The sequence below is a fragment of the Papaver somniferum genome, chromosome 8, assembly GCF_003573695.1.
Source record: "Papaver somniferum cultivar HN1 chromosome 8, ASM357369v1, whole genome shotgun sequence".
NCBI lineage: Eukaryota > Viridiplantae > Streptophyta > Magnoliopsida > Ranunculales > Papaveraceae > Papaver > Papaver somniferum.
Window position 1 is genome coordinate 110346433 of NC_039365.1, and position 68484 is coordinate 110414916.

General features: G+C 38.9%; 4 protein-coding genes across 5 annotated transcripts; 2 read left to right on the plus strand and 2 right to left on the minus strand.

The window, feature by feature from the left end:
• Positions 1 to 498: 498 nt before the first annotated feature.
• LOC113305912 lies at positions 499 to 5729 on the plus strand. The gene is made up of 13 exons (XM_026554901.1): positions 499 to 570; positions 1395 to 1575; positions 1956 to 2077; positions 2401 to 2553; positions 2846 to 2947; positions 3786 to 3891; positions 4092 to 4136; positions 4228 to 4398; positions 4497 to 4557; positions 4753 to 4811; positions 4913 to 4994; positions 5322 to 5376; positions 5480 to 5729. Exons 1-8 carry the CDS (start codon positions 499 to 501, stop codon positions 4275 to 4277), a joined length of 831 nt encoding a protein of 276 aa, XP_026410686.1. The 3' UTR covers positions 4278 to 4398; positions 4497 to 4557; positions 4753 to 4811; positions 4913 to 4994; positions 5322 to 5376; positions 5480 to 5729.
• Positions 5730 to 41290: 35561 nt separating this feature from the next.
• LOC113304791 lies at positions 41291 to 44802 on the plus strand. Of its 2 annotated transcripts, XR_003338406.1 has the most exons (3): positions 41291 to 41417; positions 42849 to 43923; positions 44286 to 44802. XR_003338406.1 is itself a non-coding variant. In XM_026553934.1 (2 exons), exon 2 carries the CDS (start codon positions 42854 to 42856, stop codon positions 43715 to 43717), a length of 864 nt encoding a protein of 287 aa, XP_026409719.1. In that variant the 5' UTR covers positions 41291 to 41417; positions 42849 to 42853; the 3' UTR covers positions 43718 to 44244. The 2 variants fall into 2 exon arrangements, 1 of the variants encoding a protein (XP_026409719.1); XM_026553934.1 differs by lacking the exon at positions 44286 to 44802 and having other exon boundaries at positions 42849 to 44244.
• A 4650-nt stretch (positions 44803 to 49452) lies between these two features.
• On the minus strand, positions 49453 to 50028 carry LOC113305914. Its single transcript, XM_026554902.1, has one exon. It carries the CDS (start codon positions 50026 to 50028, stop codon positions 49453 to 49455), a length of 576 nt encoding a protein of 191 aa, XP_026410687.1.
• An 883-nt stretch (positions 50029 to 50911) lies between these two features.
• LOC113302039 (putative glycine-rich cell wall structural protein 1) lies at positions 50912 to 51553 on the minus strand. The gene is made up of 2 exons (XM_026550876.1): positions 51247 to 51553; positions 50912 to 51183 (listed from the first exon to the last, which is right to left on the minus strand). Exons 1-2 carry the CDS (start codon positions 51518 to 51520, stop codon positions 51098 to 51100), a joined length of 360 nt encoding a protein of 119 aa, XP_026406661.1. The 5' UTR covers positions 51521 to 51553; the 3' UTR covers positions 50912 to 51097.
• Positions 51554 to 68484: the final 16931 nt, after the last annotated feature.

The window sequence follows — 68484 nt, forward strand, 5'->3', positions numbered from 1 at the left end:
GAAGTGTTACAAGATATTGATAGTGCACTAAATTATAGATTGGGGGTCTACAATTTTAGCATAATTGTACAAGGCCCTCGATGCATCATCCATAACACTACACCAAATTCTGGATTTAGCAACCTAGATTAGCAACATCGCTAAAGCTGTTGCTAATTCGCGACTAAGAATAGCAGTTGCGAAACTTTGGCAACAGTTAATTTCTGTTGCGAAACTCGCAACTGCTCCTTTTCTGTTGCTACTAGCAACTGCGGAAAATTCACGCATGTCACTCGTCTGTGTGCCAAGTAACACTTACTGTTATTTTTCTACCCTCACTTAAACCATTTTGAATCAGATAGATGATTCCACCCTAAGACCCATAATTTCTCTAACCCAAGACTTTTAGAAAACTGATCCCTTCCTTATCCCTTCTCTATTTTCTCATTCATTCTCTCATTTTCTAAATTCATTCTCTCTATTCGGCCGTAAGAAGAAGAAAAACAAGAGGAAGAAGAGATGGGAGCAGTAGCTGGTGGTGAAGAAAAAGATATTGGTGCACAGATCGCACCTATCATTAAACTTGAAAAAGTTTACAACTGGTGAAGAAGCTCTTATCTAAATCTCGGTGATTTAGTTTTCTAATTCAAATTTGATTTGATTTTTTTTTGTTTATTGGTTTGATTTTTCGTTGTTGATTTTCTGTAGAAAAGAGAAATTGTACCGATTTGATAAAAATAAAAATCAATAGAAAGAGGAGTTGGAACTTTGAAGCTTCTTAAACATAAACAGACTGGGAAAGTTGGGTTGGTTATGAGACAATCTAAGCCATTCAAGATCTGTGCTAATCATCTAGGTTTATTTTTCTTTTTTGTTTCTGAATTGATTTTGGTTCTATTTGAGGTGTTGATTTGATTTGTGAGATTTGATTTCAAGTTCAGAAGAAGAAGAAGAAGAAGGAAAGGATTGCGTGAAATCTGAACCCTAAATTCCCAATTTTAGGGTTCTTTTTCTATATGAAGCCCCAAATGATTATATCTTGATATCTTCATCTGAAGGTGTCTGAGTTTCAATTTTGATTCATTCACGAGTATTGGAATGGATTTTTGGGGCCAAATTTAATTATTAAAGAAGTTGAAACCTGAGTTTATATTAGGGTTTGTTTTATTTATGGATGAAATGAAGGTTTTGAGATAGATAGATTTTAAAATTCATTTATTTTGATGATTCATTTTGTGCACTGAGGAAGATTTTGGAAAGATGCTTTTGAGCTTATTTTTTTTTTAACTTAAGAGCGAAGTTAAAATCAGATTTGTGATTGATTGGTTGGTTTTTGAGATTTTGGGGGTTTTCAAAATGCCGCTGCTTAGTAGAAGTGGCTGTGTATAATTGATCTTTGGAGTGTAATAGCGTAGAATCCTTCCTCTTACTTTCGCAGTTTCTTTTTCTTCTTTAATCAAGTTGACCACATTCACAATCTACCGCCATTTTTTTTGTCTTTGCAGCCTAATTTGGTCTTCCATGATGTATTTACTCCACTTCAGGCATCCATCCGTACCGAGTCTTGGAAATGTGCAGAGCATTTAATTACTGAAGGTAAAAAGATTTCCTTGCATTCTATTCGACTTTATTAACTTCTATTTGGACTAGTTTGAATTATCCACTGTCACTTTTCAATACACTTTATGTAAACTTTCTCCTTTTCCCTATTCAAGTAATGTTTCTTTTCCTTGATTTCCAATCTATATTAGGAAACTTTCCATGTTTCTTTTGGTTCCATTTCTTCTGAGTGTCTCATAAAGGACTTTGTACAACAGTACAAGTGACGATTTTGTTCTCATCATATACATGGATATCGAGGGATCGTTTTGAGTCTGCTTGTCATTGTGGCATGGGGTGCCTCAATCGATTGTTAAGTTTATATATATACCCAACATAACTTTTACTTTTATATCTTTTGATATCTCTGTAGGCAGGTGCTGACCAAAATTTTGGACCAGAGGGAGTTAAAGATTTGCTACTTGCAGCACCTGAAGGGATAACACAAATCGTCAAGCTACTGGTTGAAGCTGGTGGAGATCCAAATGTGACAAATATCGTAAGCTAATTATAGTTTGGGTCTGCTAATTTAGTGGATATGATCTCTTATAACTAACCTAAATTGTACTTGAAAGTTAAGTGTGGTACTAAATGAGCATTCATTCTACCTTATAACGCTCCATTGGTTATTCTCAGAAGAATGATCAAAGGGGTTATCTTGTTGACTGCGTCCTTGAACTAGAGAGGCGCAACTATCTTTAACCTGTGTTTAGATTTTTATCGACTTCTCTTAATAATAAAAAAGGCAATGGTATACTGTGAAATGATTCGTTCTGTCATATGGTTGTATGGCTTATGAATTTCAACTTTTTCATGTCGCAGCATGGACTAAAACCAATAGAGGCTGTAGCTGTTCACAATCATCGCCGTACTATTGAGATTCTTTTACCTGTGACTTCTCCTATTCCATCATATGTGGACTGGATCATAAATGGAATAATAAAGCATGTAAATTCTAAGGAGTTCGAAAAAAAGGTATATACAATTTGTCTTTCTTTGAGGTTTTTGATAGTGACTCGACATTTTAGACCAAATGACTTTACTACCTTCTCATTGGCATACTGTTAATCAAATGTTACTAGCTCCTACGCTCTAGATTAATATTAGGTTTGCAGTATGTATGGCATACAAGTGCCGTTCCTATCTTCAAATTTCTTGTTTTTGTTGGCATTCAGAAGTTTCATACTCAGAAATGGAAGCTCATACTTGTAGAGTTCATAATAACTTTTCAAGCAAATATATTGTATTAAATCTTTGTTGTTGATAGATGACTCGAAAAGCAAATGAGACTTTTCTTGAGGAAAAATCAAGAGGCGCCAGCGCATTACAAAGAAAGGAGTACTGGCTGGCAGTATATTGGTACTCAGAGGTACATTTTCTTTAACCCGAAACGATAAGATTAAGCGCGTAAATGAATTTTAATTCAAACAACACATTAATTGATAGGTAAAATACAATTCCGTGTTGAGATATCAACACGGACTTCATTAGTGAATCCCAAGACCAGTTTGGTAATTCTCTACAATTATCTAGAGTATATGGTCAGTAGATAGATAGCTAGAATTATCTAGAATATGTAAACAAATAAAGTTAGTACCTAGAATTATCTAGGCTGAGCTAGTGGGTTCCTAGAGAACTATTCTAGATACTGTTGTTGGATGTGTTGTTGCAATACTTCATGGAGAGAACTTGAATGACCAATGTAGCTGGTGCCATTATGTTAACTGCATTCCTTCCAGATGGTGTGGCTGTAATGTGAAAGCTTTGCTGTCGTGCAAGGTAAGCATTTAGGACTTTTAACTTTCAACTGTTGACGATGCGGCGCAGTATGCCCATACTGTGCAACAAGACAATAACAGAACTTGTGCACCTCAGATCTTGTTTAGTGACACTAGAAACTGCTGACGTAAGATTTATACTTATAAAGCATTGCTGAGAAAGTGAATTTATTATAAATTCATATCAACACCAAGCACCAGCATTAAGAAATTTGGTACACATTAGCTACTTCTTATCCCTCTGCACCAAAATATATGATTAGTTTGCGAAGTGTCACATTGTGGGAAGTTGTACCATACTTTACCTTGAGACAACCTTTATTGGGTTATAAATGACGAAATACACGTATGTTGTTATTTCTCATATAACTTCTGTTGATTCAATCTCATTTTCTATAGCCCATACTAATTCTGGTCGCACTTGTGCAGGTTAGTAAAACTGCGAACCAATCGATTCTAACATGTAAAAGTAACAGGAAGTCTAGGGTGCACACTTTCACAAACTTATCAAAAGCGGGGATAAGGAACCTGTGTAGTGAGATATGCTACTAAGCCTGCTGAACATTTTATGATATTTGTAGTCATGACAATGTTGTGCTTTAGAAATTAAAAAAACGGGTGGCATTTCTTTCTTTCTTTTTTGAAGGGAAAGTGTCACAGTTTGCACTATCATTTGTCATAAAACAATATAAGAAATCCATGCAGGGATATTCAGCCTGATTATAAACCTTTCAGGTGTTATCTTCATAAGCATACAATTAGAACAAGAGTTTGGATCCTGTAAGATCATTTCTGCATTCTCTTTATCTCATAGTGACAAGTTTGATACTGTCTAAGCGTAACATAACCTGCTTTTGTTTTTCTCTTCTAGTTTGCAGTGAGGACCGGGATAATCTACTTATGAGAAGGTTTTACTGGTAGTTTGATGTCTCCGCTTTTCGTTCAAGATATCCCGGAAGTTGGGTCTTCTGGTGCTTTATTCGGTTTACTTGGTGAGATGCTCTCAGGACTTATCAGGAATTGGAAAATTTATAGCGACAAGGTCTTTTCTTTATTCTTAAACTTACTTTTTTGTGTGTAATCTCTTTCCTCACTGTCTTCTCACTTTCACTCTTTCATTCCTTGTATGCGAAAATGCAGTTCACATCATCGGTAGTACTATGTGGTGTGATTGGAATATTAATGGTTGGTGGAGATAAAGGTGAGCACAAGATCACTTTTTCTTTTGAATAGTTTTCTTGCTAATAAACAAGCCGCCATAAGTCTCCCTGTAAGAAAGTAGCAATTGCGTTGTTAACTTAGTAAGCAAATAAACATGCAATTTTCTATTTTATTTTGTTTAATTCTCTTAAACATATTTTTTTCATATCTTCTATTCCCGTCGTTATATTTGCAGGAAACTATATAGCTGTAAGCATATTAGATCCAGCTATTGAAATATGGGATCTCAACCTTGTACGTAGAAATCTTATTTCTTCATGATTGTTTTTAATGGAATTCAATGTTTGAGTTCGCAAGTGGTGTCATGTTAGTAAATTGAACAAGAGCTTTTACAGGGCCCATTGAGCATGCCAGAAGTGTACATCATCATCAAAGGTACCATTGGATCTAATGCAGAATGGGTACATCATATTCCTAGTAAGTTCTCTTTTCAACCTGTGGTTCTCCATCTTCTACATTTTATCATATTCCATGTTGTAGATTGTAACTGTAGTGATTAAATGCAAACACTTAAGTTGTTCCAAGGGTTTATACTCGGTTTCCTTACAAATATCACCATTAGCCACAAGTTTGACAATTGTAGTGAATCATAGTCATCGTTAGCAAACAATACCAGAGTGATCTGTAAGCGAGCACTGATTTGGTGGGATCTAGTGAATATCTAATGTTATCTCTCTTTATGATTCTCCAGTGATATGGGTTAAAGGACTAATTCAAGGGTTTCAATGTGTTATCATTTTGCAGGCTCTAACTGAAGGTGAGCAAAAAACCTGACCAAATGTGCATCATCAATCTGAAGGTTGATTCTCTTTTAGCTCTTATTTGTGTCTAAATTCTTATTATCATGTCCATGGTATTACCATTGTCTTAGGCTAATGTCATTACAAACCAAACTACCTCAGAAACCCAATCCAAAAATCGTCGCGAAGGAAGAGATGGGATGGAAGAAAGTAAATTTGATTGGAGCAGCATGGGAAGCTACTTCTTGTATTTGTATTTCTATGACACTTTTTTGCCTTAGAGACATCCGACAATGTAGAGATCATTTTCCTTCTAAAACATTTTGTAAGACTTTTTTTTCTTGAAAGCATTGTAAGATTCTCAGAATGTGATTTTAATATATATACTCAAATGACAACTCTTGTTCTGTCATGAATTTTGTGTTGTGTTTCATAGTTCAATTATGATTTCATGTTGAATCTGAGGGTTATTTGATTGAATTATCAGAATAGATAGAATCAGGGTAATGCGAACTGAGTGTTCCAGGATAAATTGATGGGGGTGGGGGTATCGATTCTGACTAGGTCAACTAAGACTTGACCTTTTTTTCTGCTTGTTACGAAAATTTAGCAATGGCCGTAATATGTTGCTAAATCTGAACCAGAACAAGCATATCCTGTTCTAATAAAATATATCCCGGAATAACTCTATAATTAGCAACAGAGTAGCAACAATTTATTTCGGTTTCTATATTTTAATTTCGCAACAGGTTGTTTCTGTTACTACTGCCGTCGCTGACCGAAATTAGCAACAAAGCTAAAGCTGTTGCGAAAAACTGCGACATGGTGTTTAGCAGCGACAAAAATCTGTTCAAGCCCAGTCAGCGACAGATTTAAGCTGTTGCTAAACGTTAAATTTGGTGTAGTGTAAGTGTTCAGAACTTCACTGGTTTCTGGGCATCATAGAGGTAACTATCTAAGTTATACTTTAGAAATTGATTATTTTTTTATGAGCAAAACAATCATGTACTAAATTATAGGTTAATTTGCAGTATTGGTGGCATACCTATTTTCGTGTTGGTAAGTCAATTCTTAGAGACAATAGCTATAGAGTTCCAATAATGGACATGTACCACAGGAATAACTTGGAAAGAGATACTGGTAGCGAAGGGGCGCTTTCCAGTTTTGTTAATAAGTATCAACAAATGACACGGAGTCATGAAAATGTCGTTATTCATTCTTACAACGATTTTCCTGAGTTCGCAGATCCGAAAGTACAAATTATTCTTGATTATTCACCCCGAATAGTTGTTTTTAATACCCCGGAAATGAACAGAGGTGTTTGGTATTTCGGAGAAATACTACTTTTCCAGTAAAAATATATTTTTTCAATTGCGATCAACCCCCCAAGACGGATGCAAGTATCTACATCAGATTATGATAGGTTGTGACAACGTCCATGTGAGAGGTTTGATTAAATGCTCAATATCATATTAATGAAGCACAATATATGGGATGGTACCAGACGATTGTGAAGCATACCATTGGTGTTCAAACATGCACATCTATGGGTTTGATTTCCCGGCGGTAGGTTGAGTAGGTTGTAATAGGAAATTCATTCCTAGCTAGCCGCCTCTAGAAGAACCATGCTTTACGACTTAACTCACTATTAATAGAGTTCTTCATCATCTTTATCAAATATGCCTGATATACATTGGGACTTGCCATGCATAACTTCATAAGGTGAGCCAATCATAAACCTGAATGTTTCTCAAGATATGGAACGTGCCTATCCATATTACAATGTGGAGGCCAGTGAAGATCAATTGAAGCAAGAGCTTAAAATTTTGTATTGTTTAAATCAACAAATGGCGAGATTGCACATGGAGTCAGTTCATATATGGCAGATGGCTACCATGTTTAGATTCAACCCATCTGTAAATCCCGATGGTCGTGATCATTCTGGTTATACTTCCAGGGCAATTATTCATGGTCCGAGCCTGGCAATACATAAGTGGGAGGAACAAAAGTGTCGGATACATAAAATTCAGCTGTGCATGTTACCAACATCATGTGATTCAACCAGATCCGAGACGCCTTTCAACACATTCTTTCCCTGGAATTAGAATCAAGGTTATTATACCATTGCACTACCACAAGCAACCTCTTTTACGTTTGTAGGAACTTCTGGTTTTCAACCACCCTCTTCTGCCTTCTCAAATTACAGAGATATATGTCCTTTATCAAATTTGTTAGCAAGTGGGAGTATTCCGGGTCTTGGAAAATAGAATCAAGGAGAAGAAGGCGATGATATCGACATAGTTGTAACTTTTGTTTCTGTAACTAATGTAATTTTAATTTTAATTAGTGAAAAGTAGTGCTTTATGTTGAATTCAAATTACATATGTATAAACCAAGCATTACAATTGCTTCTAGTTAGAAACCACCATTTAATTTACTAAATCAATTAACCAATCGAAAGAATTGTAATTGACCATCTTCACTAAGATATACTCGGTGGACAACAACTAACAAGAAGGGGTTGAACGTATTCAACTGCCTAAGGATTTCGAAACAATCTTGGAAATGGAAATCCAAATTTTTCCATCTGCACCAATCCTTTTTGGAACTTGTTAACAACTCAGCATCAATTTCTACCCGTTGTCTAAATCGGTTGACTTGCATGGTTAAATCTACAAATTCGTTTACTTTTGTCTTAATTGTCTCAAAATGATTTTGTATGTCGCATGTAGCACGACGACTCGGGTCACTAGTGTCGCTATAGAACTTCTCGTAAATAAGCGCCCAGAAATTTGCACCCAGATAGTGTGTTTGAGCAAGCTGAGTTTGTAACAACACATAGTTTCTTCAAATACTTAAATCTTATTCTCGTGTATATTGAGCTCGCCGAATTAACAAGGGTCAAGACATATTTCTACAAATTATAGTGAGTGGAGAGGAAAAAACTGGTGTAAATTTCAGTTGCAATGAGCTGAATCTATAAGGAAAATAGTTAGAGTTGTTGGAAAATGAAAATAAAATTTATCCATTGAGGGGCGGACGACGGCCGCGTGTTGATACGTGAAAAATAACTCCCTTTAACCAGGCTAGGGTGCCCCAAAGAAGGGAAACGCTATACATGGAACATGGGGACTAGGGCCTAAGTCCACCAATAAAGTATCCATGAGATGAAAGGGACAATGAGGGAATTAACAAGGAAGAAGGAGGTCATATTAGAAAAAGTATGACATTAATAGTAATTAAGGAGGTTTAGGACACATGGAAAGATGTCACAAAAAGAAGGGGCTTTTGGAAAGTCTATATAAGGGAGGACAAGGTACAATGGAAAGGGGGTCTCTCTCATACTATTCTAAGAAAAGTGAGGTCATGTTGGTGCACTAGGACGGGTAGAACCCAACGAGAATTCCGGTATTAACATTTGGCGACCACACCCGGAGGCTCGTACCTAGTCCACCATGATGCAACAGAATAACATTAATCCTGACGCGGTAGGAAATCAATCAGCTAACCGCCCTGTCGACCTCGACGAAGTCATCATAGAGGAAGAGGATAGCGAGGAGGAAACACCACATCAGAGCGCAAACAAGCGATCTGAAGACGCTCACCAACACACCATGCGCAAGGAAGATGCACAAATGATTCGACAGTCAAAACCTATGACCCCGGGCATGCAAATTATTCAAAAGGAATTAGAAGAGCGACTGCAAAAGAGGTAGGCATTGGAAGAATGGATAGCACAAGCTGTGATTTGCAGGCCAAAGCCCCCCTAGGGAAGCAACCGAAGCGGAAAAACACCAGAATACCAAGGCTGCAGTAATCACACAAGAGGAAATGACGGAGTACCTGGAGCATAAGTATCATATCACAAAACAAGATAACCACCACCAAACAAACAACCCATATCCTTTAAGAATCCGGGAATATCAGTACCCCGAGGGCTATGTTTCTCCCAAGTTTAAGACTTACGATGGACAGGGAAATGCGCGAGAACATATCGGTCGTTCTCTCTCGGCCATGAACGATAGAATCTCCGACGAGAAACTTTGTTTGAGGGAATTCCCCAAGGAACAACCTTTACTTGGTATGATAACTTGAAGGAAGAAAGCATAGATTCTTTACCCATTATGTACTCGATGTTTATGGGCAAATTCTATTCAGCCAAGCGGAAATTTACGTCCATAGACCTGAGCAGAAGTGGACGAAGGACATGCGAAGAAATAGGGATATGTATAGCAAGGTTCCGACGGATGACACTAGACTATCATGAAGACATTAATGAAGAAGCACTCGTAGAAATATGTATACGAGGAATGATTCAGTCCTTCAAAGGGAGTCTGATCAACTTTAGATTTCAAACCTTCGTCGAACTGGAGGAAGCTGCTGAAATAATCGCTGACTGCGTAGGAGAGTCACACGCAGATGTTAGATGGTCTCATATTGTAAGTACCACATCCGTAATACCCTACAAGTCTAATAACAGAGAGGGAAGCGGAAGACGACAACAAGGAGGGGACCTCACCCAAAGGAAAAAATAGATGGATTATAAGGGATTCAAGATCATCCCTCCTCTATTACGATATGGAAGAGAACAAACGGTTCGGCTCCTTAACCAATGGGTAGTCGAGGGTGAGATTCAGTTGCCGCCGATGGTGGTGGATGTCAATAAAATAAACAAGGACGCTGCAAGATATTGCCACTATCATAGGAGAATGGGACATCCGAAAGTGGAATGTCTCGCGATAAGAAGCATATTTAAAAGAAAACAAGAATCTGGAGGGCTCAAGGCCGCAAGACAAATGATCGAGCGAGACCCTTTCCCGCATCACTAAGAAGGGAGGAAACTGAAAAGCTAAATGTAAAAGTGCGATAGCAAACAACGGGTAAAAAATAATAATAATAATAATTTTTTATGTCTTTACCTTATAAACATTTGCAAAAAAAAAAAAGGGTCGCGGAACGTTAATGATGTCCGATCGGCTGATAAAAGGTCGCGGAACGTTAATGATGTCCGATCGACTGACAAAAGGTTGCGGAACGTTAATGACGTCTGATCGACAAACAAAAGGTTACGGAACGTTAATGACGTACGATCGACTGACAAAAGGTTGTGGAACGTTAATGACGTCCGATCGACTGAAAAAAGGTTGCGGAACGTTAATGATGTCCGATCGATTGACAAAAGGTTGCGGAACGTTAATGACGTCCGATCGACTGACAAAAGGTTGCGAAACGTTAATGACGTCCGATCGACTGACAAAAGGTCGCGGAACGTTAATGAAGTCCGAACGACTGGCAAAGATTTATAAAAGATTGTGGAATGTCAATGACGTTTGATCGATTTATTACAATTGTGGGAACGCCAATGGCACCCGATCGACTGAAAAATTTACTAAAACACGAGGCAGATAACACCCAATTGACTGAAAACTTGCAGGAACGCTAACCGCGTTCGATTGACTGATGAAAGATAGTAGGGACGCCAATCATGCCTGCTCAACTGACCAATAACGACGCGACCGACAAAGGGGGAGAAAAAATAGTAAGCACTCACATCGTGCCCCGCCCACCCGCACCACAAGTTGATCCATAAACTCAGGGGGGGAGTAGGTGCGTTCAACACATACACCTCACTCTCTCAGTCCCCTTTTGAGGAAAAACAAAGGGGGGAATAGACGCGTCTAAAACACACACACCGCCCTTCCAGTTCCTTGTTGAGAAAATAGGAGGGGGGGGGGGGGGAAGAAGGCGCGTTCAAACACATACACCGCTGCCTCCCAGTGCCCTGTTGACGAAAAATAGAGGGAGTAGGTGCGTTCTACACATACACCTCGCTCAAAGAAAAATAGAGGGAGGGAATAGGCGCATTTAACACACACACAACCCTCCCAGCTACCATCGAAGTGAAATACACCCCATATAATAGTGTAGATGGGGGGAAAACGAGTCGCTCTTTTTTTGGGGAAGTGAACAGACAAGCGTGTTGTCGAGACTCCTCAACCGAGAAAACAGTTCAACCTCACACAGATGCACTGCAACGGGAGTGCTTAGATTCGAGAGATCAATCTTAGGACTCCGGCTTAAACCAAGTCAATGGCCGTTCCAGAGTCAATTCGGTCGCAAAGAGGAATATGGATTGATCTGTAGGAGGAAAGCTGAGAATTGTGTGGGATCAGTGATGATCAAGGATTGTGGATGTGTTAAAGGTTTCTATAATTTTTGGTGAACTGATGAGTTCGAATAAGTTCTGATGGATTGATGAATTCTTGAGAGTAGTTACTCGATAAATCCTGGACGATTGTTGATAGCTAGTGATCTTTCGTTGTCCTCAATCATGGATTCAAAAACTTATTTATATTGTCAGAGTCATGAACACCTTGATCCCTGTAATTGTGACGGTTTCTTGAGTGAAAGAGTGGGAAAGTGGGAGATCGTGGTGAAACCAGTTCCAGGTTGTGCGGAGACTTGGTTGATCATTCACCCACTACTTTGCTAACTCCTTCAACTGTTGGCACGACTTACTCACATTTCTAGTTGTAGATGAACCCACGTGTTGCAGGCCACCAGACCAAAACCCTAGTTGTTATCCCCCAATTTGACGTGATTGATGTCTCACGAATCGTGGAGTCTGCATGACATACGTGTATTAGTGAGTCAGTTGTTGACTGATTAGACAATGAGTCTAGGTTTTGTTTAATCGAGCATAAGTGGTGAATGCTCAGCGATTCATGGATCGAACATGTAGTTCTATGATGGGATGTCAGTATTGTTGAATTACTGACTAGTATTTGAGCGAGAGCAAGTATTGCTCGATTCGACGAATTACTGAATATTAAGAATTTGGTGAGCAACTGAACAAGTATTGCTCAATTCGACAAATTAATGATTATTGATGATTTGACGTGCAACTGAGCAAGTATTGCTCAATTCGACAAAAATAGTGAATGTTGATAATTTTTTCTTGCAATGCTCAATTCGACAAATTACTGATAAATTACCAAATATTGATAGCTGGATCAATATTTGAGCAACTGAGCAAGTATGATCAATTCGACGAATTATTTATTGGTGACGTGACCCAATAAAATTTTAAAATATTGGTGGATTACCAAATATCATATGATTAATTCAGATGTTGGTTGTTGAATCAACATAAATTCATTAGTGATTGAATCTTGCTCAGAATGATGATTCGTAGAGCATTTATTCAAAACCGTAATTTCAGATTATAATTGATGAATCGCTGAAAATAGGTCATGAGTGATAGAGGGACCGACCACATGGGATGATGGGCGTCCATGTGGTGCCCAGTGATCGAGTGAGCATGCACCAGGGTTCTCAGTTTGAGGATTGGTGAAAGAATGATGATGAAATGCCGGTTTCATCATTTACCGAAATATTGCTGGGTTCAACATTAGGTGATAAAACCTAGGTATGAAGGATGGGGGACCGACCATCAGATCATGGGACCGGCTCTTGGTGGTCACGGGACCAGTTGTTGGCCGTTTGAGCAATCCCCAGGTTGGTTGGAGAGAGTTTGGGCCCAATATGAGCAATTGAACAAATTAGGTCAGAATTATGAAAACGTGTGGGACCGGCTTTGTGCAAGCCCTAGGGATGACTCTGGTCGGTCATGAAGGCATGCTGATGAGTGCCAAATAATGTATATATTTATCCCTTTTTGTTGGCATTTAACTCATCTTTTGTGCAGTAATTCTACATTTTATCCCATATTCTGTATTTTCATTGTTTTCAAGAATAAATATTTTTCTTACTTAATTTTGCATTTTTAGGTAATAAATAAAGTCTGGATGACTTGCGGAGCGGAAAAGAGATGAAGAGTGGTGAAAAGCCGGAAGAAATTACGCAAGGAAGCCGCAAAGAATGGAGCGCACGTCCAAAAAGCTAGGAATGGGCTCAAGAAGGAAGAATTGTTCTTAAAGAAGATATGGGCTTGGCATACCCAATGCCCAAAACCCTTACCCAAACCCATTTTCTATATCCATACCCGCCTCCATTCTCAGCCGTTAGATCGGATCCATCTCATCATCCAATGGTCGCTTCTTCATCGTTCATCAAAATCTGAAGTCCCTGCAAAACACCATAGTACCTAAATTCCAAGCCTTCAGATTAGATCACATTTAGATCCTACGGTCGCTTCTTTGCCTGCTCATCAAATCTCGATACTTCCGCTTAACACTACAACACCTAACCTCGATCTTCGCCGTCAGTTTTGATGTATCTCGTCATCCTACGGTCTCCCCTCATCCATTTCCATCGCGCCGTTGGATCATTCCATCATCCTATAATCCTACGGTCCAGCTTCGCGAAACATCAAAATCCTCTACACCTGATCAACACACTAATATCCTATACCTATACCCTAACCAAACGCCCCCTCCTTCCTCCATCGACTTCTTCTCTCCCCCCCCCTCTCTGCAGCAGAACCCGTACCACCACCTTCTCCATCATCACCACTACCCACTCCACTGCCACCGCCACCAACTCCTCTACCACCACCACACCTCCACCATCATCACCCCTACCTTCCTACAGCTATTACCCATCTTTATAGCCCCCTAATTCGTCAATTTCTCCCCTTCCGAAACCCTAGGTGAATGGTTGACGAATTAGTGAAGCTAGAAAAGCAATTGAAGGCATGGGAATGGAGCTGGTGAACGAGGAGAGGAATGGGTTGAAGAGGGAAGCGTCAAATCGCAGGTTTGGTAAGAAAAATCCCTAACCCTAATTTTTCTGTCCATTTAGGGTTTGTTTGATAAAACCCTAATTACTGCTAGGGAGAGCATGAGGAAGAACAGTGGCAACATGGGTATGATTAAATTAGTCGAATTAGGTGAGAAACCCTAATTTTGTCACTGTTCAATTTGGGGATTTGGGGGAATTTTTCTGTAAACCCTAATTTGGGTGTCTGGGTATAAAAAGGGGACTGTGGGTGTGATGTGGAGGTATGCTGGAATAGCCAGTGTCCAGAACTTTGATGTTCTGCATATATTCATGTTCTGTTTTGTGTAATGTTCATGTTCTGTTTTGTGTAATGTTCATGAGTTTAATTCCTTTCCCTGTTTTAATATCCTGTTGTTGTTGTTGTTAATGTGATGTTTTGGGAGAACTGGATTAGCCAGTCTCTCCAATTTATGTGTTGTTCCATCTGTTTTCTCATGTTCTGAGTTCACTGCAGAGGCTCAGATGAAGCTTTAGTGGACTGTTAGATAGTGGAATGCTAGGTTAGAGCCTTAGTGCAGTGTGTTGATTGAGCAATGGGAAGAGATTGATGCTCATAGTGCCTGTGATTGATTGTTCTGTCAAAAGACAGTCAATGCTAGGGGCAAACTAGTGAGCAAATTAGTTTTCCTCCCATTCTAGATGTATGCATAGGATTTTCAACTCAACCTAGGATCACATTGTTTAGCTAGGACACAAGGGTGGATTCAAAGCCTTAGCTTAACCCACATTTTGTTTTCACAGTCACTTGCAACTTAACTGCTTTGTTACTTCTTGTCCTCCCTGCCCTTGGCTAACAGCCTTGGTTTATTTGGCTTTGTTTCCTGTTAACTGCCACTGTTACCTTTGCTTCACTGTCACATTTACTTCACTGCCTTGGTCTTTCTCTTTGCTTCATTTCCATTGTCTCATTATTTCACTACCATCTTCATTGCTTTGTAAATATCACAGTTTCACTGCCACTATTTGCTCTTTCTTCTCTTTTGTTTCTCCTGTTCTTGTTACTGCATTCACTGCCTAGTGCTCTGCTGCCTTGTTCTCCCCCTGCTGCTACTACTTGTTGTTGCTGTTGCTGCTGCTGTGCACTTGCCCTTTGCACTGCTGCTGCTCTCCCTTTCCCTGCTGAGCATCTGCTGCTGTGCACTGCTTCTGCTGCTGCTGTGCACTGCTTCTGCTACTGCTGAAGCCCAGATTCATTACAAAAGCCCACTGTGGACTTAATCAAAGCCCAGGTGAAACATTAAAGCCCAATTCACAGTCACTGTTAGCCCAAGGCCCAGTGCAATTCAAAAGACCAAAAGCCCATAAGTTCACAGTCAATCCAAAAGCCCACTGAGCCCAAAACCATTTCATTGTTACAAAAACCCATAAAGCACAATTAGAAGCCCAATAGCAATTTAGAGCCCAAATAGCTAGAAACTCCAAACACTCCCAATCTCTGTGGATCGACCCGTACTTGCACGAGCTACAACTGACGACCGTGCACTTGCGGTATTACTGTAGGCCCGCGTTTCATTTCGCTTCAATTTTATACACTTTTCCGGGCCCACCAAGTTTTTGGCGCCGTTGCCGGGGATTGGTGCTGTGTTTTTCTTGTAGTTTTATTAGCTATTTTTGCATTTCACTGCATAGCATTTGCATCTGCATCTGCTTCACTTCATTTGCTGTTGGACCTGCTGTTCTGAACCTGTTTTTCCTCTGCTGGGACGCCACCAAGGAAAAGAACCAAAGCCCAACTGGGCTTTTGCAACAATATCAGAGCAGCTGGGCTGTGCTTAAAAGGTAACCCATTTAAGAGAACCCGAATTGTGGGCTTCCAATTTTTAATTGTGGGCTTGTAATATTAAAGCCAATTTTTGGGCTTTTTATTTTCTGTTGGGTTTGTAATTAATTTTTGTGGGCTTGTTTGTTTAATTTGTGGGCTTGTATTTAATTTTTGTGAGCTTGTTTAATTTGGACCTGTATTTTGGACTCTGGGTTTAAACCCAGCTGAGCTTGTAACCGATTGTGGGCTTGTTTCCACTCAAGAGTGGACCTCGAAACCAAAGTTTTAAAACAAACGTCGGGCCTTAACCAACTGGGCCAAATTAAACTTTCAAAATTAAAACTTAGTGTTTCGTGGGCCGCAGCCTTCCTCCCATTCCATTAGAGAACCAACAGTGGGCTTGCTCCCATTCAAAAACCAAATTTTATTTTCTTTTTTTAAAAAAAAAAAAGTTTCCAAATGTCTCCCGACAAAACCAAATTTTTCCAAAAAGTCCAATCCCATTAAAAACCAAATTTTCTTGTAGATAATGTGTTAGTTCAATTTCCTTTTGTATATATTTTGTGCTCATCCATTGTGACTCCGAATATGTTGGAGTTTTGCCTTGGATAACGGAGTTTTAATTCTGCTTTCGCCGAAATCGGGTATTCTCTTTAATTGTGGGCTTGAAAACAAAACTCCATCTTTTTGAAAAAATTGAAAAATTCCAAAAAAAATTGAAAAATCAAAATAAAAAATTAAAAAAATGAAAAATCATAAAAATGGAGCTCATTTACCTTGAAATGTTGACTCTTGTGCAAATATGTAATTATTAGGAGTCTTAGTCTAGATATTTAGGCACCCTGATTCTAGCACAATTCACATAGTGATAAGAAATTTGCACGCGCACGATCTACCAATACATGTATGGCCTCGATCTTCAAGGTGTTTGATAGGAAGTCACGATTGCCAATCACTTTAGAATACTAAACGAAACTTGACTAGCTTGTTCTTTGGTTGGTTGGGATAGAAGGTGGAGGTTACATTAAGAAAAACAACCATCGAATTTAACTGGGTGCATCAAAAAGGGCTACCTCTTGCAAAGTGTCATGTAATCTGTTGTTTCCTTTTGTATTTGTATCAAAAGTGTTCCCTTTAAAAAAAAAAAAAAAAAAAAAAAGCGAAGTATTTATCAATTCCATCCTCTCTTGTTCCAAAAATAAAAAGAGAGTAGTCAATGTAAATAAGAGTCATGTAAAGTCATTTTGTTGTTTCATTGTAATAGCAAGGAGGGTGTAAGCCATTGATGTACAACGCGAGTAATTGTGAAATACCTCCAACTCATTCACAATTCTCGTAAAGTCCGGACAGCTAGCTAGATTTCGACCTTGGTTCTTAGCCTGAGAAACTATCTCTTGGTGATTAGTAGTCATACTTCAGATCTTTCTTTACACATGTGTAGATACACTTTACACTCTTATCACATGTCTTTATTTGTTATCAGTGCTAGGATTGTGCCTTTGATAGCTAGATTGACATCTCCATTTTGCTGTGTGAGCTTAAACTGACTTGCACATGTCACATTTGATGGAATCTGAGCTATATTTTGACCTAGAACTTTGTAGGTACGTCTAAAAGCAACCTTCACGAGACTTCAACTCGTCCACTAGGGGACACTTAGTGGTTTAAAAGGCTTAGTGCATACGCTAAATGCATTCGAGAGACAGCGACGTGGTTATAGTTAGGATTTTCCTTAGTTTTGTTTACTTGAGGACAAGTAAAATTCAGGTTTGGGGGTATTTGATGAGTGCCAAATAATGTATATTTATCCCTTTTTGTTGGCATTTAACTCATCTTTTGTGCAGTAATTCTACATTTTATCTCATATTCTGTATTTTCATTGTTTTCAAGAATAAATATTTTTCTTACTTAATTTTGCATTTTTAGGTAATAAATAAAGTCTGGATGACTTGCGGAGCGGAAAAGAGATGAAGAGTGGTGAAAAGCCGGAAGAAATTACGCAAGGAAGCCGCAAAGAATGGAGCGCACGTCCAAAAAGCTAGGAATGGGCTCAAGAAGGAAGAATTGTTCTTAAAGAAGATATGGGCTTGGCATACCCAATGCCCAAAACCCTTACCCAAACCCATTTTCTATATCCATACCCGCCTCCATTCTCAGCCGTTAGATCGGATCCATCTCATCATCCAATGGTCGCTTCTTCATCGTTCATCAAAATCTGAAGTCCCTGCAAAACACCATAGTACCTAAATTCCAAGCCTTCAGATTAGATCACATTTAGATCCTACGGTCGCTTCTTTGCCTGCTCATCAAATCTCGATACTTCCGCTTAACACTACAACACCTAACCTCGATCTTCGCCGTCAGTTTTGATGTATCTCGTCATCCTACGGTCTCCCCTCATCCATTTCCATCGCGTCGTTGGATCATTCCATCATCCTATAATCCTACAGTCCAGCTTCGCGAAACATCAAAATCCTCTACACCTGATCAACACACTAGTATCCTATACCTATACCCTAACCAAACGCCCCCTCCTTCCTCCATCGACTTCTTCTCTTCCCCCCCTCTCTGCAGCAGAACCCGTACCACCACCTTCTCCATCATCACCACTACCCACTCCACTGCCACCGCCACCAACTCCTCTACCACCACCACACCTCCACCATCATCACCCCTACCTTCCTACAGCTATTACCCATCTTTATAGCCCCCTAATTCGTCAATTTCTCCCCTTCCGAAACCCTAGGTGAATGGTTGACGAATTAGTGAAGCTAGAAAAGCAATTGAAGGCATGGGAATGGAGCTGGTGAACGAGGAGAGGAATGGGTTGAAGAGGGAAGCGTCAAATCGCAGGTTTGGTAAGAAAAATCCCTAACCCTAATTTCTCTGCCAAATTAGGTATTTGGGAAATTGTCCCCAATTTTCAATTGAAAAAAGCATGGAGAAGAACAGAGATGATAGGGGTATGGTTGAATTAAATGAATTAGGTGAGAAACCCTAATTATGTACTGTTTGATTTTGGGGATTTTTGGGAAAGAACCCTAATTTTGTAATTTGGGGGAAAACCCAAATTGGGTCTGTGGGTATAAATAGAAGGGACTGGTGTGATGTAAAGGCTTATGCCTGGATTAGCCAGTGTGTCACCCAAGAGAACTGGAATAGCCAGTGTCTCAAGGGTTGGTGTTTAATTTGCAACTATCTTTATGTTTATTCCATTACTCTTATTCAGTTTCAATTCAGTTGCTGTTTTTGTGTTTCAATTCAGTTCATGTTTTTGTTTTATGTCTTCTGTGTTTGTTTATGTTCAGTTCAATGCTCTGTTTAGTAATTGTTTTGTTGTTGTTGCTGTTATGTGAGCTCTCATGTGTATTTGTATAGCTAGGCTGAGATGATGCCTTAAGTCACTGTTAGAGGTGGAATGTTAGGTTATAATTCTTGTAAATTGAGCTAATTGAGAAATGGAGGAATTTAGTGCTCATTAGCAAGCTTCTTCTCCTTCCATTCCGTTTATGTATGCCCTGGAACATAGGCAGGCTTGAACCTTCACCTAGCTCCATTAGGGACAGGGATTTAACATAGAATTACACCATCTGGCTAGGTCACAAGGTGGATTCATAACCTAGTTGTGATGTTCACTGTTTTGTGTGAATGTTAGGCTAAAGCCTTTGAAGCATTGGATTGATTGAGCAGTGGGGAGAAACTAGTGCTCACTAGTGACTATGAGCAAACTGGTTCTCTTCCCACTCTAGTTGTATGCCTAGGCTCCCAACTTTGCCTTTCATTTTTTGTATCTTGTTCTTTCTTCACTCTTTGCCTTAGGCTAGCTGCCTTTGTGCCTTGTTCTCCCACTGCCCTTGGCTTGTAGCCTTGGTTTGCAACTATCTCTGTTTTGTTATTACTTGGCTTGCACTATCACATTAGCACTATGTCACCATTCATTGTAAATGCCACCTTAGTTTCATAATTGTTTTTGGCCTTTGTAAATACTCCAGCTGCATTGTCACTTCTCTACTGTCATTGCCATTACCACATTGTAAATATGCAACACCATTGCCACTGTAACCTTACTTTGTACATAAGCACTGCAGCCTTGCCCTATGCTTCATGGTTTCTTTATGTCATTGTCTTGGCTTGGTGCCTTATTCTCCCATGTTAACTCACTGCATTGTTGCACTACCTTGACCCTGTTTTGCCCTGTCTCAGCTTGGTCCTAGAGCTAGCTATCTTGACTTAGCCTTTGTGCTAGTCTGCCTTGGCCAGTGTCATGGCCTAGAGCCTTATCTTGGTCTGACAGCTGCATTGCTTCCCTTCCACTGCTGCTGCTGCTGCTACCTCAACCATCTTTGCTACTGCAGCTGTCTGCTTCCACTCCTGCTGTCTGCTGTTTCTCCAGCTCTTGCCTTGGCCACTGTCCTGCTGCCCAAGGCCCATCCACAGTTTAGGTTAAGGCTCAAAGTCCAGTTCAGTCTTGGATTAATCTAGAAGCCCAATTCAGTCAACTGTGGGCTTAATCCAAAAGCCTAAACTCAAAAGCCCAAGACCAAATCAATTGAGTCCATTCCATTGCACTTCAAAGGTCAAGCCTAGTGCACTTCAAGACCAACTGAGCCCAAGCTCAGTTCACTTCATTATCAAACAAGCTTATAACCCAAAGGTAACCTAAAGCCCAACAATAGCAATTTTAGAGCCCAAAATAGCTAGAAACTCCAAACACACCCAGTCTCTGTGGATCGACCCGTACTTGCACGAGCTACAACTGACGACCGTGCACTTGCGGTATTACTGTAGGCCCGTTTTCATTTCGCTTAAATTTTATACGCTTTCCCGGGTCCACCACATGCACGCGTTGCTGTGGTGTCCGCGTTTCCGTACTAAGAGTTTCAGTATTTTCTGATGTGCGTTCGAGCAACATTGTGAATTTTCAGAAGAGTTTCTTCTTGACTGAAATTCTTGATTTTTGTCAGAACGAGCATGTATGCTCAATTGATCAATATTTTGTAAATATTAAAATCAGTGTATTTTAACATTTAAAATTTCTGTGGGAGGCTAGCCGGTCGTGTGACCACGTTGGCTTTTGGTTTTTCATGATTCGAGCAAAATTTGAGAAGTTATGACGAAATTATGATTTTTGCTCAACCCAAGGAGTTTCATGAATTGAGGAAAATAATAATTATAAAAGACTAGGGATTGCAAGGTGTGGTACTGGCCACAGCTAGGGAATGGCCGGCAGGCTATGTTGCCCGGTCCCGCACAACTTTTCCTATTTTATAATAATATTATTTTTCATGAACCCGTGAAGTTATGGAGAATCCATGAGTTTTTGTTGAAACGGAGGAGTTTCATGAGATTGGGGAACAATAATTATAAAAGCTAAGGATTATAAGGTGTGGGACCGGCCATGACTTGGGCACGGCCAGCCCGACTAGGTTGCCCGGTCCCACACACCTTTTCCTATTTTATAATATTATTTCATGAATCCATGAAGTTATGGGAAATTCATGAGTTTTGCATAAAAACAAGGAAAGTTACAAAAATCAAGGAGTTTTCATGAGTTGATGAAAATAAAAAAATAGGGCAAAATAATAAAAGAGGAATGGGACCGGCCACGACTAGGGCATGGCCGGCCGGCGGGCCCGGTCCCTGGGTGCCCCTTATTATTTTATTATTATTTGTTGTTTTCTCGAGTTTTGCATAGGATTCCTCATCTGTCCGTATTTTTGGATGCTCGTTTGTGCATCCGGGTGCTCAGTCGTGCATCATTGTCGAGTACACTTGCACTATTTTTGTGGGGCTTACTCAGTGATGGTCCAGATGCCCGATCATTGAGTTTTTATTACTAACTTATGAAATTCAATGGAGAACGATTCATGAAACTAAGTAATAAATGTGAGTAGTTATTTATTATCAATTCATGGAATCAGCTGTGGATTTGACCATGGATTCGGAATAATAAAATGATAATTTTATTACCATCTCATGGAATCGTAGATTTGACAATGTAATCATAGTAATAAGGTAGGTGGTGATAATACCATTTCATGAGATCAGCCGTGGATTCGACCATGAAATCGGAGTAATATCTATTACCATTTCATGAGATCAGCCGTGGATTCGATCATGAAATCGTAGTAATAATTTAGCTATTACCATTCCATAGAACCAGTCATGAGTTTGACCATGGTATAAGATCAATAAGATAAGATAGATTATCTTCTAGGAATTCAGTGGTGAATATGACGTAGAATTTAATCTCTTGCGTATAGTCAGTGAAAGCGAGTGTTGCCAATGTCCTGAAGACGTTTTTCCCTCTCAGCATTTCATGTATGGAGGACCGCCTGAGTCTATACACGGAAACTCTACATAGTCAGGGAACAGTGAATGTCACCGGCCTTCTAAACGAGTTATTGCTCTCAATCTTACGGAGAACCGCCCAATCCTTCTTCTATATAGAGGCGAATTCCTCTATGAAGTCATGGAACAGTGAGTGTCACCGACATCCCGAAGGCGTTAACTGATGAGTTCGAATAAGTTCTGATGGATGGATGAATTCTTGAGAGTAGTTACTTGATAAATCCTGGACGATTGTTGATAGCTAGTGATCGTTAGTTATCCTCATTCATGGATTCAGAGACTTATTTATATTGTCAGAGTCGTGAAAACCTTGATCCCTGTAAGTGTAACGGTTTCTTGAGTGAAAGAGTGGGAAAGTGGGAGATCGTGGTGAAACCAGTTCCAGGTTGTGCGGACACTTGGTTGATCACTCACCAACTACTTTGCTAACTCCTTTAACCGTTGACACGACTTACTCACATTTCTCGTTGTGGATGAACCCACGTGTTGTAGGCCGTCAGAAAAAAACCCTAGTTGTTATCCCCCAATTTGACGTGATTGATGTCTCACGAATCGTGGAGTCTGCATGACAGACGTGTATTAGTGAGTCAGTAGTTGACTGATTAGACAGTGAGTCTAGGTTTTGTTTAATCGAGCATAAGTGGTGAATGATCAGCAATTCATGGATCGAACATGTAGTTCTCTGATGGGATGTCAGTATTGTTGAATTACTGACCTGTATTTGAGCGAAAGCAAGTATTGCTCGATTCGACGAATTACTGAATATTAAGAATTTGGTGAGCAACTGAACAAGTATTGCCCAATTCGACAAATTAATGATTATTGATGATTTGGCGTGCGACTGAGCAAGTATTGCTCAATTCGACAAAAATAGTGAACGTTGATAATTTGTTCATGCAATTGAGCAAGAATGCTCAATTCGACAAATTACTGATAAATTACCAAATATTGATAGCTGGATCAATATTTGAGCAACTGAGCAAGTATGCTCAATTCGACAAATTATTTATGGGTGACGTGACCCAATAAAATATTAAAATATTAGTGGATTACCAAATATCATATGATAAATTCATACGTTGGTTGTTGAATCAACATAAATTCATTAGTGATTGAATCTTGTTCAGAATGATGATTCGTAAAGCATTTATTCAAAACCCTAATTTCAGATCATAATTGATGAATCGCTGAAAATAGGTCATGAGTGATAGAGGGACCGACCACATGGGATGATGGGTGTCCATGTGGTGCCCAGTGCTCGAGTGAGCATGCACCAGGGTTCTCAGTTTGAGGATTTGTGAAAGAATGATGATTAAATGCCGTTTTTATCATTTACTGATATATTGCTGGGTTCAACATTAGGTGATAAAACCTAGGTATGAAGGATGGGGGACCGACCATCAGAGCATGGGACTGGCTCTTGGTGGTCACGGGACCAGTTGTTGGCCGTTTGAGAAATCCTCAGGTTCGTTGGAGAGAGTTTGGGCCCAATATGAGCAATTGAGCAAATTAGGTCAGAAATATGAAAACGTGTGGGACCGGCTTTGAGCAAGCCCTAGGGATGATTCTGGTCAGTCATGAAGGCATGCACGCATTTCCGTGGTGTCCGTGTCTCCGTACTGAGAGTTTCAGTATTTTCTGATGTGCGTTCGAGCAACATTGTGAATTTTCAGAAGAGTTTCTTCTTGACTGAAATTCTTGAGTTTTATCAGAACGAGCATGTATGCTCAATTGATCAATATTTTGTAAATATTAAAATAAATATATTTTAAAATTCAAAATTGCCGTGGGAGGCTAGCCGGACGTGACCATGTTGGCTTTTGGTTTTTCACGATTCGAGCAAAATTTTAGAAGTTATGACGAAATTATGATTTTTGATCAAACCAAGGAGTTTCATGAATTGAGGAAAATAATAACTATAAAAGACTAGGACTGCAAGGTATGGGACCGGCCACGGCTAGGGCATGGCCGGCCGGCTATGTTGCCCGGTCCCGCACAACTTTCTCTATTTTATAATAATATTATTTTTCATGAACCCGTGAAGTTATGGAGAATCCATGAGTTTTTGTTGAAACGGAGGAGTTTCATGAGATTGGGGAACAATAATTATAAAATTTAGGGATTGTAAGGTGTGGGACCGGCCACGACTTGGGCATGGCCGGCTCGGCTAGGTTGCCCGGTCCCGCACACCTTTCCCTATTTTATAATATTATTTCATTAATCCATGAAGTTATGGGAAATTCATGAGTTTTGCATAAAAACAAGGAAAGTTGCTAAAATCAAGGAGTTTTCATGAGTTCATGAAAATAACAAAATAGGGCAAAATAATAAAGGAGGCATGGTACCGGCCCCTGGGCGCCCCTTATTATTTTATTATTATTTGTTGTTTTCTCCAGTTTTGCATAGGATTCCTCATCTGTCCGTATTTTTGGATGCTCGTTTGTGCATCCGGGTGCTCTGTCGTGCATCATTGTCGAGTACACTTGCACTATTTTTGTGGGGCTTACTCAGTGATGGTCCAGATCCCCGATCGTTGAGTTTTTATTACTAATTTATGAAATTCAATGGAGAACGATTCATGAAACTAAGTAATAAAGGTGAGTAGTTATTTATTATCAATTCATGGAATCAGCTGTGGATTTGACCATGGATTCAGAATAATAAAATGATAATTTTATTACCATCTCATGGAATCGTAGATTTGACCATGAAATTAGAGTAATAAGATAGGTGGTGATATTACCATTTCATGAGATCAGCCGTGGATTCGACCATGAAATCGGAGTAATATCTATAACCATTTCATGAGATCAACCGTGGATTCGATCATGAAATCGGAGTAATACATTTATTTATTACGATTAGTGAGTTTGACCATGGAATATGAGCAATAAGATAAGGTAGATTATCTTCTAGGAATTCAGTGGTGAATATGACGTAGAATTTAATCTCTTGCATATAGTCAGTGAATCAACGAGTGTTGCCAATGTCCTGAAGACGTTTTGCCCTCTCAACATTTCATGTATGGAGGACCGCCTGAGTTTATTCATGGACACTCTACATAGTCAGGGAACAGTGAGTGTCACCGGCCTCCTAAAGGCGTTATTGCTCTCAATCTTACGGAGAACCGCCCAATCGTTCTTCTATGTAGAGGCGAATTCCTCTATGTAGTCAGGGAAGAGTGAGTGTCACCGACATCCTGAAGGCGTTAAGCTCTCAATCTTACGAAGAACCGCCCAATTACGTTATTCTACGTAGAGGCTATGATGAAATGCCCGGTGTCGAACGCTCCGGAGAGGCCTTTCGAGCGACATGTGCATCATACTTCGTAAAAGACGAATCGTCACATGGATTCCTGAAGGCGTGTCAGAAACATGCAGTATCATGATTTTACGGTCTTGACCGTTGTTGAAAATCCACCATCAACATTAAGTCCCGTGCTTAGTGAGGGACAATCATGTTCCGCAGTAAGCACTAGATGGTGATTTTCAGTCGACGAGAGATCAGTGGTGGAACTTAGTCTACAAAGGCATTCTCAAAATCTCCAATTTACTCCAATAACGCCATATACGAGAAAATGTTCGGGTGGAGACCCTGGTAATGTGATAGAGCGTCATCCGGTGAGCACGGAGAGATGAAGTACTGCTGATTTGAGCGACCGAAGGTCTAGTTTTGGTCAGTTTAGGATTTACGGTTCCGGGCCAAAAAAGGAAATCCTTATCTTATTAGGTTTTTGGAAATAAATTCATATAAAAGGGAAGAAACCCTAATATATATATATACATATTTTTTTTTGTTATTGTTGTATGTTTGATGAGTTGTTGAAAATTCCAAGGACCCATAGTTGCATGCATGCGTAGGTTTTATGAAAATTTGTTGCTTTAGAAATATGCCTGCACGTTCGTTCGATAGTTTAAAGCAATAAACAATAACCCATGGCATTAAAGAGATTTTTGGAATAGACCATCTTATAATAAATTTTTTTGTTTGTGAACCTTCGAAATTTTATTTGGAATATGTGGACTTTCTTCAAAAATAGAAAAAAAGATGCTCGTCTCATAGAAAAATGCTCGTTTGGGCAAAAATAAAGTTTTTATTTTTAAATTTTTTGATAAAAAATCAAAAAAGCATTTTTGACCAATTGTTAGAGATGAACAATTATATGCTATGATTTTATGAATTTGTGACATAAAATCATGGGACGTTCACGCGAAGAAGTTATGTAAACTGTTCATAGTTTTGTGAAAAGTCAGTGTTGACTCTAGAATGGTAAGTCTTGCTCGTCTTCGCAGGTTTGAAGGAGTAAGCAAGTTTTCGAATTTTCATGCCATTACTAAAGTCTAGTGGAATCGTAAAATAGGTAAGAGTTGAGGATTACCATTTTTGTGATTGCGGGCATCTTAATTATGCTTTGATTCTGTTGTGTTAACAAAATCTGAATGTGGATGTTGCAGCAATTTTGCAAGAATGCCTGATTCTCCGATAATGATGCCTTCAGAGACGACGCAAGTATGGATGAGGTCTCCGTTGATAAAGAACGAGAGGAGGAAGCACCTGGAACCAAAAACATTCCAAATACTGAGGCTTCTTTCTTCGTGATTCAACATATTCGTCGTGAAAAACGTCTCCAGTCCCCATCATTTCGTCTTCTGATAAATCCCAGGGGTGTTACTCAGAAGAAATTGGTGACTCATCTAGCAATTATTCGTTTATGTCTTCAGCGAAAACAATTTTCTGTCTCGATCACAGAATTTAAGCTTTCTCGTCGACCCTTAGAAAAGTTCTCTAGATGGGCAAGATATATACTGAGTTTTCCCCACGTTCGAGGTATGCTGGACCGTGCACAGGTGACAAGAGCTATCAGGCATCTGGAGACCTGTTTATTTATCATGATGCGCGAGGTATAGTGTCTCTGATGGCTCGCTGGTACATTCCAACTCACACTTTCGTAGGTAGATGGGGAGAGTTCACTATCACCTTAGAGGATGTTGTTCAACGCTGTAAAGTCCCCAGTCGTTTCATTGGTGAGCTGTCGAAACTTCCTTCCCCGTGATTTCTTCTTATCTGTGAAACTAGGATCATGAAACAAATGTTTGTTACTTCGTTACAGAATTTTTCTCCGTCAAGTATTGACGATCTTCGATTTACTGCTGCTGGGCAAGCGGCTCACGAATCCAGTGATGAATAAATCGATGTAAGTATTTCTTCACATAATCGATCATGATATTTCTTGAGTAATTGTAATAATAATCATGGATGTATCCAGGAGGACATTGTTGCGGAGAATCAACACGGTCATACCGTCCATCCGCCATCAAGTGGTAGTGAGCAAGAGAGTTCCCAGGTATCAGGACCGGAAGAAAGTAATAATGCTTCTGATGTTGATGTCGACCAAACTAATCTTCCGAGCACTTTAGAAACTCCTCGAGTAAGCGTTCACTCTTCTTTATCTTCATATAAGTATAATATTGCTGATTTGTTGATGAATAAACGATAATCCTAATTAATAAATGAAATTTTTTGCCGAAATACGTCATCAGAAAATTCAGAACTCAGATTTTAGCAAAAACGTCATAAAATCTTCATCCGATGTCGGATTTTCGCGATGCACACATGAATCCTCATCGCCAGGAAATTTCCAAGCTTTATAAGAGAATCTTTTTGGGTTTTGAGCACTTTTAAAGGCCTAAATCGACGAAACAATGAACTTCCAGGAGACCTTCAGAAATTTCTCAGCTGGCATGCGGTTGGATGTTTCGGCCACATATTTTTAATTTATCCAAATGCTATGAAATTTTGATATATTTTAGAGGTCATTCATACGAAGAGAATGGTATATAACTCAACCTTAGATTCGTCACCAATTGCTCCTAGTTCATCATCTTATACAAGGCAGTGAAAAACTTTTCAGATGAGCTCCGCCGTAAAACGTGTTTTCATAACTTCCACTTTATTTGATCATGTTGTGAATGCATAATAATGAAACTTGATGATGTTAGATTACTTACACCTTAGGTTTACGATTGCTTTTAGTTCCCTTGCTTGGATTGCTCTAATCCCATGTAATCTTCATAATAGAGCCAATGAAGTTGGGAATGATAGAGCCAATGACGACGATTCGAGCAATACGGTGAATCCAAATGACGATTCTACCATATTTGCACCTCAAAGTCATGAGGATGTTGCTACCGAAGTTGTCGACGAGGAGATGATTCCAATTGCCACCACTTCAGAGGTAGAAGAAACCGTGTCAGTCGCGGAAGAAACCGTGATCGACCAAATTGACTTCGCTGCTTCAATGGAAATATAAGAGGCTGATCCAGTCGTAGAAGAGATCGCTCTAGAGATGAGATAAACCGCTCCACCAACGATATGAGTTTTTGAAAATCGTATAGTGTTATACAAGTATCCTACTACAAGGGTCGTTCTTGTTCCTCCATTTGGTGAGTCATTCCCACACCATGAATTTGTCGGTGAATTCAACATTCCCAGTGCATATGCAGCCATGTATACAGAAATATGGGAGAGGTATGGTCACATTGTCGTCGCCACAGATCCAGAAAAGAGTTATTTCTCCACTAATCAGGTAGGAACTCTTTTGCGAGTTATAGATGATATGAGAACCAGGGCCAGAAACCGTAACTCCAGGTGTACTCTTTGACTGGGAGCACAATCTGGATCATGCTGAGAATCTGGGCTTCAACGTGGGAAGGCTTCGTGAAAGAATGGAAGCTATCAAATCAACAATCAAAGAGAATGTACATCTTACAAGTGATGATGTGACGAAGCAGGAGATGGAGGTTGCTAGATTGACGAAAGAGCTGGAGTCGGCCAAGGAAACTTTACAAGTCTTGAAAGTTGCAGAGGAGAAGGAATCTTACTTTGATGGCTTCCTTTAGTTCCTTTCCCATGATCTCTTGAACTTTGAACTTCTGAAAGATGTGAGGTATTATTTTGGTTTTGGTTTTTGATCGGTTTTTGATAGGTGAATGATTGAGGATTTTCTTTGGACTTGATAGAGATTTTTTCTTTAAGTAAAATAACTTTGCTAAATTGTTGATTTCAAATACTGAATGCAAGTATTGCAAACGTTTTAGAGGGATTGAAAATACAATGAAATAAAATCCTAAATGCCAAATCCAAATGTTTTGGACGTTCATGTCTTGAAATCCAATACCTCAAATGTCCATTTCTTAGGCTTCAAAAGCTTTGAGCCATTTCTCACGAATCACTGGTACAATGGCTTTATCATCCATGTCGATCAACTTGTAGTACCCACCGACCACGAATTTGGTGATCATGAAAGGCCCTTCCCAGTTAGGCTTCCTCCTTGAATGCTCTTTGAGTTTAACTACTTTGAGAACTAAATATCCTTCATGAAATTAGTTGGGTTGGATTGCTCGTGCCTTGAATATTTTATGCTGGTTAGGGATCCCTCGTACCTTAGGATCCCAGGACTGAGAAGCTCTCTACGGCACGTGTGGACACTCATGCAAGGGAGAGTACCCAGAATATTGGTTGTCAAACTCGGTCATTATTCTAGCAATGATCGTGTTTGTGAGATGCTGGATCCATAGAGGCTCTGCATCTAACCACTTGGTGTAATATTATTGAGGATAAGCCATCCATTCATAGCGTTTGGTGACAACCAAGTTATGAGCATAATTGAGTCCCCGGACCAAGGTAGCATGTTTGGAAGTTTATAATACATGCACATGAGGAGGAATAAGACTTGCCTGAGTGCGGAACCTCTTGAAGAAATCGTGTGCGCTCTCCTCAGGTTTTTTTGTGAGCTCCATCAAGGCTTGGACATTCTCTAGATGCTCGAATGGTGGAGTGTCCTCTATTTCTTCTGAGTCGAAGCTTTCTTCAACAGAGAAATGTGCAATTGGAGTTACCTTTTCACCATGAATCCATGTTCGTCCAAGGATCATATCATATCACGGGTCCTCCCTAATTATGTGAAATTTGGTTTCTTCCCAATTTGAGCCAGTTTTCATCTTGAGGATGACGTAACCATAAGCGTCTCTGGAGACTCCTTCATGGTCTTTGAATGAGACAGGAGCATGAGTGGCTTCTTGTCGAGTGATGCCCGTGGCTATGAGAGTCTTCAGAGGAATGATATTAACAGCAGTGCCAATATCAACCAACGCTCGATTGAATTCATTTCCTTTGATATGAACTATGGTGAGAAGTCCCCAGTCGTACATCTCCTTGTCTGTTGCTGGAGGTTCGGGGATCTAAATTGCTAATCGTTTCCCCGACACAATGTGGTTCAATGCAGCAAACATATCATTTCTTTGGGCCTTCGACAAGTACAGCAACTCACATACATGCTCAATTAAGGATTGAACTGCTTCCTTGACCGGCTTCTCGGAGAGTGTAAGTGTTCTGATTAGGAGAGGATTTCTGTGCACTCCTTTAGTCCCCAATCTCCTGAATCAGCCTTTTCTTTGAATGTGCGCTTTAAAGTTCTGCAATCACTTGATGGATGACTGGCATATCTGTGTAAACGGCAGTAGCGCGGATTTTCCACTTCTTCTTCTGTTGGCTCTCTTCTGACGGGAGGTAGTTTGATCGTACCGTATTGAATCCAGACTTCCAATAACTCGATCACCTCTTCGATGGGAAAAGGGAAATCTGGCTCTTCTTGGCCGTTTTGTTGACGCTGAGCCGGTAGTTGTGCATTTCTATCCTGGTTTTCCTTCCTTGGTGCTTTTGTAGGATGGGACGTTGGAGGAGCATTCTTATGTTGTTGCGCCCCAGCTTTCCTTTTGTCTCCTCCAGCAACATTCGTGGAAGGTTGAACATTGTATTGTTTATTGACTAGGCGTCTTATGTTTCTTCGAGTGTCACACGGCTCCTCGGTTTTGACAGTTTTTGTTCTTTCCAGTAAGGATGGAGCAGTAGTTGCTGACCACTTAGCCGCTTCATGGAGTTCTGAGAAAGTTTGGAACCGCAGATTTTCCAGGAAGGCTCTGTAGACAGGGATCATCCCGTTGATGCACAAGTCCAGCAATTGTTGTTCAGTAACATTTGGACCATGATAATCCAAGGCTTGAATTCTGAACCTCTTCACATATTCGTTCGGATGTTCAGTGTTTTTCTGAGCCATTCTCCCTAAGTCAGAAAGAGTAATCTGTTCTGAAACGAAAATGTATTTCCTGCAGAAGGCATTAACCATTTCTGCCTAATTAGAGATGCTCCTTAGTGCGATGTTGTTGTACCAAGTATATGCTCGGCCGGTCAGAGACTTTGAGAACTCCTTCAGTCGGACGACATCATTGTGTTCATGTTCTCCTAATGCCTTCAGGAATCGAGAAACGTGCTCTCGGGAGTTCCCCGTTCCATTGTAAAGTGTGAACGTTGGAGAAGTATATCCCTTTCGGGAGAGAAATCCTCTGTATAGCAGAGGAATAGGGAGGTTTATGACGATGTAAAGATCGTGCCTTTCCCTTTCCTCGATCCTACATGAATCGCTCTAGATCTTCACGAGTGATGAAACCGGCAGGCTCCTTTGTTGGTGAGTTTTCCGCAGCTTTGTGGACTTCATCATCGTCAACTATGTGGACTGGAACAACTTCAGGATCAACAGTTGAAGATGTTTCCTTGGCTTTTCCTTTCTCCTGAATCTTCTCTGACATCTTGTCAGCGAGAGTTTTGAGATAATTGCACAACTCTTTCTGTGTTGCAGCCATGTCAGTCTGATTTTTAGCGAGAACTTCCTAGACCTTCATGATATCGGCTATGGTATGTGGATTTTCTCTGACCTCTTAGGGATGCCGGCCGAAGAGAGGATGATTTTCAATGGTGGTTTGAGGTGGAGTGGTACCACCATCGTTGGAAGCAGGAATGGTTTCTGGAGTACCACCATTGTTGCTAGTGCTAGCGTTGTTTGTGTTAGGATTTGTAACTAAACCTGACCTAAGATCGACCATTTTGTGAAAATGTGAGATTGCAACCGAGAGATTAATCTCCCACTGTGGTCTCCAATCTGTAGATGGGGAAAAACGAGTCGCTGGATTTTTGGGAAGTGAAGAGACGAGCGTGTTGTCGAGACTCCTCAACCGAGAAAATTATTCAACCTCACACAGATGCACTGCAAAGGGAGTGCTTAGATTCGAGAGATCATCTGTAGGACTCCGGCTTAAACCAATTCAATGGTCGTTCCAGAGTCAATTCGGTCGCAAAGAGGGAGATGGGTTGATCTGTAGGAGGGAAGCTGAGAATTGTGTGGGATCGGTGATGATCAAGGATTGTGGATGTGTTAAAGGTTTCTGCAATTTTTGGTGAACTGATGAGTTCGAATAAGTTCTGATGGATTGATGAATTCTTGAGAGTAGTTACTTGACAAATCCTGTACGATTGTTGATAGCTAGTGATCGTTCGTTGTCCTCAATCATGGATTCAGAGACTTATTTATATTGTCAGAGTCGTGAACACCTTGATCCCTGTAAGTGTGACGGTTTCTTGAGTGAAAGAGTGGGAAAGTGGGAGATCGTGGTGAAACCAGTTCCAGGTTGTGCGGAGACTTGGTTGATCATTCACCCACTACTTTGCTAACTCCTTTAACCGTTGACACGACTTACTCACATTTCTCGTTGTGGATGAACCCACGTGTTGTAGGCCGTCAGAAAAAAACCCTAGTTGTTATCCCCCAATTTGACGTGATTGATGTCTCACGAATCGTGGAGTCTGCATGACAGACGTGTATTAGTGAGTCAGTAGTTGACTGATTAGACAGTGAGTCTAGGTTTTGTTTAATCGAGCATAAATGGTGAATGATCAGCAATTCATGGATCGAACATGTAGTTCTCTGATGGGATGTCAGTATTGTTGAATTACTGACCTGTATTTGAGCGAAAGCATGTATGCTCAATTGATCAATATTTTGTAAATATTAAAATAAATATATTTTAAAATTCAAAATTGCCGTGGGAGGCTAGCCGGACGTGACCATGTTGGCTTTTGGTTTTTCACGATTCGAGCAAAATTTTAGAAGTTATGACGAAATTATGATTTTTGATCAAACCAAGGAGTTTCATGAATTGAGGAAAATAATAACTATAAAAGACTAGGACTGCAAGGTATGGGACCGGCCACGGCTAGGGCATGGCCGGCCGGCTATGTTGCCCGGTCCCGCACAACTTTCTCTATTTTATAGTGATATTATTTTTCATGAACCCGTGAAGTTATGGAGAATCCATGAGCTTTTGTTGAAACGGAGGAGTTTCATGAGATTGGGGAACAATAATTATAAAATTTAGAGATTGTAAGATGTGGGACCGGCCACAACTTGGGCATGGCCGGCTCGGCAAGGTCGCCCGGTCCCGCACATCTTTCCCTATTTTATAATATTATTTCATTAATCCATGAAGTTATGGTAAATTCATGAGTTTTGCATAAAAACAAGGAAAGTTGCTAAAATCAAGAAGTTTTCATGAGTTCATGAAAATAACAAAATAGGGCAAAATAATAAAGGAGGCATGGGACCGGCCCCTGGACGCCCCTTATTATTTTATTATTATTTGTTGTTTTCTCCAGTTTTGCATAGGATTCCTCATCTGTCCGTATTTTTGGATGCTCATTTGTGCATCCGGGTGCTCAGTCGTGCATCATTGTCGAATACACTTGCACTATTTTTGTGGGGCTTACTCAGTGATGCTCCAGATCCCCGATCGTTGAGTTTTTATTACTAATTTATGAAATTCAATGGAGAACGATTCATGAAACTAAGTAATAAAGGTGAGTAGTTATTTATTATCAATTCATGGAATCAGCTGTGGATTTGACCATGGATTCGGAATAATAAAATGATAATTTTATTACCATCTCATGGAATCGTAGATTTGACCATGAAATCAGAGTAATAAGATAGGTGGTGATATTACCATTTCATGAGATCAGCCGTGGATTCGACCATGAAATCGGAGTAATATCTATTACCATTTCATGAGATCAACCGTGGATTCGATCATGGAATCAGAGTAGTACATTTATTTATTACGATTAGTGAGTTTGACCATGGAATATGAGCAATAAGATAAGGTAGATTATCTTCTAGGAATTCAGTGGTGAATATGACGTAGAATTTAATCTCTTGCGTATAGTCAGTGAATCAGCGAGTGTTGCCAATGTCCTGAAGACGTTTTGCCCTCTCAACATTTCATATATGGAGGACCGCCTGAGTTTATTCATGGACACTCTACATAGTCAGGGAACAGTGAGTGTCACCGGCCTCCTAAATGCGTTATTGCTTTCAATCTTACGGAGAACCGCCCAATCGTTCTTCTATGTAGAGGAGAATTCCTCTACGTAGTCAGGGAAGAGCGAGTGTCACCGACATACTGAAGGTGTTAATCTCTCAATCTTACGGATAACCGCCCAATTACATTATTCTACGTAGAGGCTATGATGAAATTCCCGGTGTCGAACGCTCCGGAGAGGCCTTTCGAGCGACATATGCATCATACTTCGTAAAACACGAATCGTCACATGGATTCCTGAAGGCGTGTCAGAAACATGCAGTATCATGATTTTACGGTCTTGACCTTTGTTGAAAATCCACCATCAACAAATAGATACCCGAGTACAAGTCCAAAGTCACCCGTCACTCATTCATTTGGTAGTAACGCGCGACGCCTGCACCTACGGACTTCACCATTAAGAGCGCTCCCTCGCGCTAACCAAAAGCAGTAGCCAAGGCATAATCGACCTTACCATCCAATTCAGCAAACCTCTTCATCTCGTTGGGAACCTTCGATTTGCGAGCATCAACTATCATTTCCTCTTGATCACGATAAACTGTGCGCGTTTTTCCCAGGAGCGCTACCCAAGAGACCGACAACATCTACCTACCTCAGAAGAAGCATGCGCCTTATCTCACCAGGAATATCAAAGGAGCGAATAACGTGGAAACCGCTGCAAGGGCTAAAGCACACCCGTGCGAGCGAGGGAAAACCCGCTCAGAAATAGACAGACGACAACCAGTTAAGGCTCGAAATTCTCAAAATAATAAACAACGTAACAAAAAAGAAGCATGCACAATCATAAGATCCAACCACCATCAACTTAAATAAGCATCATAAGTCAATAAAAAAGAGAGAAGAAAGAAAAGAGAGAGGAAAATATAAACTCGGCTCAAACTAGGTTGGCCGGAAAATATGAAATCGTTAATAAGATAAAAAAAAGAAGGGGGGAAATGCATTAGATTGATCGAAGGGAAGACAGCTCCTGCTTCGCCTGCTCGAGAGCATCGCGGGCACCCTTATCTGCAGCCTCAGCGCGGAGTAACTCATCGCTCGTCACTCCCACCTGAATAAGAAGCCGGTCCAACACCTTTTTCCTCTGCTTGGTCACACAAGAACACTTCTCCAATTCTCCCTCGAGTTTGGTTACCCGAGCGGTAAGTTGAACGCGGGGGTCTTTACGATTCTTCACCTGCACTAGCAATTCCTCCATCCAACCTATCGGAAACTTCAAGTTGGTGGCTGCACGCACGGACGCCTCCCAGCCACTAACTGTTGCTGCAGGAATGGGACCATCTCCCTCTTTATTAAGCTCGTCGGCGACCTCCAACAGATTCTTGGTCATGTAGCACAGCGTCCTCATATCCAATAGCCCTACCCTGACCATATGGCCACCAGTGCGCTCGACAATATCTTTGTACGCAGCGGCGAAAATGTACGGAACCCAGAACCCATAAACCAGAGTATGAGTGGTAGGGTCGACCCCAGCCGTAGCAGCCTCCACCACCATGAGGAATTGAAGCTCCGCACCTATATCAGCGTGAGGGAATTCTTCTTGGACATCGGGTTTCTTCACATTCACCTGAAATCCATTGTCATCTTTACGAGGGCGCTTGGAGCCAATATCACTACTGACGACTACACGTAGGCCGGCATCAATTCCAAGGGCCTCGGGTTTGCTCCCTCATTCCTGATTACTACCCATAGTCTGATAATAAAGCCAGTTATTAATAAACACATGGGTTCATAAAAAAGGGGTGGGGAGGGGGACAAAGTAAAAATCTTTAGCCCTCTCCTCTAACCTTAGACGCGACTCAGTGTTGAGCGGTATCGATATCTTTGTCGCGAGACGCTGAAGAGCCAGATGACGAGTTTGAACCGCTAGGTGTGCCTGAAAATCCAAAAAGTGAGAAACATAATGAGTAAGACTCGATGATTTATAGCAAAACAAGGAGAGGAAAGAGGGAGAAACATTCATGGACGTAGGACAGATTAATTTGGTCACCTTGGAAACCACCAGTGGGAACCGCCACGTGGGATGAGGACCCACCAACCACTGATCGGTTAGATACAGATGGGATCATTGACTCCAAAACAGCATTAGGAGACACATGGATCTCACCTCGATCACGAACAGTCTGCGCCCGAGGAGGGCAGACAAATATCACTTTAAGACGTAACGAAACCCATCCACCACCCTCGGACAAGCTGATCCCCAGGTTCTTCAATTGCTCAGCAAAAGAAGGAGCGCGACTTTTAACGATGTCCTGAGGAGGCTGTGACGCGATCCTATGTAAAGGCTGCCCATATTATAAAGGGAAAACGTTAGCAGAAGAACAAGGGCGCAGAGGAGGATCTAAAAATTTGGCCACCTCACGCTTGGCCTTTTTGGCAAGACTCTTCTCGGTCCATTCATGCTCAGGCATGTTCAAATACTCTTCTATCATATATGAAGGGGCCTTCCACCCAACGCGAGTAGAAAGCGGCGCATCCTGGGAACATGGTCGAGCCGATGGCCCATCAGCGCCTGAGTCGGTTTCAAAAAAAAAAGGAGAGAGAGAGAGAGGAGAAAGAGAGAAAAGAAAACTACACGCTATATAGGAACAAAACGATCCATCAATACCTAAATTTCCAGAGGACTCGAGGATGGCTTGAATACATTCAGACGAAGATACTTTCGGCTCGAAAATTTCGTCTCTTTCCTCGGCCGAATAGGATCACAGCCCTCCGGAGGATCCCAATAAGTCAGGACAGGTTCCAAGGAGCGGCCTTTGGTACCTAGAGGAAGACGATGCGCCATTTCCACGGCATCATCAAGTTTAATCCTCCTCGATGCATGCAATGCTTTAAGTTCCTCGTAAGACAACTCTTTGGGGGGAACTGGCTCCCGTAGCGGAAAGTTCAAAACCCGGAATCGCATCAAAAGTTGACAATCATGAGCACCCTCAGTAACTACGGAGGGTCGATCTTGAAGGGGATGTTTGAACGAGAAGTTAATGCCCCTATCATCCAGGCGCACTGGCCCTTTGAAGACATAACGGTTAAAACTAACTACGATATCTGAAGCATCAGTACTCTCCGGAGGAGGGAACCTACGAGGAACCCCTGATCAAAACCAACTTGACGAGCCGTACGGTCAGGATTTTAAGACATGTCTATGAAATTACCAGCATGGAAACCAGGAAGATAGCCAGGCAACACCGCCATTACCGAATCAAAATCCGATTCGGACAGAAACTGGGTCGAATCCAGGTCCGTGTCAAAAGGCGAGGTAAAATTATAATGAGCTGGACCAGACCGGCCATCATGGTAAGGAAGTGATTTAAAATCCTTGGACACGTCCAAGAACTGCAGTATGTCACCTTTGGGTACCTTCACCTTCTTGCGCCAAAGAGCCATACGAGGATAGCTATATACGACCGGAACCGTTTCTACCGAATTGTCATCTCGCTTAACATCTTCTTCGCGGTAGACCTATAACTTATAAGAATTGGGAGCATATGGAAGAACATGTTCCCAAGACCACGCGAGCATGAAACTGGCAGGGATGAAAGGCTCGATCTTATGTGCCGATCCAACCATTTGGATATCCTGGCAAAACAAATCCAAGTGCCGGTACAAACCCCCCAGGAACATGGGAGCGAGAGGGAAAGAAAACCCGCGGGACAACAATACCGCCATCGGGATCAATTCAATCTTTATGGTATCCTGGGGAGATATTCAAACACATCACGATAAAGCCAAAGGAGAATGAAGGCGGCCAGTTCCGCTCGATGATTGGATTCTTTACGCTCCGGGGGAAACATCTTTCCATCTACTAATCGGGGGCCCCAGAATCGAAGCCAAAGGGGAAAAGTCGCGCGTTTGTGATCCACTCGGAATCAGAGGCAGCGACTAGAGTGTTAGGGCCATGAATTGAATCGTAAGCACGGAACGAACTGTTGAGTAGACGCTCCCCTGAGGGAGGAACCGAGGGAGTCTCTTTTCTTACTCTCAACAGCTTTACGTTTGGCAGTAGCCGACGAGCCTGCTTTACTGGTACTGATAGTCCTACCTTCTGCGGTAACCACTTTCTTTGTCTTTCCTTTTGGGGTTGGTGCCTTGTCCTTCCTTACCAATTCGACTCTAGAAGCATCCTTGCAATCTAACAAATAACCCCGTAAACTTCGGTCCTCCGGAGTCAGCGCTGCATAAACGACCGCCTCATTGTAAGAATGGGATCCGTGAAGAGGTAAGCCATTAAGCGCGACGACGTCCTCCAAAACCACAGTGGCCTCCCCCCAAGCTGTGAGGAAAGTATGAACGGGAAGAGTCCACCGACAGAAGAGTCGCGTTGCGTCGCGCTTACACCTCTCCACTTCCCGCTAAAGAGAAGAATCTTTGGCCTCATTGATTTTAGCTTGGCGAAGTTTGGTCGCGTGATCGGGATTAGCGCGGATATAAGCCGCCCAATGTGGCTAAATCGAAGGAGTCTTTGATACAGAACGGGTGTCGACGTCCGGAAGCTCGTACTCACCGCGATGGATAGCCATGCGAGGCACTCTTTTTAACGGAAAGGTAGCTGTATTTTCCGACTCCGGATACATGAGCCATCCTGGAGCATTCGGATTCAGGATACGAGGGATGAGGTTATCATTCAAGGGTATCACGCGTCTATTCCCACGATATTCCTTTAGCTTCAACGCGCGTTTTAATTGAGGAGTCCCGACAAATTCCGCGAGTGTGTAAGCTTTGCCATCAGCGGGAGGAGATAGGCGAATTTCTTGTTCTCCTGAATACTCGCTCTCTTCCTGACCATTGCTCATTGTCTCCTCGGACTCGTCGGACCCGCTCGAAGAGTTATCGTCGGAAGAACTGCTAGATATAGCGTAGCCGCGAGTGTAATGTCTGAAGAAAGAGGTTAGTAAAATAAGTGAAAGGAGGAAGGTAAAATAGAACCCCTATTTATAGGGAGTTTGGAGGCGCAAAGGTGACAGTTATGCCGGTAAGCACGATAATCAATGAAAGTTAAGAATGGTCGTGTAAAGAGAAGTTATAACGTCGCCCACTAACATGAAAATGGTGGAGAGATGGATGATGACTATAAGGTTATCTTACGACTAACCTCATAGTCAGGGGACTAATGCTGATACATGAAAAATAACTCCCTTTAACCGGGATAGGGTGCCCCAAAGAAGGGAAAGGCCATACATGGAACATGGGGACTAGGGCCCAAGTCCACCAATGAAGTATCCATGAGATGGAAGGGACAACGAGGGAATTAACAAGGAAGAAAGAGGTCATATTAGAAAAAAGGATGACATTAATAGTAATTAAGGAGGTTTAGGACACATGGAAAGATGTCACAAAAAAAGGGCTTTTGGAAAGTCTATATAAGGGAAGACAAGGTACAATGGAAAGAGAGTCTCTCTCATACTATTCTAAGAAAAGTGAGGTCATCTTGGTGCACTAGGACGGGTAGAACCCAACGAGAATTCCGGTATTACACCGCGCATACTAACTTTAGCCTTCAGCGGATTTATTTGGAATGCGCGGATTAAGTTAGACCATTGGCAGCTGCTGATGATCCCCGCGGTTTGAGAAGAGACGCGCAACTGATCAAGAACCGCAGTCCATTTTCCCAGTCATTTTCCTCTTAAGTTGAGTCTCTAGTGGGATCAAAATGAACAAACCAAATCAAAATGAACAAATCTTTGATTTGTTCAGTCCGTATGAATTATCCTAACGATTTATGTAGGCATTTTTAAAATTTCAAATAATTTATGGGTGTCAGAAAAATATTTTGAACCTGACAATCAGGGATGAGCAAAAAGTCTGGAACCGCGGATTTCATCCGTATCCGTCCGCAAAATTGGGGGTAAAACCCAATCCGCAAGATTTATGGTCTGGACACGGATGAGATTCTTAAATCCGCACTTTTAGCGGTTTGGTTGCAGTTGGACTTTGAAATTCATGGATTCACCCGGACCCGCAACAACCAAGAGAAGAATGCTTTTCTTCCGCAATTGATATCTGGTTTCTAAACAGCTTGAGTTACCCATAAACTAGATGAAGGGTTCAACACAATTCAAGAACTATATAGGAATGTGAAAACACGTACGGACCATTCTGAGATTCCTGATTCAAATGTTACTCGAGATTTACAAGTGTCATAACTATATTCTCCTTTTCTGCTATGGTTCAGGAGTTTAAATTCAAATGATGCCCTAACTTCTACTTCTTCAGGGCTTACTAACTGTATGAATACGTAGACGTATCCCTCGTTAGCTTGAACATTACCGTCATGTGGTTATAGAGAATAAATGTGGTGCGTGACTTTCCAATTTTTTCCAATTCGTTTGTAAGCTGAATCCTTCTTATTGTTGCAAATAATCAGGGCAAAAAAACCAATTGCACCGAGGCTCCATAGATGGGGTGCGCGACAATACTCCGGCCATTAATTCTTAAGAATATAGCATAGGGAATATCAATTTGGGACCGGCTAATAATTCATAAGACTTTTTAGATAGCATAGGGGATATCCTTTTTTTTTTTTTGGAGACTAAATCCGCGGTTAATTCGCATCTGGTCCATATCACCTGCTAATCCCATATATCAAATTCGCGGATGATTAGGCCGGACGCGGTTGGATTTTCCAAATCCGTAATTTTGACGGATTGAACGCGGGTAACCCCTAATCTGCATCCATTTGTCCGTTGCACACCCCTACTGATAATAATAAAAAACATATTTTTTTTCCGACCTTAGCCTGATTTCCCTTTCTCTAATTGCCAACATATGGGCCCGTGTGATGTACGGGCTTAGAGATACTTCTTTTTTTCTTTTTTAATGAAGGAGGGGCTTCGCGGGCTTAGAGATACTGGTATAGAAGAAAAGACCAGAAAGAGACGACTCTCTCTAAGAAGTAAGAACTGTAAACTGTAAAGGTAAAGCAAACAGCCTCTTTTTCTCCGCAAATCCTGAGAAACTTCTAAGCTCCATGGTACCATTACTCTCGGTAAGTTTCAAAATCCCCATATTTCCCTGGATAAGGTTTAACATCTAGGGTTTAAAGTTGTGAAATAGAGGATACATTTGAAGGTATTATGGACGAGGTTTAGGTTGATGATTTTCAGTTAATATCGTCTCAGAATTTTGAGTTCAGCTCCATATAGAGCAATTTATTTTATTTTATTTTTGTTGTTGTTAAGGTTGGTATCTGTATGATATGCTTGCTTGAAATTGTTACTGTGATCAATCATCAAATCATTTGAGTTGGACATGAATACATAATGGCTTTTGCTGATCCCCATATATCCTGGTCTTACATTAATAACTAAACATAGGGTATAACTATTTAGTGTCAGGGCTGAGAGCTTATGGCTTATGCCCTCTAGGGTAAGATTATCTAATTCCTATCTGTGAATGAAAATTCAAAACCTATAGTTAAATACTGTAGCTGCACAACATTTGTGTGGCAATACACTAGTAGACTGTAAAAACGCACAACTTTTGCGTGGATTCTTCATAATACAACAATGCTCTACTATATCCTGATGTTATGGTGTACTCTTTTGAAGTTCATTTGTCTTGAATAGTTTAAGTAATGTAATATCTGAAGCCAATTTTTATCTTATGCATATAGTTGCACGGTTAGGTTACGAAGGTTTCTTGAAGTATTTTATATTCGCCAAGGTTTTAAAAAGCAAAAGCGTGGGGCGAAGCGCTCTCATACTAAAGCGTAAAGCGGAAACTAAAGCGTAAAGCGTAAAGCGGAAACGAGCTTTTTAAATATATAATAATATGTATAAATAAGAAGTTGCTAACTTAATAAAAGAAAACTATGAAGTTCGGACATAATAAAAGGAACAATTAAACTAACTAAGCATATGGCATACTGATACTGTCTATTCTACCTAAAAGCTTTTAAATATGCTAGCCACGAATGTCTGCATCATTCATATCATCATGTAGACAGTCATCGTCATCATGTTTTCATGCCCCATAAATTAGGTTTATTAGTATTTAGTTAGAAAACGTGAAACAGGCCCTACTGGGCTTCAAAGGCAAGCTTTTTATTTTCTAATTTAAACCAATTCGTAAAGCGGCGCTCTAGAAGCGCCTAGGACCTGAAGCGCAAAAAGGCGCCCAAGAGCGCGCCCCACAAACGCCTTTTTAAACCATGATATTCGCGTTATAAATACAGATTTGCAGTGCCTGCAAAACTATAATTTTTTTCTTGAAGGTTGTCCTCTGTTTACTTTTCTCTAATGTGACAATTTGGCATTCATCTATTCCAGATACCAAAGTTTAGAGTTTCCTGTTTTGAAGTTGATCCTTGATTGGAAACCGCATATTTTAGTTTGTGTTCATGTTGATAGTTTTTCGTTTTGGTATCCCGTGGATGGGTGTAGTTTAAACGTTTTAAACTTTTCCTTTATTTGATCAGGAAATATGTTGGAACATTTAAACAAAAAGAGTGAAAAATGTACACCTCGAAGAAGAGTTCCGTCCACACGAGATTTTCCTATTGCTTGTGGGAATAACTTTCTGATAATCAGTAGGATGGAGTGTTTGAGATTGCTTTCTTCTTCAGAGAATATAAATCCGAGTGATGAATGTTTTAGTCGAGAAAGTATGCAATCAGAACATATGCTCGAGGCTGGTTTTAGAGAGAGTAGTGACAACGTTCAAGATGGTCACTGGAGCCAATTCAATAAGAGAAAGGCTCATGAGGAATTTGAGGATCCAGGTCCTATTGCTTGTGGGAATATCTTTCCAGTAACTAGTAAGATGGAGTGTTTGAGGATGCAGGTTGATGAGGAATTTGAGGATGCAGGACCTGCGTCTAATCATTCTGAAGGAAACAAATCTATTGTGTTAGCACCTTATTCTGGTGAGAGGGTGATTGTGCAGGCTCTCATGGCTACAAACAATTGTCCATGGAGGAATACAGCAAAACGATTTGTCAAACCGCCAGAGTTCATGGCTACTCCAAAGAGTACTCAGCGGAGGCAGGCAAAACAGGTTGTCAAATCTGAAGGTGAAAAATCTATAGTTTTGGCATCAAGTGAGAGGATCATTGTACAGGTTTTGATGGCTGCACCATACTGTCCATGGAGGAGTCAGTCAAAACGATTTGTCAAATCTCAAGGGCTCATGGGTGCACCAAACGATCCATTGAGGGGGCAGGAAAAACAACTTGGCAAATTTCAAGGAGAAGAAAAATCTATTGTTCTAGCACCTTCCTTTAGTGAAAGAGTTATTGTACAGGGTCTCATGGCTGCTCCAAATTGTCCCTGGAGGCAGGCAAAGTGAGATAACAAGTCAACAGCACATGGTATAACCAAAAGAGATGAAAAATCTATTGTTCTAGCACCTTCCTTTAGTGAAAGAGTTATTGTACAGGGTCTCATGGCTGCTCCAAATTGTCCCTGGAGGGAGGCAAAGCGAGATAGCAAGTCAACAGCACATGGTATAACCAAAAGTAAAGTTAATAAGCAGGCAATTTCCTTATACTTCAGGTACATCATATCCCTTGTATTTTCTAGTTTGTTTATATTAGAAAAAAAATAAGACCACCACCATGTCAAATGTTTTGAAATGTCCGAAAGACTTATTAAGGTTTCACTGATTAAGGAAATTAAATAAGTTCGTTACATGCTATTAAACCTCAAGGTTTTTCTTTTTCCTTTTGATGAAGAGCATGAAATTCTAGATGGTTTTAGCACTTGTACATTGTCATCAACTAAAAAGAGTTCCTTGTCTGCTTGTATATATATCTTTTTCCTTTTCCTTCTGTTGGTTTCCCATTTGAATTTCTGTTTTACATGGGATGCTGATGTTATCATAACTGGATGTACTGAAACCCCTGTGATGGTTTTAGAGAGTGAAGCTTCAGTGAACAAGCTGAAGGAGAACGAGAAAATCACGTATCACAAACAAGGGGGAAGCAGGACCTACAGTGAGGAGGGTATCATATCATTTTCTTATTATGCATCCATTGTATGTCGCCAATAGAATGTACATATCGTGGGTCGAATAATCATTGTTAAAAGAGACGGTGTGAAAAAGGAAATCATCCATACAAATCATAGAATTGCAGAAGATTAAAACCACATTAATCATTGATCACTATCTCTAAACCAACAATCAGCAACAGGAGGGGATATCTGGTGATTGGATGATGTCAGTTTCTGCAAGGAACAAGAGGAAGTCATCTCCCATCTTATTTTTAGCTTTGTAAATATTTAAGGCAAGTATGGTATTACTGTTTTAGTATATGGACAGATGAACACTAGCTATAACTTATGAAGAAAAGGAGTAGACCTTTGCATAGTATCCTCGTGCATTTTTTTATGAGCATCCAGGAATCTTCTTTCTTTCTTCTTTTGAAAAATTTAAGGCTGTTGAGTGAATTTTTTCCGACTGTCATTTTAAGTGTTTTTTTTTCGCTGTCACTCAATATGTATATTTTTATTTTTTGCGAAAAAGGTTAAATATAAAGAAGAACTTCAAAAGGATATTGCAAGCTTACTGTCCCCAACAGTTTTCCAATATAGTTACGGAAGCACCACTTGATCTTGAAAGCTCGCATGAAATAAGACCAAATACCACTTGATCTTGAAAGCTCGCATGAAATAAGACCAAATAACCCGAGAATACGAGCAATGTTAGAAGAGATGGTCGACAGTCTCTATCTGCAGATCACAAAGCTTACATAGGTTAGAAGTAATAGGAATACCACAAGCTTGTAACATCGAGAGAGTTGGCAAAAAGTTTTGTAACGTTGCCCATATCATGAAGCTAACCTTAAAGTATTTCTTTGCACTTAGGAAACTCAGTAATGGACTGAAGTGTACATGGAACTAGTAAAGTGTTATCCAGCAGCTTTGAGTAACAAGACTTCACTTTAAAGTCATCTTGAGTTGCATTAAAGTAGAAAATACTATCCTCACCTCTAGCGGGAACTGGACGGTGACCAAGCAGATTTAGGATTGTTTCTTTCATCTCCGGTTCCTCCCTGGTAAATAAAAGTAGACTACTACGCAACACTGTTAAATTCACGATAAGTTCTACCTTTCTCATTAGATATTCAAGGTATTTATACATCAATATGACTTGGTCAGCACGACACAAGAGTTGTAGAATACGAGAACTCTTCCTAATATAACTCGTAACAAACTTAAAATAGAGTCTGTTTCCTAATACCCTCCCTCAAGATGGAGCATGGAGATCACAAATGCCCATCTTGGACATAAGAAACTGAAACTGAGTTTTCCCTAATGCCTTTGTGAAGATATCAGCCAATTGCACCGTTGTAGGAGTATAGGAGGGTGATATAATCTTCCGTATGATGGCATCTCTGACAAGATGATAGTCCACTCCAATATGTTTTGTTCGCTCATGAAATACTGGATTCTGAGCAATGTATAGTGCCGATTGGCTATCACAAAATAGATTCATCCCATGCATATGGTAAACTCCCAAATCACTAAGTAACTGTTTCAACCACTTCAACTCACATGTTACTGCTGCCATAGATTTATATTCTGCCTCTGCTGAGGAGCGAGAGATTGTATGCTGCTTCTTAGTCTTCCAAGACACGGGAGAAAAACCAAGAAGAACAAACCAACCAGTTAATGAATGTCTAGTCAATGGACAACTCGCCCAATCTGAATCACACCATCCTTTTAAACTAAGACCACTATCAGAGCGCAGCAAAATTCCTTGTCCTGGATTCTTCTTCAAATATCTAACAACACGAAGTGCTTCTTCCCAATGTTCCACTCTTGGTTGTTGCATAAATTGTGATAAAATATGCATTGAGTAAGCAAGATCTGGTCTTGTGACTGACAAATAAATCAAACGACCTACCAGCCTTCTATATTTTTCCACATCACCAAGTACAGCTCCTTTCACCAATGCTAGTTGATGATTCGTTTCCATTGGAAACTCTGCAGGTTTTGCACCCAATAATCATGTTTTCATGATAATGTCCAATGCATATTTTCTTTGGCATATGTAGAAACCTTGTTTACTACGAGCCACTTCTAAACCTAAGAAATATTTCAACTTTCCAAGATCCTTCATCTGGAAACATTTTCCCAAGTAAGTTTTAAACTTCTGAAGTTCAACTAGATCATTGCCTGCCACAATCAGATCATCTACATAAACTAAGACATTCAGCTGCATTTTTCCTTTTGTCATAGTAAAAAGAGAATAATCTGAATATGACTGTTTGAAACCATAATTCTTCAAAGATGTTGATAACTTTACAAACCAACATCTAGGCGCCTATTTTAGGCCATATAATGATTACTTCATTCTACAAACCATATTAGAATTTCCTTTGGAAAATCCCGGAGGTATCTTCATATACACTTCTTCCTCCAGATCACCATGAAGAAATGTATTATGGACATCCATTTGATGCACTTCCCAATTCTTAACTGCTGCAACAGCTAGAAAAGTACGAACTGTTGTCATCTTTGCCACCGGTGCAAAGGTCTCATTGTAATCTAATCCTTCAACTTGATGATTCCCAAATATGACCAATCTTGCTTTGAGACGTATCAGTTTCCCATTTTCATCATACTTCTCAGTGTAAATCCATTTACTTCCTAATCCCTTCTTACCTGGTGGCATTTCCTCCAATTCCCATGTTCCTTGTTCCTCTAGAGATTTTATTTCTTCGGCCATGGATTTTTGCCATCCTGGATGCTTCATAGCTTCTTTGAAGTTCTTAGGCGCATTTCCAGCTGTTATAACTACAAGAAAATTTCTATGTGCCACAGAAAAACGATGACAACTAACATAATATATCAAAGGATAAGGTGTACCTGAGACCGATGATTGTGTAGGTTGAGTGGAAGGTGGACTATTTTCTCGTACAATATGCGTCACAAAACCTTTGAGTCTGCTAAAAGGAATTTTCTGACGTTTTCCTTTACCCATCTCACTTCTATTATCTTCCACAACTCCAGCTGACGTATCACTAGAGAGAGCATCCTGTGTACTCTCCTTAGGATTTTCTTGAACACCTACTTCTAATTCTTCTGCTTCATATTCAATATCAAGCTGTGGTTCTTCATTATTTTGTTGTTGTTGTTGTTGTAGCTCAAACGGTTTATATCCAATATCTTCACTAGGTAACTGTACTTCTTCTCTATCCTCCTCATCACTCCAACATACTTCGTTACTGGATGAATCAATATTATTTGACTTCCCAACATTTTCCATCATGTATGGAAACTGGTGTTCATAAAATTCCACATCTCTTGACACGATAAATTGTTTTGTGTCTAAGTCATAAAATTGCCATGCCTTCTTACCAAATGGATAACCAAGAAATACACACCTTCTTCCACGACTTGCAAACTTATCTCCTTTACTGTTTTGATTATGTACATAACAAAAAAACCCAAACACTTTCAACTGATCATATGGTGGCTGCTTTTCAAACAGAATTTCATATGGAGTCTTGTTATCTAGTAAAGGTGTTGGCGTTCGATTTATCAAGTATGCCGCAGTTAATGCACACTGACCCCAGAACTGTATTGGTAAATTAGATTGAAATCTCAAAGCTCTTGCAACATTCATTATATGCTGGTGTTTTCTCTCAACTCTCCCATTTTGTTGGGGTGTACCAACACAAGATGTCTCAAATATTATCCCATTAGTCTTAAAATATCCACGCAAAGTATTAAATTCTGTTCCATTATTACTTCTAACATGTTTGATTTCCTTGCTAAACTGACGTTTAACGAGAGCAATGAAATTAAGAAATACCATTTCAACTTCAGTTTTAGATTTGATTAAATAAATCCACACACCTCTTGAAAAATCATCAACTATTGTTAAAAAATAATGAGCTCCACAAGATGAAGGTGTCTTGTAAGGCCCCCATAAATCCAAATGAACCAACTCAAATATACAACTAGATTTATTCTGACTATTAGGAAAACTACCTCTACGATGTTTTGCTCGTGGACAAATATCACAAGCATTATTATTCTTCTTAGATAACGAACTCACAACATGTATCTTTTTCAATACTTTTTCTGAAGGATGTCCCAATCTTTGATACCACAGCTCGTACGAATCCCCACTTTTATTGGAGGTACACCACGAAACAGATATAGTCCACCTTGTCTCTCACCCACTCCAATCACCTTCCTCGTCAACCGGTCCTGTATAAGACATAAACTGTTAGTACATTGCACAACACAAGCTATCTCATCGATCATCTATGTGACCGAGATTAAGTTACAATTTATCTGAGGTACATAAAGCACATTATCAAGTTTCAAACCACCAGGAAGAATCACAGTTCCAATTTTATCAGAGTTCGCATACTTTTCATCTGGCAAACCTACTGAGCATGCCTTAATATCTTTTACTTCTATCATGTCATCTATATTGCATGTGACATGATTCGTATCTCCTGTATCTATAATCCAGGAAGCCCGATGTTGTTTACCTTGTAGTTGAATTTTTGATTTGTTTGAACTCAAAAACTCAAGTACTTGTTGAAGTTGAGCTGCTGTCACACCAGTCAAGCCAGCTCCATCTGTAGATGTCGTGTTTGACTGCTGAGCTGCTGGTATATTCAAGTTATTTGCACGAACAGGATTGGTGCTGCCATATCCTCTGCCACCTCTTCCAGATGCAAAACCACCTCGACCTCTACCACCAGCTCCGCCACCTCTGCCATATCCTCTACCACTACGAGGTCTGTCTCCCCACCATTCAGGATAACCAATTATTTGATAACACCCATCATCAGAGTATCCCTCTCGATTAAAATGCTTCCAAAAATTTGAAGCATCATAAGTATTTGTGGTTGCTCTCTGTTCAGGTTGTACCTTAAAATCCATAACGTTTTCCTGTACGTCCTTAGATAGAAGAAAATCTCCCATTCTCAACCGTTCAGAGTTAACTATCGTCTGGTATGTAGCATCTATTGATGGTAAAGGATCTCTTGCTAATAATTGTTCACGTAGTGACCCATACACACTTATTAAACCAATCAAAAAATAATGAAGATAATCTTATTCTCTCAAAGTAGTCACCTGACTTGCGATATCATAGGTGCAATGACCACACTTGCATTGTGGTATTTTCATATTTGTCACCAGGGCACCCCACAACTTATTTAATCTTCCAAAATAAACAGCTACACTTTCAGATTTACCTTGTTTACACTCACTCAAAGATAATTTTATTTGACAGATTCTTGTACCACTTACCACACAAAATCGTTTCCGCAAGTGTGTCCAGAGAAGAGCAACATCATCATAATCTCCCAGTGTCGATCGTATGGAAGAATCCAGGGTGTTTTTAATCCAGGAAACAATGGTTGATTGAACCGCAATCCATTCCTCCAATTGTTCAGGATCTGTAGGTTCTTTTATTGTGCCGTCAACAAAACCAAACTTTCGTTTGGCTATTAATGATCTTCTAATGGATCTAGCCCATTCATCATAGTTAGTTTCTCTTAACACAATCGGGGTAATAAGAATACCAGGACCATCACTCGATCCTAGATGATACACCGGATTTTTCTTCGATGAATCATGCTCCGGTTGTTTTCCTTTTTCTCCGTCTTTTGATGTTTCTTCTACCATTCTGATTAATGACAAAAATTGATTTTAGGATTTTTAGGGTTTTAGGGTTTTAACCAGGCTCGATGCCATGTTAAATTCACGATAAGTTCTACCTTTCTCATTAGATATTCAAGATATATATACATCAATATGGTCAGCGCGACACAAGACTTGCAGAATACGAGAACTCTTCCTAATAAACACCCAACTTCTATCCAGTGAAATTGAATCTTTGACTCTAACCAGATTATTCTTAAAGGTTACATGTCGCTTGGAGTTCAAGCTTCAAAGTCAAACCATTCCTCCACCTGCCATGCCAATAAAGAAGTGCCTCCCCGTTTCAAACAACACAACTGCTTATGTAGACCATAAATTGTTTGGATTCTTTGGAATTTAAATACCTTTCCGAAGTCGTTGTCCCTGTGCCAGATTTGAGTCACGAGGAGTAAGTTCATTAGGCCTGCCTTGTTTCTAGTGGTTGATTCCAATGCATGATCAAATTAGGAAGAAAATGTGAAAATTATGGAAACCTTCATCTATTTTGGTACTAGAAAAAAGAACCTTCCCCTTCATCCAAAATTGGACGGAGGGAGTAGTAGTTTAGCATCAGTAAGATGGGATTATATGGTGCATATACATATTCATGCACATGTCTCTGTTTGTGGGCTATTTGATCGGCAACATGTGATTTGATGATTGTACTACAAATTGTTTGCCAGTTTGCAAAGAATCGAATTAACCCATTTCCTTGCATAAAAATCGACTTGTCGACTTGGATTTGTTAGAAACAGTTGTGGTCGTTTCTCTGTAAATGAACTTCACGTATAACTAATTATGAAGGCATAGGTAGAAACTTGACGGAGAAAATAGTATCTCTTTATTCATTCATATCTGTATTGTGATTATAGCACACGAGTTATAGGCTTATAGCAAACATTTGTTTTTTAACTAGCATACATCATATTCTACCGTTGAAGCTTGTGATTCCTACATCATGCGAGATCTTGGGCTTTTTAGTTGATTTTGTTTGTTGTTGCAGAAACCAACGGTTATCAGCTATTGCAGGTCTGTCAGAACTACCATTTCCGCTTTAATTGCCTCCAGGAGAAGTGTTAGAGCCGCTCCCAGCACCATGACCTCCACTGCCAAACCCTGATCCTGATCCAGTTCCAGTCCCTGATCCAAACCCATACCCAGCACCATAACCCCATCCACCTGCAGGACCGTTTGGAGATCTACCTGACCCGGAACCATAACCCCATCCACCTGCAGGAGTTGATCCCCAGCCCCAGTTGTAGTTCCAGTTTCTACCATGACCAAAACCGCTACCCCCAACACCAACAGCTACACCACCTGTTGGTGTTTTAGCACTAGGTGCTAACGCCGTCTCTGATAAGTCTGGTTTCTTTTCACCACTGTTGGCGTTACGAGCCAAGGAGGCAGAGGTTAGTAAGAGGAGGAACACCAAAATAAGGTGAGCTCTGTTAGGTTTCATTTCCATTTGCATGTGCATAAAAGTTGTTAATTTGTATGTTTTGAAGACTGTTTTCCGGCTTAGATCTCTGTTGGGTTGCATGAGTTTTGTATTTATAAGTACTAGTTTTTTGTGTTGGTTTCGTGACAACAACATTTATTCCGTTGTGCGTAGGGAAGAAAAAGAAGAAACCTAATACTGCCCCCACCAGATTTTTTACCCACTGCCTCTTACTTTTATCGACACCCTTATCCACAACTTTCATCGAGCCCATCCGTTGCTCGACAGAAACGTCTGAATGGCTGTGTCTGGACGAGCCAAATGCAAATGCTGGAAGGCATGGAAATGGACTTTCGCCCAACAAGAGGAGGTTGTCGACTTCAATTCTCTGCATTTGCATGGGTTGGATTTGTTGAGTGTTTTTCTTCTCATGGAGAGTGAGGTCATAAAGTTCTGAGTGGAAAATCATAGTTGGGAAGTCGGCAAAATTTTATTTTTCTTCATCTGTTGTTTACTATGATAGTTTTCACCATCCAAACAAAATATTTTCTTTGGAAGTTGACTGAAAGATCCTCCCATTATCCCCTCGTGCTCTCTTGTGAAAGTGATATGTTATTTTATATCCGCACACGTAAAAAAATAATATTCCTCTCCCTTTTCAATCCTGGCAAAGAATATAGATACTTCGTTATCCGGTTTAGTTTTCATTTTGCTTGAGACTTGTGACTTTGTGAGCTTACTTATGATTCACGGAAAGATCCACATGTAGTCGGTATTACTCGTTTTCGTACAGGGATCGACCATAGTAGAGTTAGTTGCTGAGCTGAGGTGTGTCAGGAGAAAAAAACAGAAAAAAAAGAAGAAGTATAAGGTGTCAGAACAAAATTGTTGCAATTAGGGGCGAGCATTTGGTGCGAAATCCATGGTTTCCATCCGGCCTAACAGCATTTTTGCGGATGATGTCCGTACAGTTCAATAATAGATTGGATGCGGATGCGAGTTTGGGATCCAATGGATTTTGTATTGGAAGCGGACGTACTCTTAAAAATCCGTTGGACATCCATATCCGTTAGATTTAAAATACTTATAAATTTTTTATAGTATATGATGTTAATTATGTATATTTTTAATAGTCCATCATATATATAATCGATTTATCTCTTCATTTTCATCAAGATTTTTTTTTTATCTCTTTATCATTTTCTTCCATCAAACGTTTACGGCTTGAGTTTGAGACGCAAAACAAAGTCATAGTATTCTCTTTTTATTCCTTGATCGGTCAAATTTCAAATGTTAATTATAAAAAAATTCATTGGATCATCCGCATCCAATCCATTCATTTATGTCTATTGGATGAGCATCCGTTTAATGTTGGGTTGGATGTGGATGCCAAATTTAAAATCCGTCATTTATTGGATTGGATGCGGATGAGGAAAAAACTGAACCATATCAGTCTATGCTCACCCCTAGTTGCAATGGTCATTGCATGTTTGGTCGATAGGAATAGAGGGATGAAAATATAATTTCTCCCAAAATATAAAAATTCAAAACCTAAAGAGAGAGTCCCAAAAGAATATATAAATTCAAAACCTAAAGAGAGAGTCCCAAAAGAATATATATTGAAAAAAAAGACCAGAAAGCATAAAAAAATACATAAGGAAATGGACAAAAGATGTTTGAAGGTCTAAGAGGGAAAGGACAAAATAAAATTATGAGAAGATTTGTGAAATATTTTCTAATAAAACGAGGAAATTGAAAATTTGGGGAAGAATGAAAGTAGAGAAATAGCCGATAAACAAGGAAAAACAAAACTAATGACTTTACACACAAGAGAAATGATGAAGATCTGGACGAGCTCAGGCAGACCCAAAACAACCGGACGTCCAACTATTCAACTCAGCTGAGCAGATGGATAACCACCTCAAAGAAGAAAATTGATACTATAAACTAACAAAATTCCAATACCATTAAGGCTTTTCGCTCACTATTAAGAAACAAACTTAGCAAAGGACAATTAAATCTCCCTACTAATCTCCTTCCACTGATTTAAAGCAATAGACTTTATAGATTAACCACAAATTGAACTGCCTGTGTCACTTTATTACAATGATAAATTTACTTGTTGATGATACCAACGACCTGAGTTCGAAACTCACCAGATTCTTCCTTAACGATAAAAAAAAACCTACAAATTGAACTTCAACCAACTAAATGACCTCCAAAAAGAACAAAAACTCTTATTGGAGAGAGATCTGATATAAATGATTGTTATTGACGAGACCTAAAGAAAAAAACCTGTTGATCAAGGAGATTGATCTTAATAAAGATGACAAGAAAAAAAACTTATAAATCCAAGAGATTTATCTTAAACTTAGTGAAATTAAGATAAAAAAACCCTATCAAAAAGGAAAGGTGAAGAGAAATTATTTACTGAGTTAACTCACTTCATCTCCGTATCCACAGAGAGAGAGATAGTGGGAGGTAAAAGATCAATTTGATTGGTTGGTTGATTAGTTAACATATGGCTCCATTACCATCCCATGTTTGGAATCTTGGCCCTCGTTACATAATTTCCAAATTAACTCAGTGGTAGAGATTAAAATGTCATGTGCACACTCTCTAACTCATACACTCAAAGAGGATAGTGGATTTAAGATTCTCGTTTTAAAAGAAATATGATTCTTGTGAATGAGATTCACTTGCCACCATCCAAACATGTTCTTATGGTGTTCTAAAAAAAGAAAAAAAAGGTCCAGTGTTATTTCTCAAGGATGATAATCTATAAATAGATTTCGAAATTGGTCTTAAGCTCACAGAACTGTAAATTGATTTAGATAATGGGTTTGCGCTTCCACCTCGTGGTTTGCATAACCCTCAGATATTCCCGTCCAAACATAGGGATATAAGATGCCAAAGTGGACACTCAAAATACGGTTTTACTCCTCACCTTTTAACATTAGGTTTATACCCTTCTTCCACTAAAATAAATTAGATTTGAGATATTTTTGATTTAAATGTGATACAATTATAATATAAATTGGTTTTTGATAAGGAGAGATTAAATTATTAGAGACCATATGAAATAGAATTAGAATGTTAACAATGTTGGTGTTAGAGCTGTAACAATAAAATACTGAAAATAATGTTGAATAAATATTACTGAAAACTGAATTAAAGTAACTGAATATCAAACAATACAACGAGGACAGAGTCATTTGATAATCAAGTTGTCCTTCACAAAATTATGTACGGGTATACCTCAAGAATGAATGATGCTAATTACCCCCATAATGTAATTGTGTCCAAAATAAAAACTGCCAGATGCAAATACTGTATAGCACTATAACAATTTCCAACTTATACAAACTGAACAGAGATTAGATAAGAAGGAAATAAACACTTAATCAAACCGAGAAGAAATGAAAATAAGATAGGATGATAGCCACTTTGGTGTAGTTTGAATGAAGGTTTGGAGTTTATTTTATACCCAAAAATGGAGAGGGTGCAATAAAAGGTAATCAACATAGAATCAATTCCTTGCATGATGCAGGTCCATAGAGAAGTTACGAGTAAAATTCAAATCAATTCAAACTAGCCATTCAGTGATTGCGGTTTCTTTTCACCACATAGCTTCAAAAGATGACATTTCTTCTCTATAAGTATGTGGATCAAACTCGGCTACATATGTATTAAAGTCAGGACAAAAGAGGTTTCAGTTTTAACCTTTTTACTTTTCTTGTACTCAATTTCTATTTCGTTTTCCTCTAAAGATAACATATGACTGGTTGAAGGTACATTAAGAGGATACCAATGCATCTCTTACGATAATTAGGTTTTAGAGGAATATAATTTCAAAGAACTCGATCAACACCCCGTAACTTTATAATTATATTCGTACCAATATCAGAAATATTGGTACGAAGGTACAGTTATGCTCCTACGTCTCTGATCCCATCAGGATACTACGCACTTGATTCCCTTAGCTGATCTCACCCACAACTAAGAGTTGCTACGACCCAAAGTCGAAGACTTTAATAAACAAATTTTTATCACGCAGAAAAGTCTACGGTGATAGATAAATTTGTCTCCCACAGAAATACCTACGAGTTTTGTTCCGTCTTTTGACAAATCAAGGTGAACAAAAACCAATCGATAACCCGGACTTATATTCCCGAAGAACATCCTAGTATTGCCAATCACCTCACAATAATCTTAATCGACGCGGCGAAAGAAAATATTGTGGAATCACAAACGATGAGACGAAGAAGTTTGTGACTACTTTTATATCTTTCCTATCGGAGATATCAATCTCAAGCCAATCGTTACGATTGTACTCAATATGATAGAAACAACAAGATCAGATCACACAACTACAAGAAAGTAGTATCTGTTTGGCTTCACAATCCCAATGAAGTCTTCAAGTCATTAACCTACAAGGTCTAGGTAGAAACCTAAGGTTAAAGGAGAATCGACTCTAGTTATGAAACTAGTAACACATAGGAGGTGTGGGGATTAGGTTTCCTAGTTGCTAGAGTTCTCCTTTATACAGTTTTCAAATCAGGGGTTGCAATCCAAGTTACCTTGGTAACAAAGCATTCAATACTCACCGTTAGATGAAAAACCTGATTCAACCAAGCTAATATATTTCAACTGTTAGATCGAACTTAGCTTGTTACACACATATGAAATGTATCCTCATTTAGGTTTATGTAACCGTACCTAAACGTGTACACCATGTTGGTTCACAAATAGTTAACCGAGGTTAGCCATATGATTACTATCATATCAACCTTATTCATCTCAACCATAACTAGTTCAAATGACTCAAATGAAACTAGTTAAAGAGTTGTTCAATTGCAACAGAAAACACAATTGAAACCAAATCGGTTTGATTCACTTGAATCAATCATGAACATTTTAGCCACGGTTTGCAAAGATTGGATTCCTTATGATTTAAATGTTTAAGTCCAGGAACTGACCGATTTGACAAAGTAAACAGTTTAAGTATGCGTACAGGTATGCGTACTAAAGCAACCCGATTTGAGTTTGTTTAGTTTCCAAACTCAGCAGAAATTTTCAGTTCGAAAACTTCCGCCAGTATGCGTACGGGTACGCATACTTAAGGTGACTAGTTAAGAGTTTGTCAAAACCAAATTCAGCAGAAATTTTCGGTTCAAAAACTTCCGTCAGTATGCGTACGGTATTCATACTTAACCTGTCTCCTTCACCAATTTCGTATACGCACATATGCATACACTTGGCTCCCGATTTATGGATTTATACACTAATGTGCGAACACACTATATATGCTTATATCCAAACATGGTTACATTCTCAACTCTTTATTTCAATCATTGAAATATTCTTCTATAATGACACTAGACGTTTTCACACACTATTAGCATCAAAGAAAATTTTAAGATATTGAAATAATCATTATCGAAACATTCCAAGCCTATATCAAATGATTGTATCACACAAACCATGTAAGATGTTACTCGGCAATTTTCTCATAATATAAGATGAACTTGGTCGAAGCGAAAGCTTACCAACACATATTTCGAGAAATATGTAAGCGAGATATACTCATCTCGAAATCTCAAATGTGTATAGATAAAAATATATCTTAACACGACTTATGTCTCAATATAGGAGATAATATAAATAAACTTTCCAAGTGATAGATGAGTTAAAGTCTCCACATACCTTTTGTCTAAGAAGTTCCACAAGCTCCCCTTAGTAGTTCTTCGTCTTCAAATGATGAACTCTGTGAAATCTAAGCTCAACTACACTATCCATGTCCTAGTCCGAGACATCTATAAATAGGCTAGAAATGAAGACTTACAGTTTTGATCACTAACATTGACAAACATGCTTGGGATAGCAACGCATGCGAGTTCGACCGAGCAGTGCTCTAACAATCTCCCCCCTTGTCAATTTTAGTGAAAAAACTATCAATACATATGGATTACAAAATAGATAGAAATTGTAGCTTCTCATCCAAATGCTTGATCTCCTTGGCATCTTCAATGCGACTCGAAATATTTGTCACTTCCCAGTACTCCATGATCCTAAAGGTTTTAAGTTAAGCATCACAGTTGTTGAACATCCGTAGCGATAACAATGAGAAAAGAAAATGCTCTCAATCATTGTTATACAGTGTCATAATATTATTACACAACACAAAAGTTCAATTGTGTCACAACTTTGACAACAATACTATGGTGATATGTATCACTCCCCCTTAGTCAATACTTCATCTCAACATGAAAACCATTCCCCCTTACATAATGATCCGTAAACCATATGTATTTGTAGTATCACACCGCACATTAATTTTCCTCCTTTTTGTCAATATAAATTGGAAAAGGTACGAAAACTAGTGGGATACTCATGAAATTTTCACAGAGATACTTCATGACCAAAAGAGAATACCATATCAACTTATTTTAGATTCCATCATAAAGCCGAAATTAAATGCATTCATCAAGGAGTTTATAAAGATACAAGATAACCCCTAATATTCCACAATCGCACTCCCCACAAAGATTTGGTAATTAAGCAAAATTTCAAAATGAACTCTCCCCCATAAAATGTCATTCCCGAAAGAACAACAAAGGCGACCTTGCTTTTAACAAGAAAAGAAGGATTTCTTTTGGATAACTCAAATCACATGAATTTGTATCCAAAATATTCAATTGAATTAACCACAAGAAAACCCGTGATTAATGCAATCGAAAAAATACAACCAAATTAATCACAAGAAAACCCACGATTAATTTAATTGGAATACACAACCAAATTAACCACAACGTGATCAATTCAATTGGTCATGCTCGACATAAGAGAATTTACAGAGCAACACCTAAAATAACCAAAAGAGAATGACCAATTTAGTTGGTCATGCTCAAACATAAGGAACCTTACGGAGCAACACAGCATATGCACAAAGATATGGATCGGAGATCGACCAATACTGCGGAATAAACAAGGATTAATTCTATTTTCCATTATTATTTGCACAAAAGTTTTATCCTTTCTTCCATCAAAACAATGACATAAAAGGCTTTAACTTTTGTAATGTCAAAAGTTCATTTTATCTTCTATCAATACATTCATACTGAGAGATAACTTTTGAACAAGTATGGGACAGTCACAGGTTCACGGACATAAACAACATATCCCATAACTGTTTGCAATATATAAAATCATAAAAATTAAAATTACAAAAATCATCTTCCAAAAAACTTAGAATTTAATTAAATAAATCTAAAAACAATGAAGACGAAAATCGTTGGACATAACTATGTGTACTCAAAATAATGACTATTCCAAACTCTAGTTATTCTTCAAAAACACAAGAAATAAATTCTCTAAAAGAAGATTTACTAGACATTGAGACATCTGAAGAATTATTTATCATCCCCGAACTCCTTGTCGTCAACAACCATGGGAACATAAGGTTCGTGAAGAAAGGGGTCAATTCCAACAAACCTTCTAGGTTGATGATGTCGAACCAGGGCCTTATGAATTTCGAGAGTTCTCATAACACAAGCCTTTATTAGATGAATCTCCTTCCTTGTTTCCTTCAACTCTTCAAGAACATCATAAAACTTCTGAGAATTTGAAGGAACAACTCCTGGCTTCCTCACATTCCTTCCATTTCTTTCCAAAGTTGGAGGCAACAGAGATTTTTATTTTTCCTTTATGATTGTGGCTTAACAATCATATTAAGATCTTTTCCATCAGAACACATGATTCTTGGAGTCTCCATATGTGTGGGTTTGTGAGAGGAAATCACAATTTGAACTCAACAGGCAGTCTTAAGATGAAACGAGTTTAGAGAGGAAAAAGGAATGTAGGATTACGGAAACGTTTAAGCACATAGGTTCGCGCACACTCAATTCACGACCCTAAAGAGATTTGAATTGACGAGAATAACCTTCTTTTTATTGAATACACAGGGAAGTCCCTTCCAATATCAATTAGATATGAAGGAATTCCAAAACATACAACAAAACTAAGAAAGCAAAAACAAAAAGTTTTTTTTTTCTTTAAGCATGAGGTGTGCACAATCTTGTCTCTTTTAATCAGGCACATGAGACAAGATGCACTAAAACAACATAATCAAGTTGTGTTGTGGTGAACCACAATTTGTCCACCATAACCTCTTTGAAAGGAATTCATAGAACCCTGTCTATCAAATTGTTTATACCATACTCTTTTCTCTAGTGGTCTTGACCTATCTTTGGAAACCAACTTCTTTGAAGAGGATAAAATCTTACATACCTCAGCGGTTTTTTGAACAAGTTTGAGCTTGTTTGCTAGGCGATTTTCTCTTTGTTGAAGTCTCTTTACATGTCTCATCTTGTGTTTATACTTGTAACACTTCGAAAGTTCATGACCCTTGAGTGAACAATAAGAACATGTCCCTGGATAAGATGATTCAGACACATGAGATGTGCAAGCTGCTAGGCACAGAGTGGAACCTGAAAAATCAGACATAGAGTTTCCAACAAAAAGGTTAATTTTTTTTTCCAGATTGGTTGAGTCTTCTTATGGAAGAATATCAAGATTGATATATTTTTTTGTTACAATTACCATAATCAATATCTTCACAAAGAAGTGCAACACTCGATTTTTCGTCTTCATTGGAATCATAGTGATCAGACATTTCATCAAGAGTTGCAGCAAGACCTTTGTTTCCAGTGTATTTTCTATGATTCGGAAATTCATTTGCAAAATGACCAAAACCTTTACACTTAAAGAACTTAGGCATATCCTCATCATCAGCCTCGTAAGCATCCATGTTTTTAGGAGGAATGCGGTTGTGAGGTTTAACTGATGACCTGGGTTTGTCTCTAGAAAACCGTTTACTTCTCTTCAATAGAAGATCCCTAAACTGTCTTGTGATCAAAGAGACTGATTTGTCAAGATCTTCATCCGATGAATCAGCCTCAGAAAGATCATCCTCAGAGACATAAACACTTTTACTTTTGTCAAGTAATTTAGTGTTCTTTTGTGCTTTGAAGGAAACATCCTTTCCGATTTTGGATGCATGCTCATGATCAAAGATCTTTATCTTTCCAACCAATGTGTTTCTGGAGAGAGCATCAATGTTATTTCCTTCAACGATGTAATGCTTCTTAGAATCGTACCTAGATGGCAGCGATCTGAGAATTTTCATCACCATGTCCTTTTCAGGAATAGTCTTACCCAATGTAAAAGATGCATTAACAATTTCAGACACTTTGTGATTAAACTCATCAAATGAATCTTCATCTGCCATACGAATGTTTTCCCAATCAGAATTAAGGTTTTGAAGCTTAGCTTCCTTTTCACTGGTATTTCCTTCAATACGGTTTCTAAGATATCCCAAGCATCTTTAGACCTAGTACACGTTGTCACATGGTGCTGAAGATCTGGCGTAATGTCATGTATGATGGAATTCAAACCGTCGGAGTTTTTCTTTGCAGCAAGTATCTCGGCAGCATTGTATTCACCAATGTTCTTTGGAACGGTTGCATTCCCTACTGCCACAACGGGAGCATCATAGCCATTAACTGCATAAACCCATGATTGAAAATCACGCGCTTGAAGAAAGGAACGTATAGCAATTTTCCACCACAAGTAATTTGAGCCATCGAATACTGGTTGTACGTTTATAGAGATAACACCTTTGTCCATATCAGATTTCTACAAAGACAGACTTATGAGGTCTTTAATGTGTTTGCCTGCTCTGATACCAATTGAAAATGCGGGGGTCTAAAAACCACACCCAATTGAAATCTACTAGTCTAATTAAATACAAGAGAGATAACTTGGATGGTACCAAAGAACAATATCCAAGTGTCAATCAATGTAAATCAACAACCAAAGGTTGGATATTCTAATTGATTGATCTAACACATAACCTGTGAAATTCAACTATATAACAAAATATAATGTGGAAAAGAAATAACACAGACACCTAAATTTTGTTAATGAGGAAACCGCAAATGCAGAAAAATCCCGGGACCTAGTCCAGTTTGAACACCACACTGTATTAAGCCGCTACAGACACTATCCTACTACCAATTAACTTCGGACTGGACTGTAGTTGAACCCTAATCAATCTCACACTGATTCAAGGTACAATTGCGCTCCTTAAGTCTCTGATCCCAGCAGGATACTACGCACTTGATTCCCTTAGCTGAACTCACCCACAACCAAGAGTAGCTACGAACCAAAGTCGAATACTTGATAAACAAATCTGTCTCACACAGAAAAGTCTATAAGAATGAATAAATCTGTCTCCCACGGAAATACCCAAGAGTTTTTGTTCCGTCTTTTGATAAATCAAGATGAAAAGGAACCAATTGATAAACCAGACTTATATTCCCGATGAACAACCTAGTGTTATCAATCACCTCAGAATAATCTAAATCGTATGATGGCGAAACTAGATATTGTGGAATCACAAACGATGAGATGAAGTTTGTTTGTGACTACTTTTCTATCTTGCCTATCGAAGAAATAAATCTCAAGTCAATTTTACAATTGTACTCGTACAATAGAAACAACAAGATCAGATCACACAACTACAAGAGAAGTAGTATCGGTCTGGCTTCACAATCCCAATGAAGTCTTCAATTCGTTAACCTACAGGGTCTCGAGAAGAAACCTAAGGTTAAAGGAGTATCGACTCTAGCTATACAACTAGTATCACACGGGAGGTGTAGGGATTAGGTTTCCCAGTTGTTAGAATTCTCCTTTATATAGTTTTCAAATCAGGGTTTGCAATCCAAGTTACCTTGGTAACAAAGCATTCAATAATCACTGTTAGATGAAAAACCTGATTCAACCAAGCTAATATCTTTCAACCGTTATATCGAACTTAGCTTGTTACACACAAATGATATGTACCATCATTTAGGTTTATGAACCGTACCCATACGTGTACACTCATGTTGGCTCATCAAATAGTTAACCGAGGTTAGCCACATGGTTACTCTCATATTAACCATATTCATCTTATCCATAACTAGTTCAAATGACTCAATTGAAACTAGTTAAAGAGTTGTTCAATTGCATAGAAGATACAATCGAAATAAAATCGGTTCGATTCACTTGAACCAATCCTGAACATTATAGACACAATTTGCAAAGATTGCATTCCTTAGGATTTAAATGTTTAAGTTCATGAACTGACCGATTTAACAAAATAACCATCTTAAGTATGCGTACTTAAGCAATCTGATTTGAGTTTGTTAAGTTTCCAAACTCAGCTGAAATTTTCAGTTGGAAAACTTCCGCCAGTATGCGTATGGGTACGCACACTTAAGGTGATCAGTTTAGGAGTTTGTAATTCCCAAACACAACAGATATTTTCGGTTCGAAAACTCCTATCAGTATGCGTACGAGTATGCATACTTAAGGTGACTAGTTTAGGATTTTGTAATTCCTAAAGCCAGCAGTTATTTTCGGTTCGAAAACTTCTACCAGTATGCGTACGGGTACACATACTTATCTTGTCCCCTTCACCAATTTTGTACACACACATATGCATACATTTGGTTCTCGGTTTATGGATTTATACACTAATGTGCGAACACACTATATATGATTATATCCAAGGATGGTTATATCATCAACTCTTAATTTCAATCATTGAAACTTTCTTAGAGGACGTTATATATTTGTTGTTCACAAACTATTTTTCGTCAAAGCGATTTTCAAGTTATTGAAATTATCATAATGAAACATTCCAAGGCAACATCAAATGATTGTATCACACAAACCATGTTAGATGTAACTCGGCAATTTTTATATGATCTTATTCGGATTTTCATCACGAATATAAGATGAACATGGCCAAAGAAAAATCTTGCCAACACATATTTCGAGAAATATATAAGCGAGATAAACTCAGCTCGAAATCTCAAATGTGTATAATAGAAAACTATACCGTCACACGACTTATGTCTCCATATAAGGGATACAGAAGAAATAGACTTTCCAAGTGATAGATGAGTTTAAGTCTCCACACACCTTTTTTTGATGAAGTTCCACAATCTCCACTTAGTAGTTCTTCGTCTTCAAATGATGAACGCTGAGAGATCTAAGCTCAACTACACTATCTATGTCCTAGTCGGAGACATCTATAAATAGGCTAGAAATCAAGACTTATAGTTTTGATCACTAACATTGACAAACATGCTTGAGATAGAAACACATGTGAGTTCGACCAAGCAATGCTCTAACAGTTATATCCTCTTCTTCAGTAAACTTGGGACCACGATTTCTAACAGACATTTCTGCAGAGTGAGAGAGATTAAGAGTTTAATAAAAAAAAAAGAAAAAAAGAAGTGATTTTGGAGATGGGAAGAATGGAATTTATAGGTCGAGAAAGAACAAAGAGCCGCTGGAAATGTAGTCGCTGGCATTGGTAGGAAAACCACGCGGCTATCCTTTAAGCGTCCGTTTGAATTACCATATGAGATGGCGTTTGTACTAAAACCGCGCGACTTTAATAAAACCGCCCGTTTGAATTACCAACGCCTATTTTTTGTTATAAATACGACACTAGGGGTGGCTTCTCAACCAAACCAACAGATTTATTTCTCAATATACACCATGTTTTCTAAAGGAAAAACAAAGCAAATATTATGTGTCAAAAGAAAAGAGGTTTGTCCATTATGTTTCCTGGATAACCACGGTCTTATGCAATGCCCTTGTATGTATTCAAAGTGTCAGCGGGAAGGTTGTTCACGCATCATAATGGTGATTGAATCACAACCGAAAAAACTCCGGTATTTGCAATGTCAAGGTCCCAACTGTCCAGAGGAACCACATATGCTAGTTGATGCTATGAAGATTAAAAAAGAAGAAGAAGAAAAGATTGCAACACTCTGCAAAAACTTCAAACTTCAAGCCAGATTGAAGAAGGACTTATTACACTGCAAGCATTGTGTATATGGAGATCACGAATACAAACATTGTCCACAGAGAATCAGTGGATGCTCAAAGCCCGATTGCAAGACTTTTACGCGTTTGTGGACTTCTTATGAAGAAGACACATATGAAAGGCATTTCTGGGAATGTCCTAAGTGTTTTTTGGTGGAGTGGGATGATTGAAGATGAAGGACAAATTGATTTTGGGAATATTCTAGTTTGTTGTTTATTTTGTGTTATTACGATTATCTAAAACCATCAATATCGTAAGTAATTTAAATTTTTCCTCGATTAAACATTGCACCATCAATATCATAAATAAAAACATACTGCATTGAGCAACCACATCATACATTAGAATAAAAGAACTACATTAGATTAAAACAATTATTACATATGCGTCAATTCTCGGTGGGTGGTGGAATTCCTAGGGCGACGTAGGGATCGTATCTGTTGAGCACTCTAAGAATGTTGAAATAAGCATGAAAGTTGAAAGGACGACCGCGGTGAGATGCTGACCACATCGCTAGATTTCTGGGAAACATTTCATATTCGGCTTCACCGTTGAGCTTATTTTTGTGATTCTCAATTAGTAAAGCTGCGAATTCCGATACATTCATACTAATTGAACTAAAACGATGCGATAATCCGCGAGAATCACGCCCATGGATGTTCCCCGTTTCAGCGGTGAACATTGTGTAAACTTTCTCCCAGAAATTCAACGTCGGCTCGGCTACATTATTCATGACAGCATCTTTTGTGTGAAAAACAAAGGCTCTACAAATAGCTAAATCATCTTGTTGAGTGAATTTAACACCACGAACTCTGGGAGGCATTTTTATAGATGATTTGAGAGTGAATAATATGTAGAATGTGTGAATTTGGAGTTGAAATGAGGAGTATTTATAGAACTGAAAAAATATAGACGTTAGATCACAATAGTTTTCAGCCGTCCAGATTCAGCCTTTGGCGCTTCTATGAAAAACGTGACGCTGGAAGAACAAGCGCTGGCGCTTTACTCAAGAGCGCGCGATGGAAATAAAAGCGCCAGCGGTTTTGTCTCCAACGCCAGCACTGGAGTTAAGCTCGCTCGGCCTATCATCAAACGCTCACTACATCCTCCAACTCAATGAACAAACCAACAAATTTGTTGGTTTGAACATCCATTTTTCATGTTTGTTGAGTCCATAGTAGGATCAAAATGAACAAACTTGAAGTTTGTTCATTCCATAGAAACTACTCTAAAATTATCCTAAAATAATAAGAAAAAATATATTGGAAAAAACACACAAAGGTTAAAGAAAGTTGATCATTCCCAGCCAAAAGAAGTAAACATTTCACTACTCGTCATATTTTCATTCATCATAATTAATCTTTACCTTCCTAAAGTTAAAAAAAAAACTACTAAAAAAAAAAAAAAAAAAAAGAGACTTAACAACCCTATTCACCCAGGAAAAACATTCTTTTCTTTCTTCCTTTTCATCATCAATCTCCACCATCTTGGGAATCGAAATATGCATTACTCCTGATTTCTTCACTACCTTTAGGCCATAACAGTCAAGGGACTTGTCCAATTGGATAGTAATGCAAATTCCCGTACTTTTTGGTAAGTGAAAATTAGACGGGCTTCTTCATATTGGTCATCATATTCTAGATAAATCTGGACTTCAACAATCTCGTCTCGTGTCGACTTCATTACTAAAGTTTTTTCTGACTCACATGAACACTGGGTATATTAATAGATTTCCTTGGAAAAACATATTACTTTCATCTATTATGAGGTGAGAAAGATCCTCTTCGTTCTTAGTACGACAAATGAGGGACTTGAAAGAAGTTTCAGGTTTTTTTTACAAGGTTAAGCTCATTCGTTTAATCTACTCATTTGTGGGTTTGAGTAACGTGGGGAAGAATCTAGTGATGGAGAGTGAAGCCATGGTTTTCAACTGAAATGGTGAGGGTTTATGATAGAAAATCAGAAGGATTTTAGTTGTTTATTTAGAATATGGGCTCGGGATCAACCTTTCATATTGGTATATTATTTTTTATTCATGTGTTTTCAACATCAAATTTGTTTATTCAACAATGAACAATTCCTAAGTTAAATGTTATATTTTCAACAATAGTTTAATCCATATACAATTGATTTTCCTTGGAGATTGTATTCTAGCATGTTGTTACTTATTTTTTAGACAAGAACGGAAGATGACGCATGGATGAGCGTTGGTACCAGTTGAAGCATGTTGGTCCTTTTCTTACCCCCACTCTTCCTAGACTATTATTATTTTTCTTTTTGGATATAAAACCAATCATATTATTCATATCTTTTCTTTGAAATCCAACTTCTCATGAATACAAAATTACAATACAAAACAACGCAAAACATCTCTTTTCTTTGAATTCACAATTACAATACAAAATAACACAAAATCACGACTTAATTCACTAAATAAAAATAAGGATTGTGTGATATGTGATGGGTTGCTGCCTCCTGATTGCTAACTGGTTTGCACATTCTAACTCTCGCATCTTCTCATTATGATTGTACAGCTACTTTGTAGTTGTGTAATAATTCATGTCCATCAACAGTATGGAGACTGAAGTTGATTTGCCTCTAGGATTTCATTACTTAGTAACTTTTTGTGCTCTTTCTATGTTAAACATGAGTTGTTTTGGTTCTGTTTTTGTTCTTAAGTTGTTTTTATGAAACTTCAGCATGTCACCAACTTAGAGATAAATAGTGTAAAAAAGACAAAGAAAGTAACTACAAAAAGTGTGTAGAATAAAATTATATGTATTCTAAGAATATTTAAGATAACAAATTTTCCTCCTATTCTCCTTACTTCGGTTAACACAACAAAATAAACAAACCATATTTTTTCATACAAAATCAACTTCAGTTGATGAAGTTTCTATGCAAAACCCGTACACTGATGTCAGTGGGAAGAAGATGGTTTTAACTTCTGATGGGTTTTCAGTGAATATCATATCTTGATTAATCATTAGTGTAATCTCTGTGTGTTCTTCATCTTTAACTAATCACCCTCTACCATATCTAAAACGATGTAGAAAGTTCGGTTTTATAGAAAAAGATATTGAGATTTTAGTATTTTGTTCACCCTAACTAAGCAGGTAATTATCCCCGATAATTGTATAAAACATACCCTTAATGTGAAATATGTGTTTGTGTAGGATTGGTTGATAACTTCAAAAATAATCTTCTGCGACATTTTTTTTGATTGGAAGAAAAGATATGATGTTTCTTCTTCAATCGTTTCTTCTCTGATGATCTCCTCCTTCTTTCTCTAAGCAAATAATTTGATTGCTTACATATTTTTGGAGCAATTGCACGTCAATGTACTTCTTTTTTTTTTTTTTACAATTGTTCTAAAGTTTTATTCAAACCTAATCCAGAACTCATTTCATGTATCCACTAATAACTACAACATTGTAAATTAAATATATGACTTTTATATATAATCACACATAATATTATTTGTCTGAATAAGAGAAAATAAAAACGGATTTAAAGGGATTATACAAAATTTATTAGTTAATCTTACACTTTTTATTGGTATTATAAAACTTTATTAGTTGAATATGATATTATACAAAATTTTAGTTTTAACGGAATTCAGTTTTATATACATGTTTCATTAAGTGGATGGTTAATCACAATACTTGGTTTTGAATGGCTATAAAAGTTGAAAGTTAATGACTCGAAAGTCAATGAATAGACGAATGAAAGTCAAAACTTGTGAGTTACGACTAAGGACTAAGACACATTTAAAACCCCGGTGTTTGATATTTTAGTTATTGTATTACTCTCATCTATAAAGCCTTTATCATTTTAAGGTGATAAAATAAAACCCCATTTTGTTTCTCCTTTCTCAATTTTTAACTGGTAATCTCTCGATGTCAATTTAACATTTTATGATTACATTATTGTCGGTTTTAATATCAAGATATTTATTATCTTTTTGGGTCCAATATTAGTAAACTTTGATGTGTGAAATCTTCTATTTCCATTTGTATTTTTTTCCAATTTACTTGATTGTTTTATGAGTGGTCTT

What these genes read in the sequence shown, in the direction of transcription:
- LOC113305912 (XM_026554901.1), top strand. Translation starts at nt 499, where the DNA reads ATGGGAGCAGTAGCTGGTGGTGAAGAAAAAGATATTGGTGCACAGATC. An exon ending in AGAGCATTTAATTACTGAAG is followed by an intron (nt 1,576 to 1,955) that starts GTAAAAAGATTT and finishes CTCTGTAGGCAG; the next exon opens with GTGCTGACCAAAATTTTGGA. An exon ending in AGAACAAGAGTTTGGATCCT is followed by an intron (nt 4,137 to 4,227) that starts GTAAGATCATTT and finishes TTTCTCTTCTAG; the next exon opens with TTTGCAGTGAGGACCGGGAT.
- LOC113304791 (XM_026553934.1), top strand. Translation starts at nt 42,854, where the DNA reads ATGTTGGAACATTTAAACAAAAAGAGTGAAAAATGTACACCTCGAAGA.
- LOC113305914 (XM_026554902.1), bottom strand. Translation starts at nt 50,028, where the DNA reads ATGGTAGAAGAAACATCAAAAGACGGAGAAAAAGGAAAACAACCGGAG.
- LOC113302039 (XM_026550876.1), bottom strand. Translation starts at nt 51,520, where the DNA reads ATGCACATGCAAATGGAAATGAAACCTAACAGAGCTCACCTTATTTTG. An exon ending in GGGTTATGGTTCCGGGTCAG is followed by an intron (nt 51,184 to 51,246) that starts GTAGATCTCCAA and finishes GGTTTGGATCAG; the next exon opens with GGACTGGAACTGGATCAGGA.